General features: G+C 39.9%; 3 protein-coding genes across 5 annotated transcripts; all 3 read right to left on the minus strand.

Moving 5' to 3' along the window:
• Positions 1-5,784: 5,784 nt before the first annotated feature.
• Positions 5,785-9,094, minus strand: LOC102221028 (cyclin-dependent kinase inhibitor 1B-like). Its single transcript, XM_023350187.1, has 3 exons — positions 7,730-9,094; positions 7,277-7,417; positions 5,785-7,024 (listed from the first exon to the last, which is right to left on the minus strand). Exons 1-2 carry the CDS (start codon positions 8,121-8,123, stop codon positions 7,287-7,289), a joined length of 525 nt encoding a protein of 174 aa, XP_023205955.1. The 5' UTR covers positions 8,124-9,094; the 3' UTR covers positions 5,785-7,024; positions 7,277-7,286.
• A 966-nt stretch (positions 9,095-10,060) lies between these two features.
• Positions 10,061-11,569, minus strand: cdpf1 (cysteine rich DPF motif domain containing 1). Its single transcript, XM_005797259.2, has 3 exons — positions 11,377-11,569; positions 11,021-11,132; positions 10,061-10,705 (listed from the first exon to the last, which is right to left on the minus strand). The coding sequence occupies exons 1-3, from the start codon at positions 11,487-11,489 to the stop codon at positions 10,577-10,579; spliced, it is 354 nt and encodes a 117-aa protein (XP_005797316.1). The 5' UTR covers positions 11,490-11,569; the 3' UTR covers positions 10,061-10,576.
• Positions 11,570-12,314: 745 nt separating this feature from the next.
• Positions 12,315-59,909, minus strand: ppara (peroxisome proliferator activated receptor alpha). 3 transcript variants are annotated; one of them, XM_023350186.1, is made up of 11 exons: positions 59,801-59,909; positions 53,685-53,740; positions 33,860-33,970; positions 30,255-30,306; positions 21,502-24,134; positions 20,762-20,916; positions 17,231-17,369; positions 15,912-16,111; positions 14,523-14,789; positions 14,191-14,434; positions 12,315-13,422 (listed from the first exon to the last, which is right to left on the minus strand). In XM_023350186.1, exons 5-11 carry the CDS (start codon positions 21,722-21,724, stop codon positions 13,178-13,180), a joined length of 1,473 nt encoding a protein of 490 aa, XP_023205954.1. In that variant the 5' UTR covers positions 21,725-24,134; positions 30,255-30,306; positions 33,860-33,970; positions 53,685-53,740; positions 59,801-59,909; the 3' UTR covers positions 12,315-13,177. The 3 variants fall into 3 exon arrangements, with proteins under 3 accessions (XP_023205954.1, XP_014331540.1, XP_014331541.1); XM_014476054.2 differs by lacking the exon at positions 30,255-30,306; XM_014476055.2 differs by lacking the exons at positions 30,255-30,306; positions 33,860-33,970; positions 53,685-53,740; positions 59,801-59,909 and having other exon boundaries at positions 21,502-21,735; positions 23,939-26,684.
• Positions 59,910-70,902: the final 10,993 nt, after the last annotated feature.

Here is a 70,902-nt window from a genome sequence, read left to right on the forward strand (position 1 = left end):
AAACACAAAGTTTTCCCCAGAAAACTTGCTAATCCCGGTGGTTGGAGCGCTCGGCAGTCATTCATACAGCGGCTTGCCGTGTTTTTGAGTTGAAAGTTGACAGAAAATTTGAAAATATCACTTGATAATTATGTGTTACTGGAAGATTAATATCTGAACACCAACTATAAAGTCTTAAAAAATGCAAATATTTAAAAAAAAAAAAACTTAAATAAATAAGCAATATATGCTAAGCCTGGTAGGGGCACAAGTAAAGCCTGGTGACCCGCCAGGCTTATAATCCACTGGGGGAAACCCTGAAATATTTAAAACATTTTATTCTACCTACTTACAGTGGGTTATGGAAGCCTGTTTCCGCCACTCTGTTAAAAAAAAGAAATTATCTCATTATAATGAGATAGTATCTCAAAATAATGACTTAGTACTATCTCAAAATATTGACAGTAACTCAAAATAATGAGATAATTTTTTTTTTTTTTTTTAACAGAGTGGCGGAAACGGGCTTCCATAGTGGGTTGAGTAGTCACTCAAGTAACACTAGAGATACCGGTACTTAAAATATTATTACTCAAGTAAAAGAAAAAATATGGTGTGGTCAAACTACTCCTAAAAGTACATTTATTCCAAAAAGTTAAATTTAACTGAGTAAATGTATCTAGTTACTACTCACCTCAACTAGCAGGCCAGCAAGGGTATATTAGCAGAAAGTTAGCGTTAGCCGCAACCGCTTCAAGTCACAGTGTGAAATGAAGATGTCTGCACGACTTAAACTTTTGCCTGATAGAAAAAAAACCCACATACAAGATAAAATAGACATGCCTTGACAAAATTTAAGACTTGTGATTAATGTATTTAAGGCCAGCTTACATTTTTTAAATTAATTTAAGAATTTGTAAGGATGCGTGCACACACTGCAATTATATCACAGTGCATTAAAGTCTGCATTAAAGTAGGCTCCTTACACTTTGCTGTGACTTGGGTTCCTGCAGCCACACGTCTGTCCTGGGGTCAAACATTACTCAGTGGTAAAAGTCCCAGCTACGGTGTCAGCTGCGCACAGATCATAAACAGCAGTTTTCACTGCACAGCTGTTTGTTTTGCTGCTGCAAACTTTTTGATTACCTAGTTAAGGTGACACTCTGACAGATACATGGCAAACTGCCGAAGCACAGATTTACTCTGGCACCAAAATGCTCGTGGAGTTGCGTAAATATTAAAATACGGCAGCAGCATTTTTAGGCTATATCCTCAGTGTTTGGTGTCATGTTGCTCTGGTTGCCATGCACATGCAGAAGCCCGCACATGCTAAGCTCAAAGTGACAGATGCCTGACTTGTGATATATATATTCAGGCCTTGGGTTATAGGCAAGACAAGAGCACATCAGCAGATGACTGTTGAATTATTTAAGCTCAATTGCTCCTCTTCGTTTGTTTTTTTTTTTCCAAGCTCAGCAGGCCCTCAGGGTCAAATGCAAGAAATCAAATCCCCATGATAGGCTCCGATTGTGTGTTCGTATGTGTGCGTCTGGATGCAAGAGAAACTCGGCATTCAGTTAGCATTGGAGACAAGTTTGTTTCCATAGCATGAACACAGTGGGTCCATTTTGTTCCCAGTTCAGTCACCTGATTCTCGTCAGTAGAAAAGCTGAGACAGAGGTATGTGTTTTTTGTTTATTTGTCTGGGAAAAACACATAAAATCTACTACAGGGCTCAGTCTGATCAAACCTTGTGGGTTTGTGGAGCACTGTGAAAAAAAAAAACAACACAAAGACTCCATGGATTCATTTAAGGCGTTTACTAAGAAGTTGTCCAAATTAAAGCTCTAATCCTGTTGGACTATGTCCTATGAGAGCCTCTCTGTTTGGCTTCTATCAGTCCTGTCAACATTTGAGCATTTCACAAAAGAAGCATTTTCAATTGTTTTTTTTTTTGCAAATGTGAGTCGGACACTTGCGCTTTTCTTGAAACAGCGGGGATTTTAACCTTGGAACTTGCCCAATATCGTTGTTGCTGTTGAACACTGACTTGATGTGCTTTAGATGTTGTTGTGGGATCTTTCGTGACCCTTGGATGAGTCGACAAATCGCTCTCTGAGTAATTTTGGTAGATCACCTTTTCTTGTGAAGGCTCGCCACTGTACAATGTTTCATCATTAGTAGATAATGGTTCCTAATGCAGTTTTCTGGAGTTCGAAAGTCTTGCAACCATTTCCACACTAACAGAAGCCAGCAACTCTGCTTCTCATTTGTTGCTGAATGTCTCTAACTGCGTTGCTTTTTGTTTAGCCTATTTCATGTTGTCAGGCAAGTTCTAGTTACGTTTTACTCTTGTTATCTCTGCATGACAAAAATGTTTAATGCGCCGAAACATTTAAGTGTGACAAAAGAAGTGACAACTTGAAGTGCTCAACATCTAACGTACTTTGTAAAGGAAAGATTTGTAATGAGTTGAATGGATTAAAAGTATTTAAAAGCTCTCCATCAATATGTTCCTAAAAAAAAAAAAAAAAAAGAGTTTGCGATGGCAAAAAACAAAGCGAAACTTCTCCTGCCAGAAAGGAAAACTGTTGAACGCTTTGTGTATTTCTACGACTCGCCTCAGAACGTTTGTGTCCGTGAACGGAGGAGCCGGCAGGGCTGCATAGTCCTGGTGACCCCTGCTGCAAGTCAAACTAAACACTCCAACATTAAAGCCAGCAGGACAGCCAGCATCTGAGGTCTGCACAAGCAGGCTGCAGAAATCACACACACAAAAAAAATCAAAATGTGTAAAGGAAGAAAAAAAAAAAAAAAACTAAACTATTTTGGCAGATTTGTGTGTTTACATCCTGAACTGGATGTGATTTGGCTTTGGCTGCAGCAAAGCACAGCCGAAGAGCATGTTTTCCCGCTCTTCCTGTTCCTAACTCTACCGTTCTCGGCCTCCTTTTCTCTTCTGTTTGTTTCTGGTCTCTCCCTTTATAAAGCTCCCCATGGCATATGATTATGAAGGTGGCAATTGTAGATAAAAAAAACAAACAAACAATACAAAATATTCTCTAGTATTTTTCAAAAATCTGATTAGTGCTATTGAATGCTGCAAGTCCGAGGATGTTTTTCTGTTTTGGAGACAAATTGGGGATCGTTCGCAGCGATCCAGTGTGTTCCAAGCATCTGACTTAAAGCCCTGAGCAAAGCGTGTCTGACCTTTGGACACACGGTGTCATTGTGTGGTGAGGAAATCTGGCTTGAAAATACCAAATACCAACAACCTTACTGCCATTAAATGTGATGTGTTTCCAGCAGTGCGTCCATTTATTTACTTTGATTAACCCTAAAGGTGTGAACTCTATCAATCGTCTTAAAAGTTTCAAAGCTGATTGTGGTTGAACTCATAATTCTTATATTTTAGCTACATCTTTGGAAGAAACAGAAACTAAATGCTGCCCAATTACAAATTTCTTCTCTTTTTTATCACATGAGACAAGATGCAATTTTTAATGATTATTTTCTTAAGAGTTTAATTCCATGAAGCCCAGGCCTGATTACTGCCTGCAGACTCAAACAAAATCACTTCAACAGAACCTGATTGACAACATGAAGCAGGCCAAAAGAGTAACACATCAGGGCCCATCAATCTAAAGAAATTCAAAAATAAATCAGAAATAAACTCGCTGGCATCTATTAGTCTGGAAGGAGCTGTGAAGCTATTTCTAAAGAACTAAACCAATGTAAAAAAAATTAAAAATTACTCCAAGAGTTATCCAAAGGGTCACAAAAGAACCAAGAACGGCATCTAAAAAATGGAGTAAAAATGGCTGCCATGGGAGCCCCATGGCCAGAACCGATGCTGACCAAAGCAACACAAAGGCCCGTTTCATAATTGCCAAAAACCGTCTTGATGATCCTCAACACTTCCGTGAACATTTTCTGCAACCTAACGGGACAAAAGTGGAACTTGCCTTGTTACATCCGAGCTAAAACCAGCACAGACTTTCAGAAGAAAAAAAGGTCAGTAAAACATGGTTTTACTGACCTTTGTTATTATGTTATTATATTATATAATATAATAACATAATATTATATGTTATATTATAATAACATATAATATTATGTTATTATAATGTATATTTACATTAGAACTCGGTGGTGGTTTTGTCAAAAGCCTGACGGCTGTTTTTGTCGTCTTCAGTGACGTTACCACTCATTAGGTTTAGGCGGTAATAGGGCGAGGTTGGTTTTGAATTTTATAGAAACTCATGTTACCTTTGTCTGATATTACATTTTTTGATGACTTATAAGCATAGCATGTCACTTTAAATGTGCTTTGTCCATTGATAGTGATGTGTTGGGCTCCCAATTCAACTTTTGCTCAGGCCCCAATACAACTTAGGGCGGGCCCTGGACATACGTCTTGTGTTTTGTAAACAGCTACCATGGCTACAGCAGATGCTGATCTTTTTGACGCACCCTAAAACTTTCCCTTTAAGGTGCATTTGTCCACATTTTCACCTGCTAATTGATTAGTTACATAAACTAAAACTTTTGGGTTAGATTAAGGATATATGTCTGTATAAAACCTATTTATTCACCAGGTAGAGAATATCTCTGCATACCTTGGAGCCTGTGGCCAGGATACACCCACCTACACAAAGTCCAACATTTGCAAGAGCTCCTAAAAATAAAGGTGTACTTAAAATAATTAGGTGGGATGTTTGGCTTACCAAGAGCTATATTTTTCGGTTACTGAGAAACAGAAGGCGAATGCACGCGACTAACAATAACAGTTTTTTTTTTTTGTTAAATGTGTGCGGAATCAAGGAGAAGTTTGTGTTAAAAATAGTTACTAATACTCAGAAGTTTTGGAATTGGAAATAAGTGCGGCCCGCTCTGACAATTTCTCGTTCGGCGAAGATCTCCATAACGTGCAGAGCTCAGCGGCATTATTACACCCAACATGGTGTTTTGTCACAAAAAAAAAAAGAAGAAAACTCAGGTTTTGACAAAGCATAAAGCAAATGCCGAGGTGGCAAATAAACTCCCGACCGAGAGATAAGATGAGCAGAACTGTCTGATTCTGCAAAAGCGGTTGCTACGTTTGAGGACAGCGTCAAAGACAATCTGGAGGTTTGTTGCAAAAAAAAAAAAAAAAAAAAAAAAAGTTGAAAATGGCACTAAAAATATATGAGCTCACTCGTAAATCCTGCAGACACTCAGAGCCAGTGTGAGATATCATGAGAGGAGCTCTTTCTCTCACACTCTCTGTACTTGACTCCTACACACACTAGTATCAACAGGAAAGAGACAGCCAATGAAACTAATTGGGTGGTGTGTGCCTTATGAAAAGAACAGTCTGTACTGTCCTCGACTCCCTCCCACAGCTCTCTGACTGGCTGGAGGCTTAGTGGTCTGCTTTTCTTCCCTCTGCCGTGATTGGAGCCCGGGAATGCCAATAACTACAAACTTTTTTTCCCCTCTCCTCCCCTCCCCTGCTTTCCTCAGGACATACCCGTGTTGTTTTTTAACTTCAGACTGAAGGGATTCAGCAGTCACGGCCTGCACTCTGCTGCCGCTTCCACGGCACAAAATGCACCCTTTTTTCTTTTTTTGGTCCAAAGAGATTTTTATCTATTAATCTCTGAACTTAATTTGAACCTTATGGAAGACTTGTCAAATAGTAACATCTGTCTGGTCAAGACAAAAGTCACATCTCTTAGCTAACGCGGCGATTAAATCTTACGTTTTGTTCACACTGAATGGTGCTTCCAATAAAGTAAAATATACAATAGCAATTATTTGGCTCAGTTTAGCAATTTTATTTATTCATCTTTAAAAAAAAAAAAAAATGATGAAAATATATATTTACAAGAATGCACAAAATGTTGCTTTGGAAAGCTAAACATTAACCCACAAAAAGAGACATAAATAAGTTAGTATAGCCTTACAGTGTTTTTCAAAAAAAAAAAAAAAAAAAAAAAACACTTCAAAGTTTTACACAAAGCGAGGGGGTGTCACTTTGTATTTCTGCCCTCACTTAAATGAGAATGAATAGTGCAATTAATTACATGTTCCACATGAATGTCACGCCACAAACACCATTCTTTGATTCACATATTTGCATAAAGAAGAAAGCCCAGTGGTTTTAACATATTTTTCCGTCTATGTTACCCTGGACCACACCTACCTACGGAGGGGGGGAGCAAGAACGTCATTGAAATAGAAAGTCACCGAATTTTACAAAATAAAATGTTTTGAGATTATTTGAAAACATTTCTTTAAAAAAGAACAAACAAAAAAAAACGGTGGATATTACTCAGCAGTTTTAAGAATTTTAACTCTCCTCCCTCCCAAACCTGATCCCATTTGGAAAAAAAAAATGAAATAAAATAAAAACAGGGAAGATAAGAAGACTGTAAACTTTATCTATCATGGCTGTTCCCAGTTTCATGGATCCTCGTCTTACACAGTGCGGACCAGGTGGGGCCTTCAACATCTACACTGTAGAAAAAGTGAGCATTTTTGCTTCCATGTGACCCTGATGTTTGAAATCTGCATTTTTTTCTCTCTCTCTTTCTCTCGAATAATATTAATAATAATAAAAACTTACATGAAATACCTGAATAATGACACAAATTAGCATTTTTTGTTTTATACTAAATAACTTTCAAATTTCTCTGATGGGAATTGCACTGCAACTCCCTGAGTCAAACTCACACATACACACATTTACACAAAAAAAGGTATGAAAACCAATTATTTGCTACATCTGAAACATAGGTAGTAGATATATATATATTTATATATTTTTAGATACACATATATAAAAAGTATGAGCAAAATTAAATTTGCACACTGCTACATTGTCTGCTGCTTTTGAGGCAATTTTATAATAGAAAAAATATGAGTGCCAAAAGTCAATAGTGTACATATTCAGTGCTTGTGCAGCCTTCTGATCCTCCTCCCTTCTTTCCGATAAAGCTGCTTTGTTTTTCTCCACGTCTTCTGTCAGATGGTGAGGAAGCCTCCAGCGGCAGGTCTCAGCGCTCTGTGGGACGCAGAGGAAACGGGGGACCGGTGATTCACTTATGCGTGATATACTACTCGTGCATTCACGCACAACACACAGCGAGAAAGCACGGGGAAGTGAAGGTGGGGAGGGGGGGAGGGAGAGAAAAGCTCAAGGCATGAGAGCGGGTGCAGATGTTTGCAGCGGTTGTTGCATGCATATTTACTACTTTAGCATAGAGAAGAGCGCAGCGGCCATTCAAAGCGCAGTGAAGAGAAAATGGTTTCTAACCTGGCACCGTTCAGCATGGGACCTCCTCCTCCTCCTGCTGCTGCTCTGCCTGGCTTCCTGCACCGAGCGCCTGCTCTTCATCGTCGTCTTTGTCGGAACGCGACTTCTTGCCGTTACTCGTGCAATCGTCAGAGCAATGACCTGCAAAACCAAATTTTTGACGAATGCATTACGTGCAAAACAAATAAATAAATTGTAATAATAATACTGAAAAAGTTTGCACCAAGGAAACGCCTCCACTTTTCTTCAGATCGAGAAAAAAAAAAAGTCCCTCGGAAGAAAATAAATAAATAAATAAACACGAACTTACGTAAAAATGTAATCGTATTAGCAATAAAAGTAGAAAAGCAAACATACTGCAAACCGCCGATTAAATTATTCTGTTTTCTTCCTGTTTTATAAAGTTAATTTTAAATGCATGACAGTTGTAGTAAAAGAAGCAAGTTTTCTCACCTGCAGATTCTGAAGATCGTTTCCGCGAACCGTTAGTGTGAGCCGACCGCCTCTCCCTCCTCGTCTCCGGGCTGCCTTCGCCTGCCTCGCCCCGGGGCGGCTGGCTCCCCCGCGGCGGCCTGCGGTAAAACTCCGGCGCGTCTTCGTCCTCCTGCCAATCGTAGAGCCCCGGAGAGAGCGGCCTGTCCTCCACCGGGTCGAAGTTGTACGTGTCCCTAAAAGCCTCCACGGACTGCCGCTGCAGAGCCTCCGCTTGCTTCCGCGTCTCCTCCGGGTCAGGTGTGCCGAACAGCACCCTGCGGACCGACCTGGCGTTGTCCGGCGGCCGCGCGTCCACCCGCTCCACCGTGGGGCTCGCGTTAGAGAGGCGAACGTCTGACATGTTGTTGCACATATGACGAGAGAGAAGTAAAACGGAAAAAAAAAAAAAACCCGCAGCAAAAGGAAAGGAAAAAAAAAAAAAAAACAAGGTGTCGGTCCCTTTAAAAACTGCTATTCCAAAGTAGTATTCCCTCCAAATACAATGTCACACGAACGACGCAGACATCCTCCGCGCCTATCATCCAAATTACGCCTTAATAAAAAAAAACAAACCCGGAATGGTCTCCAGAAAGGGGGGGGGTGGGGGGTGGGGGTGCTTTTTCTTCTTTTTTTTTTTTTTCTTCTTCACGCAACCACTCCTGTCAGGTTCGTAGTAAAAAGTCTGATGAAAACAAGTCAAGCCATAACAGCCAACATGGCGTTAAAGAGAGATGTGAGCGAAGGAGGAAACTTGACTATTTAAACAGAGAAGCGATTCGTCAGGCTGGAGCCCCGCCCACACGCGGCAGTGGGAACAACTGCAGAGCAGAGAAGTAGTGCAGAAGTTTGGAGCGGAGGGAGCATTTGTCTTAAAAAAAAAAGAAAAAAAGGTGGAAATCTGAACAGTGTGGCGTGCAAGCACCCCACATTTAGCTGCGTATTTCTGAGAGGAGGGGCAGAGATCCTCAATTCTGGTTTTGTCTGGACTTTGACATCCTTACCTGTTAGGGGTCGATGTTGGTGAATCCCATCAAATCCAAACAGATTGGAGTTTGTGGTCAAAAGATGACACAGATCACTACGTTTGAGCACTTTTGCGAGGCTTTGCGTTTCCATCAACACCTTCTAATCGACACACGCGCATGTCTTCATACTCCTGCAGGATGAAACAGGCGGTAAACGCGTGATACCTCCTGCAGTAGTAGTAGTAGTAGTAGTAGTGGTAGTGTAATGAAGTGTCGCTCCGGGGCAGGACGCACTATCACATGAATCAATCACTGCTCCATCTGATCTGGTGTCACATAAACACCAGCCTTCATTCAAACAGCAGTAACTCTCTTAAGGCTGGGGCTTTTACGGTCAACTCTGGTGAAGCTCTTCCACGAGAAGGAACAGGGGAAAAAAGAAAAAAAAAAAGCTCTTCACCTCTGCCACCAATGACATCAGCTGTGGAGCCCTGATGTCACTGTTGGCTCGGTGCCTATCGCTGTGAGACTTTGGCACTGGTGTGGTGTGTGTGCTTCAATGGGTGTAATTGCTAATGTGGGTTTAAAATTTAAACACCAAAAGGAGAAGACGGGAGAAGGGAAGGAGGTGTGTGTGGGGGGCAGAGGGGAGGCGAGGTGGAGTTAAATTTATAGCAGACTCCTCCTCGTCGGGGATTTGTTTGCATCACTTTTGTAACAAGTGAATAAAATCAGCAAAAAAAATTTGTCTCGCGTAAGTTTTACAATGTCCCAACATCCACTCCCCGGTGATTATCATCTGGATTCCTCTGCAGCTCTTTGCCAGTAAAGGGGGGTAAAAAAAAGAGAGAGAGAGAGAAAGAGAGAGAGAGGAGAGGAGAGAGAGGGAGAGGCCTGCCTTCAAGGCCATGCTGTTTCAATTAACCCTCGCAGAGTCTGAAAACATCTCGTGATAAAGGCAGCCGGGGCCATCTGTTATATAGATGTTATCGGGTTAGGATCACACTTAATCCATAATGTGCTTGTGCTGCTGTAAACGTGCGCACGGCCCCACGCTAGAGCCAGACCCGGGCTGGAAACAGACCTTTGATCGGCTTCGGCTGGATGAGGGGCAGGGAAAGGGGGGGATATAAGCGAGGAGGCGGGAGGACGATCGGTTACGGCCCCAAAACGCAGAACCGACGGAAAATATTCCTCTCCGGGGACAAAAAGGAACAGGATGGACGCCAAGGGATGAATCCCTAAAGCTTCTTTTCAGGCCAACTGAGGAACTTTGTGTTGTTTAACATTTATCTAAAAGTTACACACAAGTGCAGAAGGTTTAATGAAAAGATGACTTATGAAATTGACTGCTTGATCTGGATTTTATTTATTATTTAAAGACCCCCAGCTTCTCCAACATCACGATGCTGCCACCACCATATTTCACCATAAGAATGGTTCTTATGGTGAAATATGGTGGACTTACCAGTTAGGAGTAAAGTGGGCTGAAAACAAACAAATTCCACATTTTTCAATCGAAACCCTTGTTTGTTTGTTTTGTTCTGCTTGAAAATTATTCTCCATTAAACAAAATCTAAATTCATGTTTTCGGTTTGACATAGATAAAAATGTTGAATGGGTATGAATTATGTGAAACATTTATATATATATTTTTTAACCAGTAGGCAGTGACAGCTAGTGTCCTTTAACACAAAGGATGCTTTTGAATTTCAAATTAAAAGCAGGACCAGTTACATTTTCTGTGACTTGATACGGCTTTCACACAATCCCCACCGGTACGTCTAGTGCTGAACGTTTTGTTCCACAAAAAGTACAAGTTCTGTTGCAGTCTGGTGAGCGTGTTGGAGGACCTCGTGTGTCATGAGACGCCGGACTTTGAACTCTGCTTCTTCTTTGCCAGCTCGGCCCGAATCTGATGGGGGAACTGGTCCAGGTGCTTCTTCACGCACTGCATGCAGAACCTCTTGGTGTAGAACAGGCTGCAGTCCTGCACAAAAGAAAAAGCACAGAACGTCCCTTTCATAGGTCGACGGATGGTGCTTACCTGATGTACATTTACAAAATAACTTTTTATTAAACCACTTGTGTATCCAGGTGTTAATAACAAGCAAAAACATGTGCAGTTTTCTGATGCTTAAACGAAAGCACCCATACCTCTCTATTTAGGAATACATAATAATAAGTAAGTAAATAAGGAATGTAATTAAAGGAAAGTAAATGTAACCTGGGACACAAGTACATCTTTTTTAATCAATAGATTATTTAATTTATATTCTGTCAGACAGGTGTTCATGTGTCTTACCGGTCCAACACAGACACACATGTTGCATAAGCTGCATGCAGATCCCAACACCAGAAACTTCTCCTTATCCGGACTGAATGGATCCTTAGCCACAAAACATTCCTCAAGCAACCTGATAAAAGTTAGAGACAGCACTCAGGCTACAATTACACTCAACTTATATATTCTTAAAAGCACTACTGTGATAAAATATACAATTAAGATCATCCGGTGCCCTGAATGCAACACAGAAACTGAAGGAGTTACTTTCTGCACACAAACACCACACGGCAGATGAAGCTGAAGCGTTGCTAGCTTTAGCACGAGCTAGCACCACACCGCTTCGCAAATGAGTGTTTAACGTAATTTCAACTTACACAATGGCTCTGGTGTTGGGTGGTTTCTGGCCGTAGTACGTATATGAGGTGCTCAAACCGCATAACTGGCAACTGAATACGTTTCGAGGGGTTTCAGTCGCAGTTTGCTCCATTGTTTAAAAGTAGAAAGTTGGTTTCAGTGGAAACCCATCCTGTTGTGTGAGCAGGTAGCGCCACCAACTGGACTGGGGGTAATAAAACACCATGGAGTAAAGTCCGTATAAACAAAAACGTGATTATTAGTGGTTTTTGTGATTTATTTGAATTTTGATAATATATTAGTTGAGTCTTTTATATACCTAGCTATCAAAGAAAACTTAAACTACATGAAACTTTATTTACTAAATCTCATTTTTATACATTTATATTACACGCCAAACCTTTTATTCATATTAGCAGTATTCTAAGTTTCTAAAAAACATTTGTGTTATGTCGTGGTATAATTTATTTCATTAGCAGCAAAAACTGATGGAAGTACTTCACAGTTAAGCCAAACAAAATAAGAAAACGCACACAGAGTAGAAAACTAACCGCATTGCAGTAAAAAGAAACACTGTGTTCCCTAAAAATTAGTCCAAAGGGCAACATGTGCAAGATAAACAGCAGTGGATTCAAAATGGACCCCTGGGAGCCCCAAAATGGTGAGGAACTACAGAGCAGGAATAATCCCCAACACGAATGGAAAAACTATCATATGTGAGATGTGATTTAAACCAAGTAAAAGGCTGAAAATGCAGGTTATACAGATGAGTCTAGATGGTTCATATCTGACAATATGGAGATGTGTAGAATGTTTATATATATATATGTTATATATATTACAAACAGAGAGTATTTGATATGTCTGGATGAAATTATTTGTTTGGGTATTATTTACATAAGAGATCCCCTTGATAGTGTGATTGGTGTAATGGCAAAGGAAAAGAAAGCCTGAAAAATCCTGCTTTTTGAATATTATTTCATTTGCAGACAAACCAGAATGGAAATAAAAAAATCTGTATCATTGCAACAATTGGGACTGTGGTTAAAAATATAAATAATTTACATCTTCATTGGCATGTATCTAAATGTAAATCACAGCATTGCAAAAAAAAAAAAAAAAAACACAAACAAAAAAAAAAAACAACCCAACATTCTATATATTAATTTATATAATACATCTAAAGAATCATTACTTTACAGAAACAATTACATGTACTGTACATGGTTTAAAAAATAGAATATAAAACTTAATTACTGCATACAAGATTAATTCAAAGTCACAGATGAGAAAATAAGGCATTGATCTTTGTTATTTGGCAGACGCCTTACTGTCCTCATTGGATTCCTGATATATTTACAAAAATACTGCATGGACCAGTTTAACAGATGAGTGCGTTTTTAGTGCAAATATTTAATACTGGCCAGTGAATTCACAGGACTCGCACAAAGACATGCTTTACTCCGCAGATTAAAACAGCCAGAAAAGCTTATAGGCAACCTAAACTGAGGTCTGAGTTTTCAAGCAGCACTTTGAAAGATTCATATAAATGCGTAACATTAGACATTGTCGTGTAGAACATCTGCTGAAGCAGCACATATTTACAGAACACATTCAGGTATTTCTTTAACATAGAAAAGGCCAGATTAGGCAGGTTTGAATAAATACACACAATAAATAGGACTATTCTAACCCCACCTAAGGACATCTGTGTTTCATACTGTTAGGCTTTAGTCAGTGCATGTATTGCTTGAAGAATGTGTGGATAATTTAACTGCACTTTCAATTTATTAACAATAATATGAACTCCCACTCATTCTGTCAATACATGTCTCTGTAGATTTCTTGCAGGAGCGGGTGCAGTGAAGTGTCCTCTGTTGTCTTGATGTCCTGAACCAGCTGTGCGTGCTCTGTTACCAGTTCCCGGAGGTCAGCCAGCTTCTGCAGCAGTCTGGGGAAGAGGAAAGCGTCACCTGGATGATTGGCCAGCAGGTGGAGCCGTAGGGCCTGGATGATGCTTTCCTGCAGCTGCTCCACCAGCGGTACATCCACCAGTCCTGGACGGTCTGAGAAGGAAGAATGGTTAAGTAATACCGAGTGCCGTTTGCAAAGTTACAGTAAAAAAAAATAATAATACCAATAATTTGGGTTATTAGCCTGTCATTACAGGAAAAACATGGACGTTAATTTTTCAAAGTCATATATATATTTATTTTTACCACGTTTTTCATTCACTTAAACGTCACAGTTTCAAATTAAGTATTTTAACAGAAAATTAAATATTTATCTTTAACATAAATATTTAGTCAGCAAGCTAGATATTTAGGTAATATGATAAATCATATTTAGTTTTAATTGGGAGCTAATATTTTGTTTGTATCTAAGTACTTAGGAGCTAATAGCTAAGCATTTAGTTTGGAGCTAAATATTTAGCTAGCTCAGAGCTAAAAGTTTAGTTCGGAGCTGCTAGCTGTTGGTAATGTATATATTTAGCTAGAAGCTAAATATTTCACTCCACATATAGCACTGAGTGAAATATTTAGCTTGCTAACTAAGTATTTAGTTTCAAGCTGAATATTTAGCTTGCAAATATTTAGCTAGCTCAGAGCTAAATATTTAGTTTGGAGCTAAATATTTAGCTTACGAATGAATAACGTGGTGAAAATATGATTTTGAAAAAAAAGATTGCAGATTTGTTCTCATTTCAGGCTTAATAACCCAAATTATTGTTAATTTGGACCGTGTACCTTTAAGAATGCCTACCCATAGAGTAGCAATCTTACTTTGCTTGGGGGAAAAAATGGATATGCTCCAAGAAAATGGAGCAAGGTTACCTCCACAGCAGATGATAGCTGCCACAAAGAGGGCCAGGTCACTGTCATCCAAATCCAGAGAGTTGAAACGAGTGGCAAACTGGAATTTTGGCTCCATCATGTCGCTGAAAGGCCGCCGGAGACCTTTGAGGAATTCCCGGGTGATGAAGCCTCCGCCACGTGCCACAAGGAGGCCATCTTTGTTCATACATGAGGCCAGAAGGGTGAAAAGGGCTTCATAAACCGCATATTTCAAGAGAGTCACCTTCAGATGTAAAAAGAAAAGGTATAAAATCTGCCTAGACATGGGCTAGCTGCAGAATAAATCACAAGTAGATGATTCTTTTATCAACCTGATCATTCAAATCCAAGCTCTGAAAGCCGGGCACCGCTTTAGCGAACTCTGTTAGCTCTGTGACCGTCTCCACTGAGGTACTCTGGCAGCAGTAGAAGAGCCTGGCCTCAGCCTCCCGTTGCTGGAGCTCCTCACAAACCAGCGCCGGGATTATCTGCCCAGTTTGAAGATGAAGGTCAGGCTCCGCAGACTCAGTCCTTACCATGTGGGCCGCTAACGTCTTCTCGGCAAGCTGAAACGTCTCCATGTCATGGATGATAAAAGGCTGTCGATGAAGACAATGTTTGTAAGTTGTGCATAGTACAGGGCTAAAGGGGATAATTCAGGGTTCTAGGAAGTTCATATTTTTGCTTGCAGTAACTAACTCTCTTAATTTTAGCATGAAACTAGATTTCTTGGTCCAAGTTATTGGCCATTTTAATTCAATTATTATAAACTGCAAAAACACGAAATCCTACCAAGTATTTTTGGTCTAGTTTGTAGTGCAACATTCTTAGTACACTTGAAATAAGACAAAACTAACTTACAAGTGACTTTACAGGAACATCTAGGAGCTTGTTTTAAATAAATAATTCCTTAATATTGATTAAAAGAACATTATAAGTTAAATAATATGCCAGTGGAACAACACATTCTTCCCATATAACTTATGAGGAGAATGTCTTATAACTAGTTATTTTTCATCAATATTAAGGAACTAGTGACCTAAAACAAGCTCCTATGGCGTTCTGAAAAGTTACATGTAAGTTAATCTAGTTTTATTTCAAGTGTACTGAAATATTTTCACAAGAAACTCGACCAAAAATGCTTAGTAAGATTTTGTGTTTTTGCAGTGTTTGCACAAGGAATGTATGTGGGAGGCAGCGCGTCACCGATGAGCTTTATGAGTGAGACACAAGCTGAAAAGAGGAAACTTATATGGTTTCCTCAGTCAGTTACTCAGATGTAGACGTAAAGAATTTTAAAAAGCAGAAATAGTCCATCCAGTATTTCAGAGATTTTTAAACGTTCTTACTTTTATACTAACGCTGACTGGGAAAGCCAAGTGTTTCATCCATTTCCTGTGCGAACAGTCATGGGTTTCTCTGCAAATAACCATCCAACCCCAACCTGATGTAGGCTTAGAGGTTCTTAAAATGGTGTTACTAGAAACTGGTGGGATGTTTTTTGACAGTGGAGATTATTTCAAGATCATCCACTCTTGTATTGGTCCCTCTCAGATTAGCTGTTAGCTTTAAAGCTCAAAATCATTTTTACCGACACTAAATGAAGACATCAAAGATTTATTTACTACACGTGGCACAAGAATACTTAAAACCTTTATCAGAAATCCCAAATTGTATCTTTCACTTGCAATAAAAAACGTTCAATTTTCTTCTTCGTTTACCGGCTGGCTGGTTTTTCCGGTTAGTATGAGCCGCGCTTTTGCCTTGTTCATGTTGAAGTTCTTGATGTAGGCTTCGTGGATCTGTCTGACCAGGATCTTGTGGTCGGCCTTGACCGGGTCTTCTTCTTCTGTTTCAACAACCTTGCTTTCCTCCTTGAGCTTCAGCTTCTCTGCTTGGGGCATGCGACCAAACCGGATGGCTAGAGGACAGAAGAAGTCCTATTAGTTTCATAACATGCACAGAAACTGGATCAGATTTTAGCAAATACGAGTAAGTTTAAACAATTCTGCTCCGCGTTTCTTTTCTTCGGTGCACCATACGGCGCCTCTCGTGTTTCAACCTGTTTTAAGGGGTCCGTGTAACAAACCCGCTGACCTCCCTGCAGTCACAGCAAGTGACGGACCAGATGTAGACCCGTACTGAACCAGCTGCAACAGGACGTGGTTCTATAAATAACCGGCGGTGTAAAGGATGTAAAAACCCGAGCTAAGTCACAGAGGGACATGTCCCACCGCTGTGAAGAGCACAGGCAGATTCTGACTGAAAAAGATCTACACTGTCATCCTACATGGCTGCTTTCATAAATCTTACAGCTATTACATCTGAGCATGTTTTCTTTCTTTTTGTTCATAGTCTGCAGTGATGGGAAATGCAGGGCTCTGACGAAACCTGGAAGTTCTTTCAGCTCTCAGACGGCTACACAGACTTTCTTGCAGCTATTATACAAAATAACATTAAACTGTTTGCAAAATTGAATTAAAACTGCACCTATGTGTCTACAACACCTTTCCTTCCTGATCCATGTTGACACAACACAGCATGGAGCGACCCAGTACATGCAGCTTAGACAAAGGAAAATAGAGAACAAAACAGAAAAAAAAAAAACACAGCAGCTCCCAAACCAACACTTTGTTAGTGTCAAGCATATCGCCAAGCGTTTGTTTCCAATCACACTTTGGGTACATCAGGGGGTTTTTTTAAGCACCGATGCCCATATTTAATGATCCTTTTTAGTTTGCTTTATTAGTTTGACCATTTTTTAAAATTTTTTGTTAACCTGTAATCAGAATTTTGCAAAGTTCTTCAGGTTATTAAAATCATGATGCAACTCTTCTTTAAAAAAAAAAAAAAAAGTAAACACATCAGTTATTTCCATAACAGTAAACTAATTAACAAAGTGTCTTTGTCTTTAACGTTAATCTATTGTTGTTTTTACATTTGCTGAAACGTAAACATAGAAAAACCCACATCATTTATTAGCATTATGTAGTCATTAGTCAGGCTATCTACAAGTAACTGGATTTAAAACAGACTTTACCGTTGTGGGACATCCCCACAGACACACACTTCTGGAACCTGCAGTACTGGCATTTGTTTCGATTCTTCTTCAGGATCTTACAGCTGCGTTCACACTTATCGTATTCCAGCTTCAGTCTGATGGTCCTCCGAAAGAAACCCTGATTGAGACACACAAAAAATGCTGATTAGCCATATTTTTATTTTTATTTTTTTTAAAAATAGCCTATGCACATTAATACACACACTTAATGTAGCTCTTCCAGCTTTTGCATAGAAAAAAAACTAATTAGGTCATTCTTATTCTAATTTTGAGCTTCACCACCTTTGCATGGTGAATTTTCTTTTTCAGGTTCGGCTGTTTAAAGCATCAACAAAGGAACGTCTTCAGCTTAAGAGTGTTAAGTAAGATTTGTCTGTTCCATTTGTTTCCAAATAAAGCAGTAGAGTCGTAAAGGTCGGATGAAAAAAGTTAATACTCTGGTTTTGTCATTTATTATGCGACATAAAACAAGTTGGATTTATTTGAATTTCTAAAACTGAATGACTTAAATGCCTGCATCATGCCGGGAAACACAGCAGCACATAATTATTAAGTTAGAGGAAAATATAAATAAATCCCAAAATAATCCCCACAGCAAGATGCTGCCACCACCATGTTTCACTGAACCAAAAAGTTCAAGGATGCATGGACGTCTTAATTTCCACAGAAACATTTTGCAGACCATGTATCATTCATACATTTATTAACATTTTTATCCCTTTTAAGATTTAAGAGAATAATAATATATATTTTTCAATTAGATAATTCCCTCAATAGTTGAGTACGGTAATCACTCTCTAGCAAATTCCTACAATATACCTGCAGCATCTACTTATTCTGTCATTTTTACCCTCTTTTGTTTCTTTATTGCTATTATCGCAGGGATGGAAATCAAAACCGTAAAAAGCCGTAAACACCAATCTTTCCGAGAAAGCTCCCTGATTGGGCGAGACAGGATACAACCCTCCAACACTCACTCAAGGCCCCGAGCCAACACAAGCAAACAGATGTCACACATATGCCAAAGCATATGATCCTCTGATTTACTCTCCCCCGCACACATCAGTGAAACATCAGTCAGGACACTCTGCAACCCTCACTGTCAAGTAGGGAAAATGAATTTTCTGGCAATATATCTGGAGCCACACGGCCATAAAAATACACCAGCCATCATCCTGCGCAGCATTTTGGCTGCGTTTATGCTGAGGAGCACTTTTGGCACGTCGCTATTAAAGGTTATTATGTGTCACATATCAACGTTTTTGTGTCATTTTTAACCAGAACCAGCTGGTTTTGTGGGCCAAATCTTTGTGAATGTCGTTAAAGGGGAGAGAAGGGGGGGGGGGGGGGGGCATAAAGTTCACCATATGATAGTCATTAGAGAAGGAGTACATGACAACAGAGTTGGGGAAGGGGAGGATAAATGTGTGGTTGTGCAAATATACATGTCTGCGACTGGGGGAACAGAGGAGACCAGAGGCAAATACAGAAATTTTACATGTAGAGTAAAAAAAAAAACAAAAAAAAAAACACTCGGTGTTTCTCGAGAGTAAATTTCTCTTTAAGAAAGTAAAAAGATGTAATTAAAAAAGTACATTAATGCTTCAATTTCCAAATCCAACGAGCCTTACCTTGGACAAGACGTCTCAATACCTCAAATTAGTGCAAGTACAAACCACATACAGTAGATCCACAATATTAGAGCAGAGAACCCCGCTTTCCCTGGGTGGGGTTGAACTCTGACAAGTAAAACAATAGAAAGAGCATTCAGAGCTAGCGTGCCGGGATTTTTCCATGATGGCACAACACCGGCCAGAGAAATGTGGGAGCAAAGTGCCACTAGAGTTCACCTCCAGCAGGTTCAGGCTCCACGTCACCACGCGCCAAATGCGGAGCAGAGGCACTATGACACAGTGGATTACGTGCCGAAACAAGCAGCTGCTCTGGCGACAAGATGAGTGCCGCAGGAGGAGATCCTAAGAGGCGAGTCATAAGACTCCCTTTTGAAGGAACCTCCAAATTAAGCAACTACTAAATCACTAGGATCCACTAGTACTACGTCTTTTTATAAGATTTTATTTAAAATCTTCTGGTATTTAAGAGTTTGTGATGCCATGAGTTGTAAAAAGATTTGCAGGGCTTCTGGGAGAGCCCACAGCATCACAGAACCTCTATAAACTAAGAAATTAATCAATTAATCGCATTATAAATTAAAATGAGCTTGATAATGCCCATTCTGATGTAGGGCAAATTTGTTTAGAGACTTTATAATCTATTTATTTTTGGTTTCGGTTGTGTGTGGTACTTATTTCCTTTTCAGTTGTGTTTTAGTTTGGATATTTAAAATATCGTCCAGTTCCGGTGTTGTGTGTTCTTCTAAAATTAAAGTTTAACGGTCTTCATTGTTTTTGCTGTTATCAACATATTACTTGATCATCGTGTCAAAACAACAATATTATGGTTTATCGCGATAATTACTGAGAGAATTTATCGTCCAGCAATACTTGTTATTGCGACAGGCCCAAACAGAACCCTTTGGTTCTTTCCCATTGTGAAGAGCGGTTAGCAGAAATGGACGCTTGTGTCATGTCATATTTAAACCCGAGGGAAACAGAAACACCATTACAAAAAGCAAAAAGTAAAGTCAAATCTAAAAAGGTCATATAGATGCTCTTATTTTGTAGAGATGTAAAGTTTTGCTTTGGTGATTTTGTAAAATAGCATAAAACAAAATGAAAAAAGTGTTATAGTTTAATGTGTTTTTCCCACTGAATAAATTAGATCAAATCAAAATTAATAATTTTGCCACTTTAATAGAAGAATAAATTATTTCAAAAATATCTTAACCACTGTATTTTTCTGTCTGTCTCTCTTGTTTCAAGTTGGTTTCAGTATAACTTTAACATTAAATTACAACCCACAGAAAAACTTATTTTACCAACTGTGCTCCTTTTGTCTTGTTGAAACCCTCAAGATAAAAGTTTAAAAGGACATGAAAGAACAGCACACGAAGATTTAGATCAAAAACAACAAACAGACGTTTTTTTTCCCCCTCTGGGTTTCATTCCACGACAAAGTCACACGACCAGACAAACACTGCGGTGGTTATCCGCGTCGGTTTCAACATACTCGCACAGGGATCTAATGACTGCAGCTCCAGGTCTGCCACACACACAACGGTCCCTGTGTCGAAGCTTATTAAACGATCACACTTAGGCATCTTGGCTGAGCTAAACTGTCAACGCTGAAGACTGCTCTCCATGTGTGTGAGAGAGGTGACAATTGAACCAAGGGCGCCACGTCACCCAACTCACATGACCCGGCTGCCTGCACGCCTCGGAAACTTTCCACTCGGCCTGGAGGTCAGACACCTCTGCAGGACGGGACTGGCATGCGTTTGGATGATGCATGCAGTCGGCCGGTCTTGTTTGCACGTTTCCCCCTCCCGACCCAATGCAGTTCACTGAAACTGGTGGCACTATGTGGCTGTAAAGTTCCCGTTCTTCTTACCTTGCAGCCCTCACACGCATGCACTCCATAGTGAAAGCCTGAAGCTTTGTCTGTGCACACCCTGCACTCAAGGTTAAGGGGGCCGCTACCCTCGTCTGGACAAAGCGATGCGCCGCACTCCCCAGGCAAAGGACTGGAGGCCGGAGTCAGAGTATCTGCAGAAGACAGAAGACAAAAGAAATGGATTAAGTAGAGAATATAGGCCTTAAAAAGAGTTTTTAACGAGAATATAATTGAAATTGTACCTTTCAAGGAATTAATATACACCTTTCTCATGAAAATTAAAGAAGCATCCATAGCATTAGCTTAGTATATTATCATTTATTTTAACTTAAGCTCACAATTTGGTGTTTGGATTTTGAATTATAAATAACAACTTCAGTGCTTCATTACAATCTGCTGTCTTTCCAATAGTAAACTAAACTTTACTCTTCTTTCCATTGACCTAATAATCTCTCTGGCTTTGTACAATGTTAACTTTAAGGTTAGAATAGAAATATCAAAGTCTTGGTGTGCTCCATCTGAGTTTCAAGTGTCAAGTCAAACTAATGTGTCCTGGAGCCTCAATTCCAATTTGAAGAGTTGTGGGTACACCAAAAAACAGAGCTTAGCTTTTTTCTAAAAGAATTATGTCACCACTAGGCACCTCTGGTAACTAACTTAACTTATTAGTTAATTAACATTAACTTCCAGCTTCTGAAGTTTTAAGCTTTGGGCATTGGTTCAGTGCCATTACTTACCCAATGGGATGGAGCTGCTGGGCCCAGAACCAGTGGTTTGGTATTCTGGGAAATCAAATCCCAGCGAGTCATCTTCTATTGATTGGGAAAAGTCAGGAAGATTCCCTATCAGGTCTCCACACAGCGGACTGTCCAGCAGGGATTCCCCAAGAGGCGATGGGGGGCTGTAGAGTTCGGCTGCCATGTTGGAGATCGGGGATCCAAACTTATAGGGATTACCCATCACTCTCCAGACTGTAACAGAACGGCAGGGAAGGCAAGGTTAAACAAGATCCTTAATCAAAAATGGCTGCATTTTAAACCACCAGTTGGACAACTTTAGGAGGATTAACCTCGCAACTGAAACAAATGTTGGTAGTGGAGGTCTAGTAAGACTAACATGGATGTAAGAACCTAGGTGAACCCATGTACATGGGATGTATATACATACAGAAGTATAAACAGTATGGATATTTTGATCCTGTGAAGATTAGAGAAAATTCTCAATTGAGTGTTAAGACAGTAACTGATTTTTCTGGCCACATGGGGTTAAATAACAATGCTTTCAGATAATAAAATGCTATGGTTTGGTGATGTATGCGTCAACAGCTCATTATGTACCCATTCATTTATGTTCTTTACCTGCCTAATCCTGTTCAGGATCTCAAACGATCTGGCCTTTCTCTTGTTTATATAACATGCTAACTTCCTGTAGCATCTTACTCTATTTTATTTACAGTGCAATATAATTTGCACTGAAATGCTAACAAATCTACAGAACAACTTCAGTTCACATATCTGAACAAACATTTCACGAACTAACGTTGGAACGCGCTGCCTCTTTGGACTCTTGTGTCGAGACGTTGACAACGTGATTGATCAACGCGGGCTTGTTCTTGTTTATCTAGTCTGTTTTGCTGCATTTCAGAAGGCAAGCCCTGACAGATCGCTACAGTTGGGTAACGTCAGAATGAAAGTGTGTCTGTGAATGTAGAGCGTCGTAGAATATATGGAGCACAGAGCATATGGTGAAACCGTGAGACAGCTGTTGGTCAGCAAAGAGGCTTTGATGTGAAGAATCTGCCCGCTGGCTGACTGAGGCGTCAGACTGTCAGCAGACATTTCCCAATAGCTATGTCTGGAAGCAAGTTCACAAAGTTTGCTTTATTGCATGTTTGGCCGCCCTTTACACAACTAGTCTTGCGACAGTCAATAATCAAAGCTTATCATTTTAAAAGGAGGTTTGAATTTGAGGAAAACACCAGGTTTGGATCTTAAATAACCAATATTTGCCCTAGTTGAAAGATGGCAAACAGTATTGCTACCCTGTCCTGTACTAACCAATACTAAAGTGCCCTGCAGAGGACAGTGAGAGGAGCCAAGGGTCACTGGGATATTTGTAGCTGTGTACACAATATTTCTGTTTACAAAATATAACAGGATGTTTTGTACTAAAAATACAATATTTCATACTTTTATAGCTTTGATTGTTTAATATCTATGTCTAAGAAAACACATGCGGGGTAACCTTTGTTGCCGACAATGCGTCAATTTACTCACCATTTTGTTTTAGTTTGATCAGTGTTAGTAATTTGTCATTTTTCATAATGGCTCCATCAAAGGGCAACTGAACCATAAAAAAAAAGAGGATTAATGTGCAAAATTATGAGATTTGCTCAATTTCTTATCTCTTCATTAAAACACTTCACTACATGTAAATAGGGAGAGACAAAAACTACAAAACAAAAGTACAAATGGGCAAAACAAGTCGACTATTCTTTGATAAGGATCTGTTTCATACTTCTGCAGGGCTTTGAACATCAACTTACTTGATCAGTTCTGATTTGTTGCGTGCTACTTGATGAAGTCTACATTGTTTCTGAAAAACGGTGAGTAAAGCTGCAACATCTTCAACGTCTCTCTGCGCCGTAAAATTACTAAACAATTCACCGGCTGACTTTCGACCATGCTGAGTGACTATACTTCCCTTTCTCTGGACGACTCCGGCTCTTGCCCCTAACGTTTCCCCGTCACCTCAGAAAGCCATTGTGTTTCACCTCCCCTGAGGAACACCAATCCCAGTGTGCTCTATCTTTAGAGCCACAGGAGTGGAAACAGAAGCTGTGGTGTCTGACGCCTGCTACACTCAACAAAGCACGTTACCAGATGACACAAAGGATACTGACTGATAATCAACAACTGCTGAACTGCAGCTTCCTTGATATTTAAGATCAAAGACTGTCAAGAACAGAATCTGTGTGCTCTTGATGTATCCTAAATTCAGCCTTTTATACATTTTACTTATTTTAAGAGTAATAAAGAGTAAGTTGGAGTGTTTACAAATACATCAGAAACTCTTAAGACAAAACGTTTTGGTGTAAGTTAGCAACAAAGGTGAAAATCTACAAGAAACAGGCTTAAAACCACAACCAGTTTAATGATTAAATTAATAAATTACCTCAGCCGCTGCCACTCGAAGCATTTCCAGATTATGTTGAAAGTCTGTCGGAGACCAGATGAGAGAGGGAGGGAGGTGTTTTGGTCCTGTGACCGGATCCGTCAGGACCTTGACGCGTCACCTCTTCCTCCTCCCTCCGCTGTCAAAAGCTGCGATTCTCCTCCCCAGGAAACAACCGCTTGACACACCTATAGATCTAACCAATCAGATCGAGCGCATGACAAAAAAAAAAAAAAACAGACATCGCTGATTGGAGCTGTCTGCAGTTATAAATTTAATAGAATATGATCTACGCGCGTAATTAAGCGTAGCAGAGGCAGGCCTATGGAGAACCAAAACTGCCACAATTCAATGAAACGCATAAATAGTTTTAATAAAACTGGAAATGAATGCAGTAAAACCTATGGAGTGCCCAAAGTGCCACAATTCAATATAATGCATAAGTAGTTTTAATAAAACTGGAAATTAACGCAGTAAAAACACAGAATGACAAAAGTGGCTACATTTAACAAACACATAATTACTTTAATTTAATTAACTAAAATTACAAGTAAATCCATTGCATTTTAAATTAGTTCATTTGAATAATAATTCACTAAACCCTACATACTCATTTCTGATTAGGTTATGGCTACCATGTTGCTTTAATTGTGGAGGACCAAAAATGCCAGTTTAATTAAATTGAAATAAAATAAACTATAAACTAACAGAATTTAAATACGTAAATAATTTATGGTGGGCAAAACCCCAAATAATTGCCAAGTAATTTATAATCTTTAAAAAAAAAAAGAGCAAATAAAAAAAAAACGAGGAAAATGAATCATTAGACAAAGTATGCATAAGTACTCAGATATTGTAATTATTTATGGAGGGAGGGACTAAACTTTACAGTTGAACAAATTATTGTTTATGTTAGAATTTAAATAATGTAAATTATTAAATCTGTGTATTACCATTTAAGTTGTACATTTATGAAAGTCCAGTAGTGTCAACTTAGTTAATTCAATTAAAACTGGTTCTAGAAACATTAAATGATCAAGTCATTTTAAAGTAATTGGATGAATACATAATTAAAAAATATTGTTTTGACTACATTTGAAGCATATTTTATTCAAATATTTATTCATATCTTTTGTTCTGCAGCGCAGCATGAGATGATGAAATTTGTTCCTCTGGCTAGTCAGAACAGTCACATCTCCACAGGAAGTCCACTTTGAAACAATTATCTTTCAATTAAATAGCCATATTTTTTATATATATATTATTGATTACATAAAATGTATGTAGCACATTTGAGCTAGTAATTTCAAAATTACAATTCAATGATGCCATTTTTTTTTTTGAAAACAGTGATTTTGGCTGAAAGAAAAAGAAAACGAATCACTTTTGGCAAACAATGGCATAAGCGATTATTTTAGGAAGGTGATGATATTTACATATCTTGGATTGTGGCACTTTTTGCTTTCCATACTTGCAAAGCAATTTTCGCCATTTGAACGATATTTCTATAATTTGTGATTGTCACTATTCTCCTGATAGTTCCAACTCTTATGCCATTAGTTTTAGACTCATTAAGCAAAAATCATTAGTGCAGATGGGCAGGATTCGGTGGAAATGCCCTCCTAACACGGACAGCGTCTGGCGCCATCTACTGTGAAAGAATGCATGGCAACGATTCAAACGTGTCCTCATCCCATCCTGGGATTTAAACTGCAAACCTTTAGGCTGTCATCCTTTCCTGTTGACTTCCAAACTCCTGCCTGGCTGCTCAGTGGGTTTTAAACAAAGAGGTGGGTGTTTCTGCCTGTGCTTTGTTTTTACCTCGACACCCTGCTCAGGTTCTGACGAGCGCGTGCCGAACGAGTCTGAGGATTTTTTTTAAAGCTGTAAATCCAGATATGATCTTTTAGTAAAATCCCATCTTGAAAGTTTGACTTTTCATCCTTATCTTTGATTTGAAACCTGGAAATTAATTGCTTGAACAGATGGGTAATACAAAAAAAAGACAGATGAGGAGATAATCTTCAGAAGCCTCTTAGATACTGTGAGTATTTTGTTATATAATGAGCTACTTAAAAGGGATTACATGCCAGGATTTCAAGAAAATATTTCAATAATTAGCTTTGATGTAGAAAGAAGACCCGACTTCAATCGTTTTTTGCAGTTATATCTTTATTTAATTAAGAAAGAAAAACATAGCGAATCAATGAATAAACCCAGCATACAGTTTTTGTACAATCTGTACAAGGAGTCATGTTTCAGCGAAAACGCCTGATGAAGCAGCATCACTTACCGATTCAGAGACGAGTTTGAAACCTAATACCAGTCGTGTGCCAAGTGTTTTAAGGGTCATTAGAAAGATGATAAAGAGGTTTGCGCTCCTGTGATGTATTGCTGCCCTCCAGGGAAGGCAGTAGGTTGTATAGTTAGCTCCTGATGGGGCAAAATCACAACCCTGAAACCACACAACCTACTACCTCACCCTGTGCGAACACCATGAGTCTCGAGTCAAAAGACGTGAAGCAAAACTACTGAAAGGGAAGAAAATCACAAAAATATTGATGCATTTAAAAAGAGATTTGGTAAGCAAATGGAAGACTCCGATTAAAAAATTTAAACCTTACACTGTGGGAAGTGACAACATAACTAAACAGCTGTTTGATATATTCCTGTACTTAAAAATAACGTTTAATTTCTTATTATAAAGGCTTACATTGACATAAAATTATTTACTGTAAGTTAACATTAGAATTAATGTTTGTTTTCAATATATGTCATATTGCAATTATGGCGCCAAACAGGCTAGGACCGCCTCTGCTTGTTAATGAGTTAAAAAAAATCAACAAAAAAAAAATCAACAGGATGCACACAGATTATCACATTTAAAAAATCGGAGATTCCTGTAAATCTGCAGGACGTCTCGGTGTGTCACGATAACGAAGCCATCACAGTCACTTCAGGAAAGACAGTAAGTTGTATAGTCATCTGACAGCTTGGGAATGACCCTAAAACTATACAACCTACTACCTCACCCCAAAGGACAGTTTGTCTCTTGCTGCTGCCACTTGTAAATCCTCTGCAGTTTAACCTGTGGAAACATCAACTTAAAACAACTGACAGACATACACAAGATAGATGGTACTAATTTTAACCAATCCTACCTGGATTGGCACAGAGTAGAGCTGATTTGTCTCTAATTGTTGCTGCAATTAGAGCAGCAATTGCAGCAACAGTTGTTGCTGTTCAGCTGCACTTTTCCCCCCCGTGCTTAAAGGAACATAAGACAACAATCCCAATCGCAAAAAAAACAAACTGATTCATAATGTGGAAAATAAAGAAGAATCACTCAATTAAAGTTCTCAAATTACTTGCAGCATGTTTGCTAAGTAGCCAAATGTAGGCCAGCTACAAGAACAGATGTCTTGCCAAATAGAATTTAAACGTTATAACTTTAATAATCAACAAACTTTATTATTTTCCCAGCAATTGGAGTAATGTTTTCATTTTATTCCTACCAAAGCATATGTATTTTTGTTATATTTTAAGTAAATACGCTGAAATCCTCAAAGTTATCAGATTGTTAGATTGAATTTTCTACTTTCACTTAAGTTCACTTAATTTATTATTACCCATCTAATATTTTGAACCCAGAGTCCATATCAACACAGTATAAACAAGAAAAATTATATTTCCAAAGTTGTTCAAGTGTTTTTTCCCCCCCTCATTAATCTGATTGTATCAGCAGTGTTTCTTCCATGCTTGAACTGGTTAATGTGAAGATGTTTTCCCTTTTTTTCCTCCCGGAGTCAAAAGTGTGATTTAACACAGCTGTCTACTTCCTGCACGTCACTTGGAGTTTTTCGGGTCACTTCCCCTCCACAGTGTCAGGTCTGAGCGCTCCATCAGCTCACCTCGTCTCTGGTTTCCTCAACCTGAAGCTGACAAACGAGAGGGGAGAGTGAGCTGCTGTCGGCTCGATTCCAGGCTTTCACTTCCTATCTGACGCGGGAGCGCCAACGTGGCCGCCTGCACACGCCGAGGTGAGTCCAAGGGTTCGGATGTTTCCACGCTCGTGCACGTGAACAATCTGAGTATGAATTTTATAAAAAAAATGAACATCGTGTTGGTGACTAGCTGTAGTTTGCAGGGGGGAGGGGGGGGGAATCTGTGGGAAAATACTCAAAAGCAGTTTGTTTGGCCGTGTTTGTCTATATTGCAGGGATTGATGGAGCAGATGGGCGTAAATGTGCATGAGAGGTCACACTGACAGGTTGTGGTGGTTTCAGGGAGTTTCCTGAGTGAGAAAGGGCTCCGAGGCTGTGGCTCCGCTGCGGTTTCCCTCTTCGAGTTGGCGAGCGACAGGAGACTGAGGCAGGGTCGAACTTATAAAAGTGACTCACTGCATTAACTCCTCTCTCGCGCACACGCATGCACCAGGTTGCGGCTGTTTTATAGCAGGTTCAGTTATCCCATAAATGCCACCCAAATCCCCCGAATGAGCCACTTAACGTCCGAGCCTGTGAGGTGTACGGCTGACCCGAGCGCTTCGCTGCTGAACTCGGATGCTGAAGCGCGGAACCATTTTTTATCCGATAATACAAACGCCGAAAGATCGAAGGAGAAAAAAAAAAATAAAGAAAAAAAGAAATTAAAATCTTAGAAATATGCCATTTTTAGTTTTTCTTGCAAAACGCAAAAATCCTAATGAAAACTGTAACTTTGAGTTACTGTTTTAAATATATACTTCCTCCCAAAAAGCTATAGTCCACTTATTATGTGAATGATAAGGAAGTTTAAAAAACAAAACAAAAAAAAAAGAAAAACATTTTGCACATCTGCATAAAAATGATGTGGGTTGAAAGGGTTCGCATAGTAGCGGGGATTTTTTTTATCTGCAAAAAAGAAACAACATGAGGCCAAAGTTGGTTTCTGATTCGTCACTCTACTAGAGGGCACACAATTACAAAAAAAAAAAAAAAAAATCCAGAAAAAACTGTGCTAAAGGCCTTTTCCACTTCCAGTGAAAAAGGCCTTTCACTTCTTAGTATTTATACCAACTCAGATTCGCTCCCTTTTAATGCTCAGAGAGTCTTTAAGGAAGTTTGTAAAGTTATCTAGAGATGAAAAGGCAGTAAAATTTACCTTTGTTGACAATAATGTTAAAACTGGAGATAAACCTTTCAGTCGGTCAGATTATAATCTGCCAATTTCTCCTTGATCTGCTCTAATTGCTGATCAGCAGTTCAAATTCTAGGAAACTATTTTTTTTCCCCTCCTTGAATTCAAAGAATCTAAAGTCTCCAACAATATTCAGTCCATAAACGCATCGCCCAATCGCATAAGTTTTAATGCTTGAGTGATAACATCAGGTATGTGTTAGGGACATAGTTAGAATAATCTAGTATTTCCTTTTATCATATATATCATATTTTATCAATGAACGTTTGTAACACTCTTGCAGGTGTTATAGAGTTGACAAAAATAATAAAGAAAACCTGCCAGAAGATAACGTGCCACTTCAAGAATAAATAATGTAATGAGTTCAACTTGCTTGTTTTTAAAAAAATGCAATAAAGAAGAACATTTTCTCTGCTCAGTTCTGTTTTTCCAATAGAACTGTTGTTTTTGTAAATGCACACTTAAAAACAACACACTGGCACCCGGGGAATTAAAATGAAAAACAAACCGTTGTTAGTGGGATTGACTGAATGAAATTGTCACAAGGTCGTTAAAAGCTTAAAGTTTTGAGCATCATAAAGGCTTTTCAATCGCTCTGCGTGCAGTTGACCCGAACCGCCAACAGGTGTCATGTCTCCCCAAGAATGTAAAGGGGAGTCTGTGCAGAGCAGCAGCGGCGCTCGCTCACAATGAGGCCTTTGTGCAGTTCCGGGGTGCAGGCCAGCGTGCACTCGTGTACAGTTTCCCTCTAATCTTCATTTGACCTTTAGGCTGAAGGCTTTTCTTTCCCCCTTTCTTCCCCCACGACTAATTTCCCTCCAGGAGATTATCTTGACGCTGCTGCACATGCTTACCAATACATGCCGACTTTGACGAGTTGCTCGGTGTTGTGCGCCGCGAGCGACTTTGTTCAGCAAATTAAAGGCAAACTGGAAGTTGTTTTTGTATGCCTGTAGGCAGCTCTGAGCAAAAAAACTAAATAATGCAAATTTGCAAACTTCAGTGAAGCCAAGAGGCTATCAGGAATCTGACAATTCAGCAACACACACACACACACACACACATAAAAATGAATGTGACGACTAAGCTCCCAGCTTTAAAAAAGCAATAAAGTTTTAGAAAAATACGTTCAACTAACCTCAATTTTGACTTCCAGCCAGAGAAAATTGAGTAACTCCTAAATAATGAGCCTGTGAATTAAAGAGAAGAGTAGAAATAAATACACAGTCTACACACACACACACACACACACACAGTAATAAACAGTGGGCTTTCGAAGCATTTATGCAAAAACACATTAATATGATCACACACACACACACACACACACAGCAAGGTGTGTCGGTAGTCGTCAGATCATAAAGCTGCCAAACAGCTACTTGAGTGAGCCATTAGTGCTGATGGTACATATGTTACAGAGATCAGCATGATGCAGCTGAATTTAGACTGGAAGGCTTTATTACTGCACTGTGCACTGGCCAGTGTTAAGGAGTCTTATAATTATGTTTCACTCCAGAAAATTTCCTCTGTAGCAGCAGAATGAGTTTAAATCCCGACTACTTAAAAACAACAAAACACACAGACAAAAAAAAAAGTTTTTAAACTTATTTTCTAGGATGTGGTTTATGTTTTTAAAAAAATGCCAGCAATAATAAATGTGACTTAAAAATAGATTTAAAAAAGCAGCAGGCATTGATAATAAAGGCCTTTTTCATACATTTTTAGTTTTATATATTGTGTCAGAAAATAATTAAATATACACATAAATCTGTATCGCTCTCTCTATCTCTCTCTTTCACACACACACACACGCACGTACACACGCATTACTATTTAAAACATCTTTTAAAATATAAAATCGCATAAAAACTGTTTTATTACTATAATATTTAGATTTGATTTTACATTATATGATGTAAAATAAAAATACACAACCATTAGAAATTTATTTCGATGGAGAAGGAAACATATATACACATACACACACTAATATATATACACTAATATATATACATTAGTATATATATATATATACACTAATATAGTTTATATATTATACTATATAACATATATGCTATCTATATATAGTATATATATATACTATATGTCTATATGTCAGATATATATATAGTATATATATATCTGACATATAGACAGATATACATATATATATACATATATACACACTAATGTATATACATTAGTGTATATATATTACTATATATATATATATATATATATACTATACTAATATAGTTTATATATTATACTATATAATATATATGCTATCTATATATAGTATATATATATATATATACTATATATATCTGACATATACAGCTATATATATATATATATATATATATATATATATATATATATATATATATATATATATATATATATATAAAGCACACGGCTTGAATTTAATTTGAATCTGTCTATATGTCTGGAGTTTATTACCTTGACCGATTCCGACCTGTTTGTCTTTAGACGACATCAGTCGACAGAAAATCACTGTACAAATAAACTGAACTGATGTTTCAGTGGAAGTAAACGCACCCTAAATGCATCTCACTCCTCATTAGCTCCTGTTTCTCCCCATTACAAATTAAAAGATTTTGCATTTTGGAGCCAAACTGCAACAAAGATCCTCCTGTCTGACTTTGTTGCTAAAACCGAACCTTTATCGCCGCATGACGTGTTCAGAATAACAAATCAGCGCTTACAGCAACGTGCCGTTTAACTACATGTGTGTGCCACTACATCATACTCACATGCACCTGTGTGTGCTTGCTTATGAAAGACTGTGAGGCCCTTTATAGTGCGTGTACTGTGGGTGTGTATGCGTGTGAATGCTCAAAGGAGGAGGCTGTGCCCTGCACTCCTTAGGAGAGGCGTGGGAACCCCATTCATCTGAGGAGGCTTGGTTCATTGTGGGGTACATAGCATCAAATGTGTCTGGGTGTTGGGTGTGTGTGTGTGTGTGTGTGTGTGTGTGTGTGTGTGTGTGTGTGTGTGTGTGTGTGTGCGGGGGCGTGTGTGTGTGTGTGTGTGTGAAAAACTTGATCTTGTATGTCTGGTGTAACTTGGAGGTTTTTGTAGGGATGGGTTGTGTTTTTTTATTATTAAATCATGTGTATAATACATATTGAATTTAATTCACAAAAATAATTTCTCAGATAATTTCTTCTTTATTTTTCTTTTAATCCAGATAAAATGTTCTGCAATAGTCAGAAGAAATAAACAAGATTTTGTTTGCTATTCATGATAAATATAAGGTCAGGGTGAAAATTGCTAGTATTTCTATTCGAGACATGCCCGGTGTTTTGTTCTGCGGGAAATATTTAGTCATTTCCTGCACGTTTCTGAAACCGTACGCTGTTTTCGAGTCAAAAAAGCAAATTAAACGCGTTCAGACTGTGTACTTCAGTGCATTTCAACGCAGGGTAACGCGAAAAAGGAAATGGAAAAGACAACAACATGCTATATTGAATATTACTGCTGTTCCTTGAGGGTCCGTTGGACTGCAACAATGACGTTCTCCCTGTCCAAACATCGTTGATTTACCTCCTAATTTCACCCCAGCGAGGCCCGCGGAAAGAGCTTTGGAGCCACTAAATAAGGGAGCCACATTGGGGGGCTCTTGTGAGGGTGACAGTGATGAAGTAGCCTGTGTTGGGCCCTGTAGGGCGAGAGTGGCAGATGAATAGGGCCTGTCAAACGTGGGATGTAGGTGGGAAGGAGACTGGAGGTATCTGGGATGACTCACGCTCCCTCCACTCCTCTGTCGTTTGGTCATGGTCGACTCTGGAGCGATATCGATGCGGATTAAAAAACAAACACACACATTTTTCAATTAGCGAAGGCTAAAAACCTGATTTACCGGCTCTGGTTAATAGACGTTACGCTTCATCGTGTTGATGAGGGGATGTGACGCGAGTCAGGTTATTGAATTGCGAGTAAAATCTCACACGACTCTAAAAAATTACAGCGAATATTCTTGGACGAAGCAGGTTCCGACTTCTCTGGATTTGGTCAAGCTATACCTACTAGGCTTCAGCCAAAGTTGAGTCACTTTATTAGAGTCCAAAAGGAACAAGAAAGGAATGATTTCTCGACGCCCATTTAAAAGAAATTATAAAAAATTTTTAAAAAGTTATACAATTGGCTGTATTAAAAAAAATTGCATGCTAAGCGGTACCACTAATAGTTTTGTTCTGGCTTTATTAAAACTGCAGGGAGCCACGTGTCAGTGGTGACCCATTTTCCAAACATGTACCTGACTATTATGAGTATCAAATGAGTGGATATTGAGGGAAACGAGGGTTTAATGACACCTTAAAGGCTTTCTACTCGACGATCACGGGACTGAGCAAGAAGGAGAGGGACGTATGGAGGAGCAGTGCATTGTGGTGGAGCTTGGCCTTGTGTTGCAGGCCTCGTCTGGCCCTCAGCCTTACATTACAGCACCGGTTCCCTGCCTGCTCCCCTCCATGAAGACTTCTCGCTCAACCACAAACACATCTGAAGCAAAACCAGATTCCAGACGAAAAGAAAATACAACGAGATTAAGGCGGTTTGAAGAAACACCACATTCTGCCTCATTCAACTTGGATAGTTGTGCGGCCGGACGTTGTGGAAAGAAGCGAACATGACGATGGAGCTCCCGACGTTTGGTTTGCAAAAAGAAAACCTAGTACACATGCTCACACGACCTGTACCGCACGCCGTCTGACTTACCTGCTTCGGAGCGACTGGAATCGGCCGTCCAGGATAAACCGTCGGGTTCTCTGCGGACTTATTGCGATGGAAAACGTCCACGGCAGCATACGGTATGCCCACATCTCCTTCCTGTAGAGAGGAGCAGAGACAGGGAGCTTCAGCTTCAGTCACACAGCTCTGCACTCGCTGCAAGGAGTAGGCGGGCACGCCAACGTTGAGACCCATTCAGCGTCCCGGAAAGTATCAGCCTCCTCCGTCTGCGCCCAACGCCTTTTTCATACGCCAGCCTTTCCCCCTCTGCCAGAGATTTCACCCCTGCAATCGCCAAAACGGTCGATACGCTTTGAGAAAATCCCTCCCCAACCTCGGCTGACTGTCTGATATCTACAAACCAGCTCATGCTGCGCTCTCCGTCCCTTCGCCTCCGATTCTGGGCCCGCCACAATAAGGGGGAGGCCATGTGGGTTTCCTACGGAGTCGCGTGCTCCTCCCGTCTGGCAGCTAACCGAGCTTTGAATGAGGAATGTTAGCAAACAGAGCTGCTGAATGTTGGATGAATGCTACGCCAGGCAGCCAGTCAGATCGCAGTACCGGGCCCGGGCACATGAATAATGCAGGGGAAAAAAAAAAAAAAAGAAGAGCTCAGCTCCACCTCTTCCCTCTCTGCTGCTGCCTGCCCCTCCTCTTATCCCAGCTCAAAACTCAAATGCCTTCACGGGAGCAAGAGAATTCGACATCTCTACTACTTAACACTCTTGCAATGGAAAATAATTGCAACAGGGGAGTGTAGTCATGCATACGCACGCTATTAGTGCAGATAAGCCCTTGATGCATGCCATTTCTGTCCTCCTGGCTTAAATCTATCCCTTTTTTCAGTCTTTTGTTAGAAACTGGCACCTGTCCTAGAAAAAGCCTGGCCGCTGCTCCACCCTCCTGCTACCCTTTAACTCAAGACTGCCCGTGACAGAGAGGGAAAGAGAGAGAGAGAGAAAGGAGGGTGGGGCAGAGAAGCCAAAGAGAGGGAACGATGTCCACAGATGGAAGGTGGAGGGCACAGCAGATAAGAGCATGGGAAAATAAAGGAGGAGAATTCAAGGTAAATGTTCAGGAAACACGATCCCTGAGGCCAGTCCAACAACGGTCGAACGCGCGCCCTCAGCTTCAGAGGGGAAGGACTTATGAGGAACAGCAGTGGAGAAGCACGTGGTCAAAAGGGAATGAAGCAAATGCAGAGTCTTTCAAGTCCAGTTACCGACAAATCAGCCGGAGACGTCCCCACCAACAGAAATGAAGAAGAAAGCAGCAAAGCAAAGCCACTTGTTGCACGAGAGCGAGGAAGAGATCTTGCAGAAAGACGGAGTGAGAGCAGACAGAGGGTTAAAATCCCAGGACTGAGAGTAGAGAAGAATCCCTCCCTCTTTTGGCACAGGGTAGCTAAAGGGGTGGGACCCGCCTGTAGAAATAGCAACAGAGCGTTTTTCCCCTCTCTTTTTTTTTTTCCAGAGCTGCAGTGTCCTAGTCTAGCCTCTTGCATGTGGCCGGGACCCAGGGAGAGAAGAAGAGGAGGAGGAGGCGAGGAGCGATGGATAGAAACCAAAGCGGGAGCCAAGAGGGGCGGGAACCCGGAGAGGGAGGGAGACGAGCGCTGTGAGTGGAGGACGAGGAGCTCAGCTGATGATGAAACAGGGGAAGTGTGGGAGCTACGCGTTTTCATCACAGAGTCCGGCGACGTAGTGTCCACGAGGCAAGGCAGGGAGGGGGCTGGAAGGGGTGGGAGGTGTCAGGAGCTCCTCTCCTTCAGGAGGACAGTCACAGAAAACTTTCAAATGATTCAAGGATTCATCTTTGATCAGAATACTTCCTTTATCAGTAAAACTTTCCAGGGAGGAAGCAGTGGCGTTGGGGTTATTGAGGCCAGAAAGCACGTGAGCTATGACGGCTCTACTGTCTTTCTCCTTGATCACAGACACATTAATGAGCTGCTCTGACTGATCTGGCATGCGGTCAAAGGCAGATAAGCGTCTGGGTGTGACCGCGCCACGCAATGCAATAAAAACGCTTCAATATTAACGTGCCCGGCATGTGCCACGTCTGGACAAGCCCTTCGCCTCGCTGCGAACAGTCCGGCTGTAAGCTAGCTACAAAATGTCGTCCTGCAAGCGTCCAGCTTGACTGTCTCCCACCATTTCTAGTCTGCTCTGTCACGAACCAACAAACAGCTCTGCTCTGAGTGGCGGGGATAATCTTTTTTCAGTTCTTTTAGCACTGGATACCAACCCTCCCTTCTTCCTGTCTCACCTCTGCATCAGCATGCTGAAGGTTACTCATGCCAGTCTGCTGCCCTCCTCCCCCTCTCACTCCACCGCCTCTTTGGAAAACTTCTGTGTCCAAAACGCTGTAATGCCACCGTATCTGCAACAGATTCCCCCATGGCACAAGAAAAAAAAAAAAAAAAGACAACTTCCTCTCTTTTGGAAGCAATTCCCCTCCCCTGCAGTCATCTCTTTCCCAAAAGAAACCAGAACTCCACACAGGCACATTTCCTCCCCTCCCCACCTCTCACCACCACAACCTCTCTCTGCTCTCCCTGAAGTAGTAGCTCTACTAAAGAGAGGGGGAAACTGACTGAGATCTCACATCTCTGAGCAAAACTAAGGCAGTTTTGAGTTAAATCTGCCCTCAGTGCCTTTAGACTCAGTACAACACGAATCGATCAGTGGGGGAAGTTTGGACAGAAAAGTGAGGGGTTTAATTTGCACGTTCTCGATGGAAGACGAAGAACAGGAGAGCAAGCTAATATGGCTGCTCGGTCTTGGAGGCTGAAAGAAAAAAGACGTTATGTTACGTAGCTGCATGTGTGGCTAGGAGAGAGGGAAAGTCTTCTCTTTACAGCCTTCTGCAGATAAATCTCAACATATCGAACGACGAACAATGCCAAAAAACTAAGTGGGACAAGGATTAGAACCGGGGTTCCACACGGGGAAACGGATCGCTTCACTGCTCTTTTTTGGGGGAACATAAACACACTTGTGTCCCTTGTTGAGAAGAAAAATGGGTCGTGCAACCAAATAGTCGTCGGGTCCCGAACCCCCTGTGACGTCACATCTCGCCACGTCTGGGGAACCAATGGGAATCTCCGCGCGCGCGAAAACGCCACTACAACTGCGTCCTGAATATAAATCGAACAATCGTTCGAGACAAACGCAAGCCTCATCTGTGATCCGTAGAGCTCTCCCTGAGCTCCTTGTGCTCTGTCTCACACGCTGTTTCTGCTAGTTACTTGTTTACCATCTGACATGTGGCAGGAATTCAAAAAACTTGGCAGAGCCTGTTGCTCCGGGTTCATTCGAGGATACAGCTCTGGTTTTGGCTCGGCTGCCAACTTCTGACACTGAAGCCCTCAGCGGCGGCCTCGCCCCTGCAGGAGCGGCCCGCGTAATGCTGCCATTGATGAAACTCCAATATTAACAACCCTCATTTATGACATCTCTATGAGTCTGCAACAACTTTTTTCCCCCGTCCCCCTACTCTAAGTTAGAGCAATCTGCGCTCAGTGTTAGCATAGATTTCCTAACAGCTTGCTGCATTATTAAGATTTGATAAGCGTGTAAGTTGTGTGCACATTTAAAGGAGGCGAGGAAAGACGAGACAAGCAGTTTTAGGCTTCAACAGTCCCTTGGATCTGCGAGAATTAAAGTAAACAAAAGGGGGATCTGAAAAGACAACTTTGCAAAAACCGACCTACCACAGCCTGTCGGTGTTGCACAACTGAAGTTGCACAGTGGCAACACAGCAGTCAAAATTAACTCCCTCCTGAACTAATACAGAGAAGCCGTTAACTCAGAGGTCCCGTCGGACCCCCCGTGTTGTCACTTCTTTATGAGTCATCCCACAAATCCACAGCCGCAGACGATACCAGCCAACATACAGAACCACTCGCTGCAGCAGGGAAAGCAGATCGGGACTTTGTGGGTATTGAACATAAAGGTACGAATCACAGACGCTAATTATGACAAAGTAACGGAGGAGAAAGTTTTCAACTAATCTATCGCTTTTCCCTAAAAAGGAAAAAATTATAGTTTTTTTTAACTGGATATGGATCAGTTAATGCTGTCATTGTTTTAAGGTTTTCATCTTACAGTTTAAACTGATTTCCATTAACGGGATTGCAAAAAAATAAAAATAAAAGCGTTGGAGCGAACGAACTAGGTTTTCTCTGACTGCTTGAATCATCATGTGCAGCAGGGCTGCTCCGCTCCCATCTGTTGCTGCACACTGCTCGTCAGCTGGCTGAAATAAGGCTTTTATGCATTTCTCCTGCTAGCAAGAAAGCTAAATTGTTTGTAATTTTTATTTTTGAATAGTCGGAAATATTTATAATTAGAAATATTTATGCCAGCAGTCACTCATATTCAGGATTTATGAGGGGAAGTTTGAAGCAAAGGGAGCAATATTCTGCCAAACAAACACATAAAAGCTATTATTAAATTTAGTGCTCAAGATATTTTCTTTGCTCTTTTTTTTTTTAAACACAGAAGGTAAGAAGAATAATCAATCAGAGATATTTATGGCTTTTATGTTTAAGTCCTGCTTCTTCTTTTTTTTTAGAACTATGGATAAATAAAGAGAAACTTTTTATTTTTAAGAGTGTTTACTGATTTTTTATGTGTTTTGTGTAATTTATTAAATAAAAGATGCGAACGCAAACAAAGAGTCATCACAGTGCTAACTGGACATGAGGGGTAAATTTGCGTTTAGTTAAAAAATCCAAAGTAGACATCCAGCCAAAAGAGGCAGAGAGTTCTTATATGTCCTGTTCTGCATTTTTTTTTTTTTGTATTTTAATAACAAACATTTACTTTTTTTACTCCAGCTTATCATCATGTGAGAATCTTGTAACTTTTTTATCTAAATGTTTTTGAGTAGATAAGTACTGAAAGCTGTGAAGTGAGCAGAACCACGTGGGAGTGTTGGTACAGACATACAGCATTTCAAACACTGATCTGATCCTGCATTGTTAACACTCTCCTGAACTTCCCATGTTGCATATTAAACCTACAGGTTACGACTATCTATACATTAACAGTCTGTCAGACACACACACGCACACACACGCACACACACACACACACACACACACACACACACACACACACACTTCCTGCTGTCTGTCAGCGACTAGCGCTGCGGCCCGACTCCCTCTGTGAGGTTGTCCGCCGTGGGGGCCCCTCAGCAGCACGTGCCTTGACAACTTCTCTATTACAGACCTGACCCTAAAGGTCATCCTCTGAAGGGTTCTGAACAAAAGGGCACGACCCCGAGGTCAGAAGTGTAACGCCAGGGGCAGGCCGGGGCCCCGCGGCAAAGAGCGCATGCTGTTTGCTTTGAAAGGTAAGGATCACTAACATGGAGGCCTAATAAGGATTAAGGGGCCATCTCCTCTGGGATGTCACTCTGGGGCCTCATACATCAGTCTCTATTAACCTCCGTGACCCCTGGTGGCCATTATGGGGCCATAGGTCAAAGCGGCTCACGCTGCTGAGGTGTAAAACCTCAGTCTAGCTTGAGTGCTGCTGATTGCTTGAACAAATTGTTTTTAGGAGATAAGCACCCTGTTGAAGAGGACGCTGCCTTCCTTTTACAGACTCCTGCTTGGGAGGGTCGAGTTCAGCCCCAAATAAAAGAATTTAAGGACACAAATTTGTGATGGATTAAAATGAAATCCAGAGAATTGTTTGTTTTTTTTTTTAAAGAAAGAAAATAGAAATACTGCAAAGCTTTCGACTAGATTTTTTCCTCCCATTTACAAGAGGAGGCAGGAACGACTCGGTGTACTTTTGATACAGCAGAGCAAGAGTGGATGGAGAAATTTAAAAAAAAAAAACTCACAAAATGGAGGACAGGAGGAGACAAGATGGTGGACACAGCTATCTGGACAATGCTAATAATAACGTGGTTGACTGCTATTAAAAAGAGATCCGCGACATCTTTACATTTCTTACTTTTTCTTAAGTCCACAACAGAAACACACAGAGCTTCTTTCTAACATGAAGGCCACCAGGTTAACCCTGAAGTCAGAGCTCTGCTGTACTTTTCCCCTTTTATCTCTCAAAGTTCGAACAGAAAACAAAAGCTGAAAATCTTTTTAAAATGTTCATAAGGTTGTTTTTTTTTCTGTAATATGATTATGCAGACCCTGAATTGCAATTTTTCTTAAACCAGTCACGACTTTGCGAGCGTTGATTATATTAAAACAAAATACACACAGAAAAAAGGCTGACATCTACTTACGTGTGTGAAAGACTCGGATGGAAATCTACATTGTAAATTTCAACAATCAGAAATAAAGTTAAACTATAAACTCACTCAAGCTAACAGACTTGCATAAAATGTATATATTTATTTTTTAAAAACCGCCATTTTAAATAAGTTGGTAAACTTAAGGAACCCAATTAGAAGAAAAAGAGCAACTCTTTCCCTCTTAATGTTTTAGTGTGTGTTTTCTTTTTTATTATGCTGAAGGCAGAAAATTAAATTAGAAATCAAACATGACTATAATTGTTTAATAAATGGCATGCATTTACTGAATTCTTTAGTAAATGCATTTTATTTTTTACCAAATCAAAAACAATCCATTAAACTTGAAAAATCTGAAAAACGAATAATACTGGGCATTTTTTCTTAAGGAATATATATTTTAGGATTAAAAATATGTAGACAAGTGTATTTTATTAACTGTATCATTTTGGTTATTTTACCCACATTGGATTTTTCTTTTCAAATATGTAAAATGAATTGTACAATGTGCCAGTTTTATTTTTCAAAAACACCTCAGATAGTTTGAAGTGAAACCATAAAAACACACCAATAAGAGATTTAGAAAAACTTTTACGAGTCAAACTATAAGCAGATATTTTTTATAATTATTCAACATCACAAATACAAATATTTAGTTTGTTTCTAAACAGTCTATGGATTTGCCAGGGAAAAATAAGTTTTACTTTTGCAATCGAACAAGAAGATAAACCAAGTGAGCCCTTAATTAGACAAGGTGGCATAAATCTGCCAGATAGAATCTTTTTCACGTGTTCTGCGCAAACACATGACCCTTATCAACGGCGCTGAGCGTTAACTTTGATTTCGACGTGTTTTGCTGACAATCATTAATCCACTCACCTCAGAAAACCGAGCTCGTCTGTGCGGAGGGGAGCCTGCTCTGCAGCACAGCAGAGCAAAGGTTGGAAAAGAGGAGAGGCGAACTGGACCGGTCGCTGGCTGCGGACGACGAGGCGTCCTAAACAGCTTTTTAAAGCTGCCAAGCAGACTATAAATCCAAAGGAAGAAGAAATTTGACAGCCAAGGTGCCTCTTTATACTGCAGCTCCTCTGAAACCAAATAAGGGGAAGTGATTTGAGGAAAACTGCTGTCCTACTTTCAGCTTCTTTTTCAACTTTAATATGAAAAAGTGTCTCTAATTACGCACAGACTATACAGCTCATCCTAAAACATTTATTAGGATGATATCTATCTCTTTGATGTAGTCTGTAATTATTTTGTTAATATTGCAAAGTTACACTTCCAACAAAAAAACGTTAAAGCACTTTAAAGCCTTTAAGACCTTTTTATATGTGATATTTTTCAGGGATAGTATAATTTGTGATATCTAAAATAAAAATGTAAATTGCAAAAAAGCTTCGCAGAAATTAAAATAGGATTTCTTTTTAAACCTTCCACATCTAACTTACCCCTCATCTCCTCCTTCCAACACACTAAAAGCATCTCCTCCCCTCCTGTCTTGCAGCTACTTACTGCTCTCGTTTTGTGCTCCATCCCACATTAATAAATGATTATTTTAGCAGCTCTTTTCGAGCATCAGGCTCTCCAGCGTTCTGCGGCTGCCTGGCACTCTCGCCGAGTGGTGCCACCTTTTAAAACGCTCGGACCTGCTGTTGGTTGGGGTTCAGTGCCACGTCACAGAGCAACCGCAGCCTGGACGGGCCCCGAGTCACCTGGCTCGGCCCGAATTGGAAGGTTTGGGGCCCCGGCCACGCCCACCTCGGCCCGGACGCACCGTGGTTCGTACGAGGGAGGAAGGAGGTGGCGGTGGAGCTGTGAAGGCGGCTACGACTGGCTCTAACGTGATTTACATCCTGCTGTCCCCATAAAAAGTAAATATAAGGCACTATCTTTAAACTGAAACACAGCATGTTAATTTCTGAAAATCATGTTTAGTCACATAAGGATTTAGGAGTTTAGCTTGTTTCTCTTAATGAGCACAATAAGAGAATATTATATATATATATCTGTCACACACACACAGACATGACGATGAAGCACCCTACAATCTTTAAAAATGAGAAATTCAAAAATGAGCTATTTGCAATTTACCAAACCTGCGTACTAATTTAACCACAGACTCATTTAATAAATTTTAGTTTTTTAACCTGGATTTTAATAAGAACATTTTTCTAAAGATACAGAAAAATCATAATTATCTCTACCGGACATTGGTATGATATTGAAAGAAAAAAAATAATCACGTGTGGATAGAAACATTTCATCTGTGGATATATTTCATTCAATCCGAGTCTCTAATTTAAATTTTTAAACACACTCTGAACCTTTATAGGGATTTAGAAACCTAAATTTATCATATGCATCTTTCTTCACATGTAGAACTGAAACTTTCCATAAATAACTTGCATGCTGTGTTAATAAAGTGTCTGAAAATCATGTAAATTCAACTATATGTGCTAAATATTCCATCCCATTTGTAATGTTACAAATACCACCACTGTTCTTTTGAGTAGTGACTCTTCTTCTATTAATCTAAATGGTTTTCTTCTTGTCACTAATTTAACTCTTTAACATCTTCCTGTATAAATTGTTGTTCCAGTAAAACTGTTTAGTTAATTGCCAGCCATCTATGTAAAAGATTGGCAACTCTGGACATTCAACAATCATATCTCATTAACTTTTACTTATTGCTACTTTTAAACGTTATTTATTACCTCCTCACTAATGTCTGCTTTCTTGTTCAGCTTATTATGAAATAATACATGCAGTATTTTTAGGAAGCACAAGCAGAGGGGCACTTTTAATTTCACTGCACACTATATATAATAATAATAATGATAATAATAAAGCATTCAGTTCTATTCCTGTAAAGAGTTTCATGATAAAATATCAGGTTATGTCCTAACATACATAAATGCATTTTAAAAGGCATGTTTCTTTACAGTACAGCAGCCTTCTAACAGTGTAAAGCAATTTATTTCTTCCTATCAAAGATTTGCATTAATGTTTGTATCTGAATAGTTTAGAAACATATTCAGAAACATATCACACAAACATATGATGTTTAAGTTAAAACTGATAAATAGAAAATGTTAAGGACTTTAAATATGTTGAACATTTATTAGTGATTTCTTACATTTTGGCACCATTTTTGTTTAATAAACGACAGCGTGCAGAACGTATGTGCTCTTGTATAGATTACATTTATTTTGAAGTGGGTGATATGATAATAAATTTTGAATAATGTTAAGAACGGAAAATTAGGTACGTCTCTTCACATTCAGCTCTATATACTAGATTTTACATAGCAGAATTTCACTTTAACTGAGTAATATGTTCCTCTATGTTCCAAATTAAAAAATTTTTGGGAGTTAGGGTGTTCAAGACAGAGTGTACTTCAATGTTTTTTATATGCGAGTTGTACTTGAGACAAACTGATTAAACTTTATTTAGAATGGTCCTTTGGGATATTTTTTTATGTGTTTCTTAAAAATAATGAGAATTTTACTGTAAAAAAACATGGTAATAAGATATTTTTGGCATTTCAGCAACGGCTAAATGTCATTCTTTCAGAACCAGGTAAAGATCATATTATTTACAAGCTTAATAAAGTCAACAAAGATATCATTTCTTCAAACAAAAAAAAACTGAACCCATGAATCACCACTAAAATCGAGTCTCTCTGCTGAAATAAAGCATCGTTTTATCGTCGCCGCTCTGACTCGTTGTCGTTTCCTCTCCACTGCACGGTCCAGTGAGAAGGGAGCACTGACGCTGCCTCGCAGGGGTTAAGATGCTAGCAGTCATGTGCCTGTTGGCTGCAACAAAAGCCTCCCTATGTAGGGTGCATACAGATAGAGCGAGCCCCTTTGTGTGCGGCGTTTCACACGTCGCAGCCTGGGAGCTGCCAGGTCTGGATCTCTGGATCTGTGGGGCCTGGCTGCAAGCCTAGCTAGCAGCTTGAAGCACCTGACGCTGGGCTTTGGCTTTGCCTTTCTTCTGCCCCAGACCCTGGAGGCAAGAGAAGTAGGAGAGGAGGGGTTTGTTGGAAAGATAATGGAAGCGAGGTCCAAGTGGTGGGTCGCATGGAGCAACACAAACAGGCAAAACAAGATACGGCAGAGAGCAGAGAGGTGCAGCCGGGCAGGCTGGGATCAGCAGGACAGAAGGGTTTGTAAGCGGGACTCAAACAGTGACATGATGTAAGTCAGGGCTCTGGGAAACGGCATCCAATGCTTGTTAAAACAGGCAGCCTGGAAGCCGTGTGATCAACAAATATGGCATTTTCTCCCCTGCTATTAACGGTGTACGTCCACAACTGCTGCGATATTTACATTATGAGAGTCAAGTCACTGAAGGTGGCTCCTTGTGCTGAATATGCAAGTGTGCACAATGTTTAAACGGGTTACCACCGGGGGCAGACTCATTAAAAATCCATTAAGTTCATATTTAAAACAGAGAAGAGCTCCTTCCCTATTGGTTCCTCTGTTTTAAACATACTTGAAGTACACTTTATAGTGTGAAACTCCCTAAATCAAATTTGCTTGTACAAAAAACAACAACAAAAAAAGCTACTATTGTGACATTTTGGGCAAATCTAAATCCTGGTCCCTGTTTCGAAAATATACAACCCTGTCCCCCTCCCCCACCTGTTGCTGTATACTGCTGATCAGATCCCTAAAAGGAAAAAAAAAACAAACCCATTGTTCTTTAACAAGACAAACAAATAAGACTGCATTGAAATATTTTATTTATAGAATATAGAAGAGCAGCGTCAGCTCTCCCCCACCTGTTGCTGCACACTGCCGGTCAGCTAGCTGCAAGGAGCCTGCTTCACTCTATCCTTGCTTACAAGATCTATACTTAGGCCATTTGGAAATATTTTTGATTTCAGAAAACATGGTCAGCCACGATGACAAAACTTGAGGCACAACACCCATCTCTCTTTAAAAGGTAAAACTATTTTGAATCTACATTCTGCCCGGCAACCAGCAGCAGAATGGCTACCTGGGCCGACCAGTTAACCAGTTCATAGCCGAACTGGTTAACTGGTTTCTCCATAAGGAACAGGAAAGCAAAAGGTTCACAATAAACATGCTTACTTGAAAACTACAATTAAATGTAGCGGGCGCTTATTATTTTCTGCTTTACGTCTGTATGTTAGAATCAATTTGCTAAAATATTATAACAATAACAATCGATTGTTGCTGCTTTTCTGTTGTGTAGAAAAGTAATTAGATCATGCAACAGAGATGTTTAATGTGCATACACCGTGACACGGAGGAAATGTGGTATTTTTAAATCCAGGTCATCACAGAGAATTGGCACGTTCCTAGAAAGCACCTCTGCACCCAGCAGAAACCCAGCTCTGTATTTGAAATTCACAACTTCACTCAGGTTTACGTCACTAATTACACTCATCAGAAATAATTATCATCCATTTTTTTAAGTAATTATTCCTGAGTGGCCCTCTTGCATGGCAGATTTACGACGGTAAAAACAAAAGCTGGTGAATGTTTCTCCTTAGAAACAGGTGGATTGTTAGCAAAAGCGTCCAAGTGAAGTAATAAACTTTAAAACAATGAGTGATTCCGGTCGAATAGCTCCCACATATGCTCACCTATTGTTCCGCAACAAGCTATAGGCTATAGGAAATGACACCCATCAGACCTGCTAACCTTCTACAGTCGGTGTGTGAAAGCGAGGTAAGCAGACAAAACAAACCCCCTCTGCTGCTCAGACAAGCTGCTGCCATAAGTTGCATGTTAATTAAACTTTTCAGAGCAGCTCAGAGTGTAAAAGCTTCTGTTTTCTGACCCTACAACCCGCTGTCGCAAATCACACACACACACACACACCCGTGCAAGAGATGTATACACGCCACATGCTTGGGTTACATATTATCGGGACGAGCTGGCTGGGCGTCTGACAACCGCGGCGAGGGAGGAGGAAAACAGTTACCCTAGCGTGTTAGTTTTCTGCCAGAGAGTCCCTATTGACCTGTTAAACCTTTGTGACTGGAACAAATGCAAATGGCGATGACTTGTTCACACAAAATACTAAAGAGCCATTCAGATGAGGCCCCGGGCCCACAATGCGGCAGTGGCCGAGCGCTCCGTGGAGGCTGGGCCGGCCCCCAGTCTGAGACACAGAGGCAGAGATTCTTTCTGCCATCGCTGCAGCTCATTGTGGTCGTCTGGTGAAGGGCGATCATGCAGTCCGATTGCTCCTTCTTACACACACACACACACACACACACACACACACACGCCCACACGCACGTTTACGCCTCTCCTGTAATACAAATAAAATCGTCAACACAACCACACTTTCTTGGACTTTACCCCATAATTATGTCGTATGTGATAATCTGATAGCGTAGTTGTTGACCTGAGCTGCTCCGGTTTTATGAATGACATCGGCTTTCGCAGGGACTCTGACTCAGGGCTTCCTACTGGCTAATATCAACCATTATCACTATCAAGTGAATATACAGTAGACATTATAGAAAAAAGATCAAATATTACCTGTTATATCTATTAAAATGAAATAACACCTTCAGGTAAAGCACTAATGAGAAAATTCAAGTTCATCTTCATATTTTGCATTATGTCGACAATTGAAGTTCAAGTAGGCAGTTGCATTTATTTTTTTAAAGCCAGAGTAGGAAAATAAAAATAGTCTAATTGTGTAACGTTATCCTTCCAATGCTTTTATCAGTTTCTAACATGTCTATAAATGTCTTCATGTTCACCATTAAACAAGAAAAAAACAAGAAAACAGTGCATGCTTCAATTAAATGAAAAGATCTAAATAACTTCCATGAGTATGATATAAACCATTTTAAATCCTCCACAATGTATTTGGTAAATGGGTTATGAAAACTTTCAGATGCTTCGTTGCAGATGCAAGTGGAAGGAAGTGAAAGTAAAGCGGGGATATTTCCACTGCCAAAGAGCAACAAGTGTTAAATGTGGCTGCATTGAGCTCCACTAGTTAACCTTCAGAGCAGGGGCTCAGGTTGACACGTTTAAACTACTGAAACTGATTTTTAATTACATTTTTTCACAAAAAAACGGGAGTTTGTTGCCTACAGTCGGCTTTGTGATCATAAACTGCTCTGGGTTTTGACAGTAAAGTGCAGTCTCTATGAGACCTGAACCTAATCAGCTGAGTTACTTTTCATGCATCAACAAATAAAGCACAAGAATAACCAAAAAAATATGAAAGCGTTTAAAAAACCATACAGTAAAAAAAACAAACAAAAAACAACATTACTGTATGGTTCGTGTATAAAAAATACAACAGATCAAAAGAAAAGTAACACAAATTTATCTAGAGTAATTAAACTTTTCTGCAATGTTCCTAAAAATTCACCTGTTGGTAATCCATGACTATTTTTGACAAAACAGCAGAAAATGTTTTATATTAAAGTATAAAAACGATCTTTTGTGTTAAATTAAAACCCTCAGGTGTGAAAATGAGTGTTATATGTTCCTCCATAGTTTTCTGATTGTGCTCCAACTCACCAATAAGATGTCTTCTCCGCTCCAACATTGAGTTAACTGGATTTCAGAACGGCGTTATAATGTTAAAAACACAGTTCACCTAAAACACATGAAGTTTTACTATTTATTTCTGTCCGACATTGAAATTTATGGCTGCAAAACAAATTCAGTAAACATTCATCTGGTTCTGCTTTCCTGATGTCTGAAGAAGCTCCTGGCTAACATTAGCTTTCCTCCTCTAACTGTTGATATGCCTTGTTGATAATTTGACCCCAAACTTGCGGAAAGAGTTTTTCTTCAGTTTTTTAAGTTAATCTCTTTTGCTTTCGACACACATTTATCAATAAATGGCATTATAGCAGAGGGCTGCACTGTGATCAGATGAGTTTCAGGCCAAGGAGGAACTAAGCCTTGGAAGGAACAGATCACAAAACACAAAAAGGCAGACAGACTCTCTTTAAGTGCTCTTTCACGCTACAATTAAAGATCCACAAATCATCAAATTTTACAACGTTCCATGTTTTTAATAAGTCCAAATCTGTGATTTTATAATCTACGTTTTCATTACCAGACTGTGTCCGGACTGGCTTGCCATTCGATTCAAACTTTGAGAAAGGCTGCTTCGGAGGGTGTTTACGGTCTTGAACTCAGCAGCTTGTCGCATTTAAATCTTCACAATAAGAAGAAAATATATACTGCCCTCTGAATGTCAAATAAAAGTTTTCAAAGCTGATTAAAACGGCTTGCATAATAATAATAATCAGGAGAACACAAGGAAACGGATGATGCACCTGGTTCCTGTAAAATAACTTCAAAGTTTGATTATCTTTCACATTTAAAAAAAAAAAGGGGGGCGGGGGGGGCAGTAATATTGACTAACCACACTGAACTAGCACAAAGTAATCATGACACTAAATTTCTGTCTTCTTATAAAACAGTGTGACACAGATTGCAGCCTGCTTGGCTGTTTTCTTCTTCGATCTCTCCCCTCCAAATGACAGATTTGCAGAACCCAGAGGATGACTCTTGTCGGCACATCTGGACAACACCTGATCTGAAGGAGGCTGCCCACCGGACCTCCACTGAGCCGCATTTAACAAATGAGGGGTTTTATTGCAAAGAGAGGAAGGAGTGGGAGGTATAGACCAACCACTGTCCCATCGCTGGATTAATCTTTCCAATCAGAAAGTGAGCAGAGGGATTTTCTGACTCATTCATTGGACGGCGTTTGTTTAACGGGGAGTAAGTTTTAAGTTAAATTCACACACACAAAAAAAAAAACCCTGCTTGACTCGCTCAATTCATGGAAAAACAAAAACAAAAAACTTCACTAAAAGTAATGGAAGAGATATGGAGTGTGAAAATACTAGGCTGATATGCGTTGCATTTCGAGAGATGCCTGCAGAGGTCACACATGAGCTGAAAGCAGACAGAGAGAAGAGTAGAGAAGAGAAGCGGCGCAGACACAGGAGCTACAGTAACACAAAATAAAAATGCTCTTTTCCTTTATGTGACTGGAAAACACCCTGAGGTCGGGGATAAATAGTGGAAGAGATTTGTACAGCGTTAGGAAAAGATAACTTTGTGGCAATAAAAATGTGAGCTGTGGCCCTGCAGCATGGAAGGCTGGAATTATCTGCATGCAAAGAAAAAAAAACTAAAAAGAGCTTAATTCACTCCATCTTTATCGTCTTTAGAATAGGAACCACTGAAGCCACTTTTATGAATGAAAACGAGATCTAATCCCACAACCCTGTATGACTACACAGTTATCTTCTAATTGGGCTGCTTGAAATGTGCCCACTTATGAAAAACAAGACATGGCATGGCGTTGAAGTCCTTTCCATAACATACGAGGGTCAAAACTTTATTATTTTTCTTAAACATTTTGAACAATGCAAAAGGTGGAACGAGCTTATGGCTTCGGCATGAAGTGCAACCAGCAGCCTCCGCACTAAAGAGAAAATAACTTGGACCAGAGCCACCGCATGTGGCCGTGTAAAAGTCAAAAAGAAATATTTTGAAACACAACAAACACGAGAAACCATATTAAATACTCGCACCAAGACGTGGAAGAGAAACAGCTGTCGAGGTTTAAGACGGCGTCGCGGCCTTCTGGTTTGTAATCAAATCAAATTGTGAAGTGCTTAAAGATCCCCACTCCGACCGGCTCAACGTTCTCGTTACGTTGAGCTGAATTTAAAGCGACAGCTGGCAAGCTGGGAGTGGCTTGTGGTGTGGCGGAGCGACTAGTTAACCAGGTGACACCAGCTTTCCCTGCGCATTTTTGATTGATTATCAAACATTATTGCAATGTTTTGTAGTAGTAGGAACAACAGCTACTTAGTTTTTAAACGCAATCAGTTAAATCTGGTTTTACACTCTGTTCAAAATGTTAGAGCAAAATCTTGTGACACGATCAAACTGTGGTGTTTTATCTCCAGTTTATCATAAAGTAGGAATCTCACTGAGACTTGCAGTGCGCTCAGCAGGAATGGAGGGCCAGAGACCGGACTCGACCTGTTTTTTTTCCTGGTCTCGGTTTGTTACGCCTCAGTCTCGGGTTTGGTCTCGGTTTGTTGGGCTTCGAGAAATTGGGTCAAGCGGTTCGGGACTCCAGCTTGTTGTGCGTCTTTACCAGCAGACGAACAACAAACTGATCGGGAATTAAAAGCGACACATGTGATCAGAGCGCAGCTGCATCCCACCGTCTCAGAACAAATGCAATATTATTGCTGATGACCGGGAAATTGTGTTGCATGTGAATTTTTACGACGCCAGACGACATTTGGTCCGTGGATTTAAATAAAAGCGTCTGTGTGATCCCGTGCAGTCTAGCTTTTGCTGAGCAAAGACCTGCAATCTGACTGCGGAAAATTATTACATTTGCTTTTCAAAAACAGGAAGAATTTGAAGAAGGGGGGAAGAAAAAACACAGAGAAACTTGCACATTTTCTCCACTGCCAGGATTAACCATATGCAATGAGGACATCTGCAGCGGACACAAGGAAAACTACGTAGCAATAACAAAAAACATGCACGACTCTCAGCTACATAGAAATAAAATGAAAATACACTGAATCTGCATATAAGAGCTGCAGACAAAAATTACTCTATAGAGAATCACATTTTGAATCGATTCAAAATGCTCAAAATTAATTTTAAAATGCATTTATATCTTAGCCACTTCTATTTGTGAATAAACTGCGAATTGCATTACGTGTCTCTCCAACATATATATTTCGAATAACTCTTTGATATTTCTTGTAATTTAACCCTCCTGCGGTATTAAGAAATGGGGTCAGTTGGACCCTGCCAGGTTTTACGAGGGTTTTTTTCTTGTGTAGTTTCGGGAACTAACAGTCTGACGGTACAACCCGCTTCCTCGCCATCTGATCATTACATCAGCAGGAGGGTTGAGAAAAAGCCAGACAGCTAAGCTAACCTAATACTGGTAATGTGAGCCTCAAACCTATTTTTATTCAAAAATAAACTGTCGACTGAACAGAAAAATTTATCTCTGAATTAAAAATCGTTTCTGAATCAAATCACAACCCTCAAAAAAATCGGAATTGAAAAGATCGACACTAAAAGATTTGCATTCCTACTCTACACCCATAGAAACAAAAAGCAACACTATTGCAACATTGTCTGAGCCACACTAGCCACCTTTTAAATGAAGGCACAAACTGTGCTCTTTCCAGCGGTATCAGTATCACAGCTCTACGTGTAAAACTCACTTAACCCACAGCCGATGTAGAGGGGAAACAAAGACTAACTTATCTTTGGTGTTTTATGCTCATAATCGGTGCGGGAGAAAATATTTGAAAATAGTTCCTCTAATCTGCTGTTGCTGCGTCTCAGTGATTCTTGATCGTTTTTGGCTTTTTCTGTCACCTGTTGGCTGCGTAACTTTTTTAAATTGCATAGTTTCTATTGGCTCTGATGGTTTTGAGAATTTAGCCTTTGTGAGCTAATTTGCATGCCGACATAAAATAATAATAATAATAATAATAATAATAATAACATTAAAATGCCTAAAGATTTATTGACATGTCCACATATGTGTCTTTAGGAGCAGTAAGCTTTTTAACATCTGATGAACTGTTTTTAGACGATCATATAATGTTTTTTTTTTTCTTAAATATGACAAATCTTTAGTAGTCTACTTTTCTTACAGTATTTTTAAATCTAGGATACAACTCTTGTGCAATTTAAACTGATTAATTTAGTTTAGAAAATGTATATCACTGCATGTCTATTCATTCTTGTTTTATACAAAAAGCAATGCCTTTTAATATTTGTGAAGGTTCTAAACATTCAGCCTCGATTTTAGTCTCCCGAACTCGACTCCTTCCCTGATGCCAAGTTCCAGTTATTCAGTGCAGAGTTTCTGACCGTTTAATCGTTTCTGTACTTTCTGGCCTAAGCTTCCAACATTTCTGCTTTAAATCCTTCGAGTTTTCAAGCTTTTATTTTCTGCGAGCCACACCTGACAATAAAAGTCAGGTTTTTACGGCACGGTCCCGACCGACTATCAAACCTCTGCTTAAGTCTGCAGTTCGATATTATAAATACTCCGACTATTATTCAGAACGCTGGATATCTCTGGCAACCTTTTTCAAAAGAATAAGCCAAACAAACAACAAACAAATATAAAAAAAAAAGAATACTGCTGTGCCTTGTCAGAGAAAAATGATGGGAGCTGGCTGAACAAACAGAACAAAGTGTCCCACCCTATCAGTCAGAAGATGATCCTGCAGCCGAGCCATGCTCCAAACCACACAACTTGATTTCAAATTCAAGTGAAGCCCCCTTTTGTTTCCAAATACACTAATTACTGTACGACACGCTGATTTATGTGCAAAGAGAAACATGCAAACTGTGTCCACTTAATCATACTTTGCAGCCACAAAAAGAACTCACAGACTTGATGATTCCATACAATTACTGCATTCTGTGGCTTTCGTACAGAGCGCTGTATGTGTCATCGCTGCTGTTGTGTGTGCGTGTGTGTGCGTGTGTATGTATATGGTGTGGTGTGGGGGGGGGAGGGTCTTTTCCCACTTGAAAGAGCACAAAGAAGAAGATTAAGGGGAACATCTAGTTTCCTGTGCTCTGTTCAAGCAAACACAGCGAACTCTTCAGAAACTGATAATGATCTTGTGGGAGATGAATTATGCTGCACCAGTAAATTCCAACAAACTGAAATGCAAGTTAAAACAAACATGATCAACCAAGAGCTGGGAAAAAAAACAAAAAAAAAAACGACACAGGTTGAGTAATGTGCATTCAGTTATCTACAAGAGTAATGCAGAGGCAAAAAAATACATTAAAAAAAAAAAAAAAATCAGCCAACGTAAGTTTTCAGAACGTTCACATTTTGTTGAATTAAGAATGCACCGGGGAAGTTTTGAAGTTTCACGTCCAGTTCTAATTCAATTAGAGAGACCAGGACGAAAGAGGCGCCAGAAGGAGGTGGAAGCAACAACAGGACTGAAGAAAATGTGGCCGATATCGTCGTCGCAATCGTGACGAAAACTGTGGCTGCGGATTGATTTTTCTGTATCACACAAAGCTGTCTGTGTTTTCAAAAGAGAGTAGATAACTACAAGAGTCCCCCCTCTCTCTCTCTCTCTCTCTTTTTCTCTCACAGTGTGATGTCACCTCTGTTTCTATTATAATTAATAATGTTCACTCGCTGGAGAAAGGAAAGAAAATAAATATTTTGATTGACAAAACTGGTTTTACAACAACCACGAAATAAAGGTCAGTGCACGTCTCTCCTCTGATGACGTCCACTGGATTTCTCCTGTTTCCACACTAGTAATTACTTCCCTGCAGAGCCAAAGAGCTGCTCCGTTTGACTTCAAAATGCCTCGGCTTCGATTGCTCGACAGAATTTCTAAGTCAGAAATCAAATTTGTAGCTTCACATGAACAATTAACACTACTAAGTGGAGTGTTAATGACATTTAAGAGCGCGTGACTCGAGGAATCGTGCTCGCAACCACATTCTCCGAGTGTTCCCGTGCTCACCTGCGCTGCAGCGTCTTTCGCTTCCCAGACCGTCCTCGCTCAGCCCGACTCTCTTCCTGCAGCAGGAGCATAAAAACAGAAAGAAAAAAAAAGTGAGTTATAAAAATTAAAGACGGCAGAACATTTCCTGCCTGCTGTTTCAACTTGCACTGTGAAATATTATTGAGCTTCCTGATTAATTGGGACGCAAAGTACGAGGTTTAGCTGCGTTCTTTTCTCTCAACACTCCCCTGGCAGCACAAGTTGGGAACAGGACATTCTTGATGAAACAGTTCTGCTGCTGCTGCTGGACGTAAAACCGTCTCGAATTTATCCACACTTATTTTATTCTTTTCTTTTAAACCATAGGTTTTAGTCGTTTGTTTTAATTACTAATCGAGTTATTACGTTCATTTTTCCAGAGCAGAGCCGTGATACAGTCTGAGATGAATCGAGGTTTACAATATAAATATTTACCAACACATCTGCTGCTGCTGGGAGCGGACGCGTCTCCTGAGCGAGTCCGCCCCGCTGCCCCACTGATAACCGCTTGTGCAAACACACAACAAGTAAAGACAGGGAACACAGTTCGTTAAAAACTCCTCTTTATAGTCCCACTCCCAACACAAACTCCTGAAGAGCTCCTGTTCCTGCTTCAATCCTGCAGGCTCGCAGTTCAAACGACGTTGCACAACACATGAAAGGCGACCAAGTAGGTGGTTTTCGGTTTGAATATTAGGCCTGGTTTAATTCCCTAAATTCATCCGTGACCGCGATATGCGCACGATTCTTTGAAGACGAAGATTATGTGCAATTAGGGTTTAGGTCATGCCGTTTCAACATTTCTTCCATTTGCCCTGGCCTGAGTTCAGTTTCCTGAGTTATCGGAGAATAGATTTACACTTTATGAGCTTCAAACTGAATGAATTCACATGAAGTTAGACCTGAGAACAATATTACCGTTTCGGGCTGCCAGTAAGCTAAGCTCCCAGTCCTTCTCTGCTATAGCATTCCAATCAAATTAAAGTGATCTATCACTACTGTACATCACATCACTGGCTTTAAAAAGCTTGTGAGTGTCTTTTTCTTCCTTCCTTACTAATAATACAGACTACTTTTGCTGCAGGTTTGTTAGAAACGTAACCCAAAGAACCGACACTGCTCCCCACGGGGACGGCTTCGCTTGCTTTCAGCTCCTTTCATAATTCTCACAAAATGCGTAAACTCTAAAATAATTTTTTTAAAAAGCAATGCGTTTTAATTTTCATTAAAAGAAAGAAAAAAAGGGGGGGGGGAGAAAACAGAGGAACAGACAATAGCTAAAAAGAAAGAAGCAGCAGGATGGATTGCAGAGGGTTAAAGCGATGTAGTGTCCTGGGCTTTTTTTTCTCTCTCTCTCTCTCTCTGATTCACAGTGGAAAGAAAAGGCCTTTTCCTTGTCCTCAGTTGAACTCCACATCAGCTTCCTGTTAGAAAGGCAAGGAGGAAACACCCAGAGCAATATGCAAGTGCACACCCACACACAAACACACACACGAAGGTACACAGAGGAAGGCCTTCACCAGCGGATTCCTCGCTGCCAGAGAAATTAGGTCAAGCACTTAAATGGCCCTGCACTGAGATTTAAAATGCCAAGCGGAGCAGAGGAATAAACGTGGACGCAAACGGGGCGCCTGTTGCACTTAAAAAAAAAAAGAAAAAAAAAGTACAACACACACACACACACAAAAACGCACCCCGGCACACAAACTGCACTCTTGCGGCTGGCCACATTAATAACTCCACCGAAAACGGAAACAAACAGAAGCAGGCGTTCACCTGCAGATAAATGTGCCCTCCATCTGTGTGTGTCACACACAATCTCATGCATTATGTATTTTAAAGAGACTATCCAGTATGGGTGTTTTGTCCCCCCCCCCCCCCCACCCCATTCCACCCCCACCCCCACAAATACAGTAAATGTACACCAACTATAAAAACCCAAGAAGGTATGGAAGTCTGGGTTTCCACTGCGGGGTTTCACAAAACGTAAAGAAAGAACAAGATGAAGAAAAGGAGAGCTGCTCTGAGGGTTGATGACATCACACATATCGAGCCAATCAATTGGCATAGCAACTTTAATAGGGGACTTTAATTGAAGACAAGCAAATAAAGAGGAACAAAAAACTAACAGGAAAGACAAATTCTGAGTCAGCTTGATTTTACAGAAAAGTTAGCTAGTAGCTTGAACAGCAGTGCCTAGCTAAAGTACAAGCTAAAATACTACATCTATGACTCTAGCAAGGTTTCCCCCAGAAAACCTGCTAAACCTGGTGGTTGGGTCCTAAGGCAGTCATTCATCCAGCGGCCCGTCGTGTTTTTGAGTTAAAATTTATTTTTAATTTGACAGGAAATTTGAAAATATCACTTGATAATGATGTGTTATTGAAAGATTGGAAGATTAACACCTGAACACCAACAATAAAGTCTTAAAATAACTTAAATAAATTAGCAATGTTAAGCCTGGTGGGGGCACAAGGAAAGCCTGGTGGGCCACCAGGCTTATAAAACACTGAGGGAAAACACTGCTCTAGCAAGTGATTAATTTGACTGTGCATGCGGCTACAAATCAGATTAAAAAGATACAATACATAAAATGTGACCATGAATAAAGTTTAAAAAATAATAATTCTACTGATGGCACCAATTCTTATAGTTTCTGTCCACTTTTTGAATAAGAGTGAACACATTTTTGCAATATGATATCAGTGATGTAGCAATCAATCAGCATGAGAAATGGCAATAATGTGACTTTCAAAGTAAAGCAGCTGCGAAGAGGTTGGTTGCAACTAAATGTTGCTGCTGGTGCAAAACTTGAGGCGCATCAGTGCAGCCGGTGTGAGGAGTTCGTCTAAAACCCTGCTTTACAAGACTCTCTAAGTGTCTCGCCATGCAACACTGCAGTATCAGCCAAGAACGTTGGAGAAAAAAAATAAAATAAAATCCCCGGGCCGCCTGACCTGAAACGCCCTGCGAGAAACAACACACGCCATCGCCATTACAGCCAATCAACTATTCATAGAAAAGCTGTGCTGGGCCTGATCTCAACGTTTAGGGTTTCAATCAATTGCGTGAGATATGAGAGTGCAGTGGTGGGAGTGAGAGGGAGGATGAAGCTGCTGAAAGCTAATGAGTGAAAATTTGGGTGAATCAAAGCAACCCCCCCTCGTCACCACCACCACCCTCCTCCTCTCTCTCCCCCCTCCCCTCCTAAGTCCTTGTCTCTATGTTTCCCCCACTGCCACAGCTAGGCCCTGGTGCTACAGGGCAGCAGTGCAAATCAGAAGATAATCGCGCCAATTTTCACTCTACAGCCCTGTGCGTTCACTGCATCACCGCCACAAAGTGGAGAAACGAGAGCCGGCCCATTGTGTGAGAGCCACTTGTGTTTCTGTTCCATTTTCTCCAAGGCACAATGGCATTTTCCTGTTTATAGCCATAGCTGCGCTTTATAAACACGCCGTATCAGGGGTAGTAATACATCACATAAAAGAGTGTGATAGCTGGAGCTGCGGCCAAGGGGTCATTGTGACCCAGTTCATATACTGCCTCCTGACAGCTCTGGTCCAGTTAAAGAGTGAAGTGGGGGAAAAAACACTGAGAAAAAGATCGTTTCTTGGAAAACTGATAGTATGAGCAGAATCTTAGCCTAACTAGCCAACCCCCCACCACCACCTAGCTTACACATACACAAAGCAAAATACAAAGCCAGATGTGTAGGAGAGGAGCCGAAGGAAGCAGCAACCTTTTGCAATAGCTTGTTAAAGTGAGCTGTGCCGGTTTACACTTTTAAGACTCGTCCAGAGTTCAGCCGATGCTTTGCAGTGCGACGCCAAAAAGCTCATTCTGTTCATTCTCAACTTGCAAAACGTAAAGTAAACGTCTAGCTGCAGCAGGAAATGCGTGGTTGCATTTGTCACCCCTTGAATGCAAGAGACCGCGTTGGGTTATTCTTGGAGGATGAGCAACTGTACCGATTAATTATGCATAGCCGAGTGGAATTTTGAACAAAACTGAACTCTGAATGAACCCGACGTGTTTGAGAATGTCCGCACACCTTAAGGGGAATTAACGCCGACAACAAAATCATGAGAAATTGTCATACTTAAAGTAAAATGTTCATTTTATTCCTGAATCAAGGGTAGGAACCAATATATCAATATATAACCCTTTACTGCATTAAAGCTACACATCAGTTTTCTGTGACATCACTCAAACTCGTGCTATAGTTTGCCACATTGTCTGCTGTGCGGTTTTTATTGTGAACTTTTTCTTTTAATCAAGATGAAATCTGCAAAAAAAAAATCGGTTCAACCTTTGATGACATCACAGAAGGCAAACGACCGGTTCTTTGGAGCTGCTAAGACGACTTTCACAAACAAATCCCTCTTCAAAAGTGCTCAATTTTTATTTGGCATCATAACAGTCGAGCTGCTTTTCGAGCACAAAGGATATCAGGAAAATCTGCGAGCAATGAAACTAGGAATTCATCAATCGGCGAACCAGTTTTCCCTCGTTTGTTTCCCCATCAGTGACTGATGGGTCGAATACTAAAAAATCTGGGCTTCAAATTGAGAACTTCCTCCATTATTGCTCTATAAAAACAACAACAAATTGCTCAAAAATAATAATAATAATAATAATAAAAAAAGCCAGATTAGTGCCAGTTTATGCTCGAATGTTTCAGAATGTCTACCGAAATGTGTCAAAGGTCACTTCTTTACCGTATTGCTTTCTAATGCCAGTTGACTGACTTTATTCTTCTGATTCATTTAAATTCATCAATCTGAACAGATTGGAAGGAGAAGTAACTATTCAAATAAATTGACCAAATGAATAAATTAGATATATGTGAACATAGTAGATATTTGCAGCTTTCTCCAAGGTCTGAAACACAGATTTAAGATTTTCACTGATTCTGATTTTTTTTCAATAGGCTATTTGATAGAGGTGTTAGATTTAAATACAACATTATTGCCGTTTATAAATCAAAGCATATTACACTCAAAAAGAGAGTATCAAAGCGCATGCTGTTGGTTTATGAGATAATAAAACCGAAAACAATGGGAGTTCTTAGCTTTAATAGCTTTTTTATTAATTTTTACTATTTCACCTGCCAATCACCAATCAACCTCCATAAAAGGAAAATTGGCAAACTCTTGATTTCCCATTGGTTAATTTCTATTCAGAACCTATCAAAAATATCTTGAACCTCATGTGATGTCACTGACCCAAATACACTCAGGCCAAATTTATTTCTTGTACTTTAGCGACCGCTTGTCAAAACATTGTCTTTTGTGAAATTCTGTTATAGAAATCTCTTTTTTTTTTTTTATTATTCACTTGTCTTTTTTATTTTATTTTATTTGCAGTGTACATTTGGTAATGGGTAAAAAAAAAATGTTAAAAAAAAGTTTTTTGTTTTTAAATCAAAAAACACCACTGGATTGCCTCTTTTAAAAAATGACATTCAGCTACTGTTGGGTTATCTCCTGAATTAATTTTGTGCAAAACTTCTCTGAGGGAAACCACAGTGACACATCGACGAGGGGGCAAAGCCGCAGAGCTGCGTTTCCTTGTCTTACATAGGCTTCAATCCGGGGCGAACTAATTAAACGCACATTTCATACTGAAATCCTAATTGCCCACTTTGTGAAGAGCGGCGATGTTTCCCCCGCTGGACTGATGCGATGATCCGCCCGGCTGCCTTATCTGCGTTTGCTTTGAGGGGACAACAAAAGCGGAAAAAAAAAAGGTGGAAGATTATGCGTGTCTGCGCGGAGGAACTAGGGCACCAAAAAAGGCGACCTCCTTTTCTCGCATTATTTTCTGACTACATCGACTATCTAATGTGGGATTGTTTGGACGTCGTGCTTTAGATTTGCAGCAGCAGCGCAGGTTTTTGTTGTTAAAACTTCTAGGCTGAGGAACCGCGGATTGTTTCGGCCACAGCAGCGTCAATATCCGCTGACCCAGTCTGGGAGAAATGACATCCGCTGCTGTCGAGTCGAAACGCGAACTGCTGCTGTAGTCCCGACTGCAAATCAAGCAAACGTAAAGCAAATAAATAAAGACAAAATATTAGTATTAATTCTTACCGTTATGCCTCAAGTTCATGTGTGAAGTTTGTTGGCTGGTCTCTTCCTCCTCCGCGAGTTTTTTTTTTATTTTTTATTTCCTATTCCTATTTTCCCCCAGCAGAAAAAAACTACAAAAAAAAAAAAAAAAAAAAAAAAACTCCTAAATGCGGCAATTTTGGCTTTCAAAAAATGCTGATGAAGAGGATATATCGACAGGCATTCTCCAAGAGGAGCTTCCCGAGTCTCGACCGGCTGCAAAAACGCCCCCGTCTCCCGCGTCTCTCTCCCCGGCCACCTCGCAGAGTTCATCGGGGACACGGAGAAGCTGCCGAGTCCTGCGCCGCCGACGAACACAGATGCGCCGAAGTTCAACTGAGGTGACGCACTTACACAACCTGCCCCGGTGTGCGAGCAGACACGCAACGCTGCTCTGAATCTAATTTAATAAGTCCAAATGTGTGCGAGAGAGCGGAGAAGACGCTCATAACGGGGAAATATGTGTCAAAACTAGGCTGCGTGGAGATGATTATCAGAGGCAGCCTCACTCCCCCCCTCCTCTCCTGCCCCCTCCGCCGCTCGAAAAAGCACTATTTGCTGCTTTATTGCACTCCCAAGAAGGGCTTTAAGTAAAAATACACTCATTTTTATTCGTAAAAAAGCTAATTGTAGCCACAGAAAAAAAATATCAGAATTTAAACGATAAAGCAGAACAGCATCCTAGAACAAGTTGCCACTTATTTGAAGATGGAACAAAGCTGAAGTTCAGTGCTGCACCTTTAGCAACTTTTAACTCCATCATCAGTTATTTTCCAATTGCATACTCACTGTTTAAATAATATATTACATGGTTTAAAATATTAATAACATACAATATGGCATTTTTTTTAATATGTTACAATGGCTAGCTAAAAAAAAAAAAACTATTAGTCGAATTACACAGTAACATTGCTAATGATCTAAATGTGTTCCTCCGCAATCAAATTAGATCCCTTATCAAAAACATTCAAAATGGCAACTTTTATTTAACTATGGCAAAACAAGTCTGATTTTATGGATATTCCAACTTGTAATGGCCTGTTGTTTCTCCTCTTGTGAGTTAATAAATATCAGTTTCTCCCCGACGTCACAAGTACTTTAAAGACAAGTCCAGACGTGCTGCTGTTGCCCAATTAGTCTCGCAAATGCGTTATTGAGTGAAAAACATGAATGTTAAAGGACCATTCCGACATTTACAGAAGTTTTTCTGCATTGGAGACCCTGTAAGACATATATATATATATATATATATATATATATATATATATATATATATATATATATATATATATATATATATATATAAAACCGGGTAAAGTATGCTTAATCAGAGCAGCTTTTATTATGTATGTAGGGTGGGTTCCAGATAGTCTTGCATTTCATATTTATTTAAAATCAATGAATAGCTTTATACACTTCCAAGTTTTTTATAGCTAGACAGCTAATGAAATATCATACAAACCTTATCCTAAAGACTGTCTATTTAGTAATGCTTTTACAAATTAAGTTTGGGCAAACCATAACACATTAAGTGTTAAGGAAGTTATTAATGCATTTTTAATGTATTATCGTGCTTCTTAAGTCTGGATAAAAGTTATATTATGATTAATGCCCACATAAAATAAAAAAATACACATCTTTACAAAGAAATATTGTAATGTGATTTGACTATTTAAAAAATGTACTGAACCAATTTTGTTTCAAAAAGAATTAAACTCTTCTGGAAATTTCTGACTTAGTTCTTTACTTTCAAAAATGTTGCATGAGGAACTTTTATATTAAACAATTACATCGCTATTTAATATTAATGAAGCTAAAATGACAACATATTTTGTAAGCTTTTGCTTGAAGCACACACACACACACACACACACACACACACACACACACACGCACACACACACACACACCTACTAGCTGAGAAAACCTGCTTTACAAGGTGTGTGTGTGTGTGTGTAGTAAAGCTGCATTCAAGTGATATTACAGCTGAACCCAGTGACTGAGCTCTGCAACCTATATCCATAAGCACAGAAATAACCTGCAGGATTAGAGCTTATGTGTGTGTGCAAGTGTGTGAATGTGTGTGTTGTATATGGGCTGACCATGCATGCTATAGCCCACGAGGATTACAGGGTGAAAAAACACCATACACACCATTTTTTAGATTACTTCTGTTGTAATCTGTTACTTTATAATTACCAATAATTTCATGTTATTTTTAGAATGAATTTTTTTTCTAATTACTCACATAGCAAATTGTGCCTTTGGGCTAAACTCGGGAACTTTATTAATGATGTTTATTTTTAAAAGAAAACATTTACACTAATATGAACTTATCTATAATCTGAATGAAACATTTTGCATTTACATATAGAAAATGTTGCATATAATAAACGTGTTTGTAGACATTATGCTAAATTAGAAACTGTAATTTTGGTGAGAGCAGACGTCTCTTTTCATTTATGAGATGTTAGACTTGTGCACTTCATTAGACTTTAGTTTCTTAATTTTACCAAATCTCAAAATGTAACAAAATGATTAATCCTGTGGACTTTTGGCACATTTAGTTTGTAGAAGTTCCATTTAGGGAGGAAGTATAATAAAGTACTCCCTTTCATTAGAGGTAACGTTGAACACAGAGCCAATAAAAATCTGAAATACTGCAGTGACTTGATGGATTGGCTGGGTTAAGGTCATAAAACAAAACATGTAAGTGAACTGACGTACTTAGAACTGATCGTTCTTTCTTTTTTTCCTTTTTTTACATTTTGAGAAGTTAAATTATCCCACGTTTGACTTAAAAATCAGTAAGCTAAAAGTAGTTATCTCTATTTTTTCTCCCCTGAACAGTGTGAACCAGCGACGTGTTCCGGTGGTGAACGGTGCCGATTCTCCTGGAATAGGCCGCCGTCCTCCAGTTTTCATTTTGCAATCACATCCTCTCTGTGCTCAGTCCACGCCACATCTCCAGACAGTATGGATGGCAGCTGAGACAAAGCCCAGCATTCTCCAGCACAGAGGGCCCCCTCTTACTTTTATTTCAGGCCACTGCTCTCAGACACAGACCATTCTGCGCCGAGCACCCAAAGATGGCAGCCAGAAAGGGAAGGAGAGAGAAAAGGGAACGAGGTAGGCCTGAGGAGGCTGAGGGGGGACGTGTGGAAAAAGTGGGCGGAGGCTCTGGCGAGAACCAAAACTCGCTGCCATCCTCACTACCTGATGGTTACTCCGGCCTGTTTCAACCCCCCCTCCACCGTGCTGCAGTGCGGTACCACGCCCTACTTTGTACTGCAAAAAAAAAAAAAAAAAAACGTAAAATTGGACACGCACAAGGACAGCCGAGTCAGTCACTCTTGAGTAGATTACATTCAAACTTCGGTCTGGGTGCAGAAAGTTCTGTTAAACCCCCGAAAAGCTCAGTGTGGGTGTTAAGCCTGCATCATAGTCCAGTGCTCGGCTTTGTTAGGCCTAACAGTGGCTTTCATTTGAACTCTTGTTTAAATGTAAGGTGAAAAATTGGATTTTGTGAAATGGTTTGGAAATCTTTCCCACCTATGTACCACTAATACAGCAAATGTGTTAGTAAATGTATTATAAATGGACATATGTTTAAATTAGTACCTTATTAAACTAACTTATGTACTCGGTGTTCTTGAGGGGCACACCTAGCATCTAACTGAGATGGCGATAATGGAGAATCCCACATATTAATAGATGCATAAAAACATATTTGAATGTTCACACAGATATGTGTGTGTATACATGTGCGTACCAATGCATATGGGTATACGTATGTATGTTTGTAGGTATATGGAGGCAGGTGTGTGCGTTTGTATGAATGTGTATATATGTGTTTATATGGGTATGTATAATTGTTTCTGTTGAACAAAGGGGTGAAGGACAATAAGCTACACTTCTTACTCCTTTTTTAATATGTCAGCTATTTTTATTTGTATTTTTTTGGTTATGCTTTCTTAAGTCTTGTTATTGTGAAATGTATGCTGTGTTGTAATAAGTGTGAACAAAATATTTACATATTCAAAGTAAATCAATTTGAAATGTAGTGAATCTGATGTCCAAGTAGGATCCTTCATTTGATCTAGAGGAACTGATTGTACAAAGGCATCAGTCAGGAGATGGGTAGAAAAAAGTTCTGCACATACCACGAAACGGTGAAGGCAGCCGTCTGTTATTGAAGGAAGTATGGAACAACGGGGACATGACAAAAACTGGACTTTTCTCCAAAACAAGTCAAAAGACAAGACTGCCACTGTACAGAGAGGCGACCAAGAAGCACCAAAGAATCTGCAGGAATTACTGCTGGTCTTTATGTTGCAGCAATCTCCTGCGATGTCAATATGTCTAGGCTGAGGAGCAGGATTACAAAACACACAGAAGTCTCCCAAAACCTGGTGGAAGGTTGTTGAACCTCTGGGCCATAGTATCTGCGGGTAAGTTTTCCACAAACTACCACTGGGAATCATGGAAAGAACACCAATCCCAAGGTAAAACACGGTGGTGACAGCATCAGATGGAAAACAGGATTTTGTCACAGCAGGCGGATAGTTATGAATTGTTCCAAATATCAGCTTTGGTTGAAAATCTTTAGGGGCCGGATAAAAACAAGCTAGAAATTAATGACACGGCATAAAGTCATTAATTTCAGAAAAATAGTATAATGACTTGGTAATAGAAAAATAAAACAAAGTTCAGTATTTAGAAATGTGGTCTTACCTGAAGGGGACTCAAGACAAGAGATGTGCTTACAATAAGACAGATTTGGAGAACCTTTGCCAAGGAAATGTCAAAAAGTCAAGATCTGAAATCCTCCTACCTGTTATGCTTTCCTCCTTCACACAGCTGTGATATTTTAAGCTAAGCAGTACAAGATTAATATTAAATAGTTATGGAACAATTTACTATGATTTCATTTTGTTACAATGCCTTTAACGGGGTTGCCGAGACTTCTGAGAGCTTGATCGCTGCATGCTAGAATTAATTCAAGTATGCACTCACGACTGTTAATAAAACCTTTCCGAGAGGACCCACGGTTGGATGAGCATGCATGTTTTCACAGCAACGCGCTGTTTGAGGAACGATAACAGCTTTTCCCTGAACCTTCTCGGAAACAAAAAAAAAGAAAAAAGAAGGATCTCCGAAGGTCAGCTAGGGCGACTGAACCTCCCAGAGGTCTAACATCCATCAGAAGCGTGAGAAACCGTGCCCACGTCTCTGTCTGAAAGCGAGGCTGCGGCGGCGCTATCGCCTTATTATCAGCAGAGAAGTAGTTGGGCAGTGTGTGTTGTGGCTCGGTTGCCACAGGTAACAGGTCAATGATTACAGAGAGGGGTGACCGAGGGTGTCCTCAAGCCGGGGTCAGAGGGATAACGGCGGGCGCGGCTGCAGCTGCCAACTCCTGGGCTGTGCTCTCATTGGAGTCATATCTGCTTTGTACCCATTCCCTGGCGGATGTAGATTAATCTACATCAAACTACAAGAAATAATATAAAAAGTTTTAGTAGCTCTGAATGTGAAGGAAGCTAAAGATTAAGGGTATGGTAAGAAGGCCCTGCAACCTCAAGACAATACATATATCTTGTGCCGCTATATTTCTGAGTTACACAAGACAAAGAGGTGAGACGACAACAGAGGAAATACCAAAGTGAAGACAATCTGGTTGTCAAGCTAACTCAGGTGGGCTGGTTGCATTCTGAACTTGAGTACTCATCAATAGAACAGCTATTTTTAGTTGGTATTTGGGATTAGTCCACGTCTACTTTTTAACTTCTGTTTAAAGAAACCTTCCATCTTGACTCAGTAACAGCTTTTGTTGCCCTCTGTTTGATTTTGCTACATATGTAACCATTGATGCGCTCGTTGCTCGGCCTGCTGAAGAGGCTGTGGGTACGTTTTTTGCAGCGTCATTACAACGACCTATTGTTTTAAATGAATTTGTGCCCCACATCCTCTTTAAATCAAGCATCTAATTCAACGTTCTCATTCTACTTTCTAAAGACAACTGACCTGGAATGACTCCTGTTAGGCGGGTTAAGTTGCTTTAGAAAACTCTTGTCCTTGACACTGTGGTGGTTTTTGATATGGGCAGTTGCTCAGGGCAGCATCTGAAATGGGACAGATACACAAGTACCGCTTAAAGAAACTATATAACTCTGATCTTTGCCTTTTCTCACACTCCACCAGTCTGAATGGTTACAGACAGCCATTGTCAATGCAGCCCAGGAGAACAATTGAGTTCGTATGCTGTGTCTGACCAGGAACAGGAGGTAAACTTCTACACTGACCACTCCAAGTAAATTATGCCTTCAACAGACAGCACCTTTGCATTTTAGAATAGATTGTGTGACTAAATCAACATGCTCAGATTTATTCAGGACAAAACAGTGATACTTTGACATCCAGTTCAAGCACACACACAGCTAAGGAGGACTTTATAAAACAGGTCACACTTTATAAGTCACATTGTCGTCCTGTTCCATCTTTCACTGCCTTGTCTCTCGGAGATCGAGGCCCCACCCGCCGCCTGTTCTCCCGCGCTCTGCTCGCTCCTCCCTCCCGCCCTATCCCCTTTCTACATGACATCATCTGCACATCTGTCGTCCCAACAGGGTGCTGGTGACACAGACGGGCCACAAAAATCAGAGGAGCTCTCGCTCTCCTTTTTTGTCACCGTCCCCCTTTCGCCTTCCTATCGCTCCTTCCGCCTTCGCAGTATTGTGTCCTGCAAATAATGTAGCTGCGTGCTGCATTTTCATCTGCCTGCTTCCTCCAATGTGGCGCGCACGATCTGAGCGAGGCAGGAAACGGCCATTAAACTAAATGATGCATGGGCCTGACTCCAGGCCTTGACCCGTGTGATTGTGAGCAAACTCAATCAGCGAGGTCAGCTTTAACGCGAGGTGACTCCATCAGAAAAAAAAGAAGACGTTTTTGCTTCACTTTCTCTGATTCGGGCCAATAGATCCTGTTAAAACCAGTTAAGAAGGTTGTATCAGTTAACGTGTGTGTGTGTGTGTGTGTGTGTGTGGGTTACAGTGACGGAGAACGAAGGGGCGGGGGTGGGAGTTTTGGTGTGCTTCGACAGACTGGACCAGCCCATTAAGGCCCCGGGTATTTTCAAGGGGGAATAGAGACTTGGAGAAGTGCAACACATGTTTGATTCCCAAAGCCCAAAGCACAGTAATTCCTCACATATGAATTACTCACAGATCAAAACCCAAGTTGTAGCAGATCACACCAGTTGCTGTGGATTTACAATTCTGCTGGTGTACGTGAACAAAGACAGATAATCCTATAATTAGATAAACGGGGAAGTTTTGGGGGGTTCTTTTCTCCCCCCCAAAAAGTAACGTTTTTCAAAAAAAGAAAAAAGCATGGAAAGTAAAACACAAAGGATAAATAAATTTAATTTAATGGTCTCGGGTCTGTGTCTGAAACGAAACGAAGCAAGGTACGCAAGTGAGGATGCAGTCGATTGGGAATGGAAACCAGGAGAACCGCTCCCTTTCACTCTAAACCAACAAAATCTGCTTCAGGGAATAAAGTGAGATTTTTTTTTTCTTTTTAGAAACGTGCTGCAAATAAATCCAAAATGAAGCCTTGTAAAGAGCAACAATGTTACATACGTTGTGAGCATTCTTCACTGTGTTGCTATAAAGACTAAATGTATGTGGAGACAAACAAATGTGACAGTTAACTTTTGAAATTTCGACGGTAGGAACCAAAATGGTGGAACTATCGAGAGCTGGTGGAGGCGATCGGTGGGCTGTACAGGTTTGCATCCAGTCAAACGTTGGAGTAAAGAGCCCCCTTGAGGATGTCAGAGGTATTGCCCTTCTAAACGACAAAAAGGTATTCTTAATCCTTGACCTTTGTTCACATTTGATCAGCTTACAACCATAGGGTCAAGCATTTTTTGACTGAGTTTTGATATGGCAGACCAACACAATGATGTGAAGAACTGAGAGATGGTTTTCAAAAATATTCTACAGATAAAAATCTGAATAAAACACAGAATGTATTTTTAGTGAGCCGCAATTTTGCTATGTTTGCTGGCATACCTAGCAACACATCTAAGTTTGCTAGGTATGTCTCTACCAGCTTTGCACATTTTTTAAATTCCTCCGCATCAGTGAGATCACATGGAGAGCATGTATGAATATCTGACGGGTACATTCCATAACATAACTATGTTTTTATACAAACTGTAGCAGTGGCTGTATTTTTTTTATTTTTAGAGTTGTTGTCTTCATGGACGGTGAACTTTCACCCCAGTCTCAAGTCTTCTGCAGCTCTAACAGGTTTTCTTCCAGGATTGTGCCGCATCGCCTCCCGCTCAATTGATAATGAAAGCATACTTCCCAAATGTGAACGCTTTTTACAAACCAGGTGGCATCTGAAAACAATTGGTTGGTTATTATTTATAGCTATCAGAGTAAAAGAGAGCAGAACATTAAAATCCCAATAAATTGCTGTGTCTGAAGTCTCAACAATTGTCCAAAGAATGTTCCAGGAAATCATAGTTCAACTTCTCCAGTTGTAAAATAAGCAGTTATCATTTATTGCAGGCAACAAAAAAAAATGAACAACTATAAATAATCATCTTAAACGACGGAAAGCTGTTTAAGACGCAACAGCTCTTGCCATTTTGGTGACGTGCTACAGCTAAAAATTCACTGACGTTCTTATATTGGTGCTTTGTCTCCCTCTGCAGGTACAACTGAGTAACAACAGCTCAACTTCTGACAAAATGAGTAGATAAGTAGAGAAAATAAGAACTTTCAGATTTTGTTGAAAGGTTTAGCAGAATAACTAATTGTGAGAGACAGAAAAGGAAATCTAAGATGTTTTTTTTTTTTAGATTCAGCATTTTCAACACTACACACAATAGTATTTATTTACCTGCTTAGTCTTTGATTTCTTTTTTCTCTTTTTTTTTTTTTTTGGCTATGGTTTATTCAAATTTGGACACAAACATGTGCAACCACTCTGACTTTGCATGTCAACACAAAAACATAAATCCTACTCACATAAAACAACTCATCTCCAAGGACGTTTATGTGCCTCGTAACGCCGCTAAAAAATATAGCTCTGCTTTCCTCTGATGTCGAAGTAGGGATTGGGGGAGAGGGGCTTCGAGATGCTCTGTGTGGTAATCTCTCAAGAGCAGGATGCTCGCTCTTCAACGTGGAAGCAATTTCCCTCCGTCAGCTCCGTCTGGTTTCCCTGAAATTCACAACAACTGTAAATTACATTTGATTAAAAAGCGGCGTGTTTTGATTTACTGGCTCGCCTTGGGGGTTGGAGGGGTTGGGGGGGTTCTGCGTTTTATCTGTGAAATCGAACATCCCTGCTGTGAGCAGGAGGTGGTGATAGTCATCTCTAACCAAAACCCCTCAGCCCAGGCCCGGTGTTTCCACCCCCCGCCATTTCATATATAAATATAAGTTCCATGTGTTTGCCCTCTTAGCGGCTAAATAATGTTGCTGACATTGTGGCTGGGCTTAAAAGCAAACTTGAGCAATGCATAGTTATGGACCTACGTGGAGCACAGGACCTGAACGCATCACCAAGGTCTTTGATGCCTCAGTCCAATTAAAGCCCACATGACCTATTGAAAGAAGATTGCTTTGATTCTTGAATATTTTTCCATCGTATTTTTTTTTTCCGTCCAAACAAATGCTTAATAAAGCATGTAAATAGTGATCAGTAATTAATATTAATTATGTCCTGCTCCAAACTAGACGCCTCCAGAAACACTAAAGTAAGGGCTTACTTTGAAGAAAACCCGCAGGTTGACTTGTTAGAAAGGTTGTCGTTTTAGCTCTTTTTGTGTGTGTGATGCATTTCACTCCGATCATCTGAAACCTTTTTAACCCAATTGTTTGTCCAAAGACAATCTCGTATCTCTCCGGCTGTATTTGTTATAGTGAATATATATAATAAATAGATTAGATCTCGTTTTGTGTTCCTCGTTTCTTGTCAAACGGACTTTTTCTCAAGCTAAATAACTGTACAGTTAAACTACACCAATATTTAGATCCTGTATGTTGAAGTCCTGATCACGTCTGGGTAAATATACCCAACGGTTAGTTTATGGTTCTATAACGAGCAGTTAACCATAATCTAATTGTACACTGGAGATGACTTTTGACATGTACAATTAATGTTAAGTTGATTATTAACAACTTATGAAATGAGAGAGAAACAGTTCAGCATATAATTAGTTTATCTTTAATGATTTCTGTCTTTGCGTCTCTTAATTGTTTCTTTAAAAACTCCTTTTGTGACTAGATTGTTAAAAGTAAACAACTAGGGAACATAAACTAACCATAACCTAATCACTGAAATGATCTATAAAGGAAATAAGTTGAGGAATTAAACATTAGGTAAAAAATCATCCTTACTCATTAATTTACCAGTAAGTAACCAATAGCTAGTTATTGGTTATAAAGCATAATGTGGTGAGAAATTAATAAAATGAAGTAATGTGCACAAGAGATGAACTAATCACAGTAACAGTTTTTTAACAAGATTTCAACATCAAGTAATACTTTCCTGGGAATCAACTGATTCAAAACAGAATCAAAACTTGATTAGATAACAAACAACTGAGCATTAACTAACATTAATTAATGATTGGTTATTAAAAACAATGGTATAGGGAATGAATAACCGACTAATTACCTATTAGCTAGCATTAACCACGTGTTCTAGATCCAAGTGGAGTCAGGAATTAATCAGGAGGTAATGAATATAAACAGGAGTGGATGGAGTAAATCATTAAGTGATACTTAGTAGATCATAGATTAACATTAATCATTGTTTATAAATGAAAATTAAGCAACAAGTAATACTTGGGTGACCATTAGCTACTTAAATGTTAAAACAAAAGTTAGTTTAGCAGGTAATTCTTTAGGTCCTTGTGAGTTCCCGTGTAAATTCAGTAAACGTATTTCACCGAGTCCGAGGAGTCGACTGGACCACAACTCTGCGCTGCATTTTTGTTTTTCATTGGGCAAGAAATCATTGTGCACCTCAAACAAACACACAAAAGGATTAAGAGT

Source organism: Xiphophorus maculatus, chromosome 17 (assembly GCF_002775205.1).
Source record: "Xiphophorus maculatus strain JP 163 A chromosome 17, X_maculatus-5.0-male, whole genome shotgun sequence".
NCBI lineage: Eukaryota > Metazoa > Chordata > Actinopteri > Cyprinodontiformes > Poeciliidae > Xiphophorus > Xiphophorus maculatus.

Excerpts from the sequence above, each read along its gene's own strand:
- LOC102221028 (XM_023350187.1), bottom strand. The coding sequence starts at position 8,123 with ATGTGCAACAACATGTCAGACGTTCGCCTCTCTAACGCGAGCCCCACG. Across the intron at positions 7,418-7,729 it reads ACGATCTTCAGAATCTGCAG|GTCATTGCTCTGACGATTGC; the intron begins GTGAGAAAACTT and ends TTGGTTTTGCAG.
- cdpf1 (XM_005797259.2), bottom strand. The coding sequence starts at position 11,489 with ATGGAGCAAACTGCGACTGAAACCCCTCGAAACGTATTCAGTTGCCAG. Across the intron at positions 11,133-11,376 it reads CCCAACACCAGAGCCATTGT|GTTGCTTGAGGAATGTTTTG; the intron begins GTAAGTTGAAAT and ends AACTTTTATCAG. Across the intron at positions 10,706-11,020 it reads TGTGTGTCTGTGTTGGACCG|GACTGCAGCCTGTTCTACAC; the intron begins GTAAGACACATG and ends TCTTTTGTGCAG.
- ppara (XM_014476054.2), bottom strand. The coding sequence starts at position 21,724 with ATGGGTAATCCCTATAAGTTTGGATCCCCGATCTCCAACATGGCAGCC. Across the intron at positions 16,112-17,230 it reads TGTGGGGATGTCCCACAACG|CCATCCGGTTTGGTCGCATG; the intron begins GTAAAGTCTGTT and ends TCTGTCCTCTAG. Across the intron at positions 14,435-14,522 it reads GCTTGGATTTGAATGATCAG|GTGACTCTCTTGAAATATGC; the intron begins GTTGATAAAAGA and ends TTACATCTGAAG.